Genomic DNA, 51,114 nt, shown 5'->3' on the forward strand with positions numbered 1-51,114 from the left:
TATTTCATTTTTATTTTATTTCATGATTATTATTTTTAATATTTTTGTATTTCAATCTCTCTATTCAATAGCACAGCACAGTATTTCAAATTTGTATTACAGAAATGTTTAAATATGCCTTGATCACAATTCCATCAGCAAAATGTGAGAAAATGGGCAAAAATGTTGATCATTGTTTTATAAATTAAATGAAAATCATATTTTATTATAACATATAATAGATAATCAGCCTGCTTTTATGGAGGACCGTAAAAATTGAATAATTAATGTTGATTTGCATTTGGACCGTACTTATTCAAAATTACTGCTCCCTGGTGGCCATGACTTGCACACCACAAGAGCATCATATACTGTATATGGCTGCAAGCATGCAACAAATAAAACGGCATGTACCTGTAGATCAGGGGTCGGGAACCTTTTTGGCTGAGAGCCATATTTTTAATCACATATTTTTAAATATAATTCCGTGAGAGCCATACAATGTGTTTAAAACAAAAAATACAAGTAATGTGCGCATATTGTGTAATTTCAACATTTTTAAAGTACAATGACTCTCTGAATTATTTTTAATAACGTAGTTATGCTGTTGCTAATCAATAATAAGTATTTCTTACCATTAATGCGACTTCTGGTTCTGCATGGTTTTGCTAATGGCTTTGTAGTCTGGTTCATGCAGGCATTGAGAAACTTATGCACGGAGCACCATCACTGCACACCGAAACAAGTTTGTCCATCGGTAGATTTTTTTTCTTTACCGCACTCAGTGAAGGACTTGAATAAATCCTCCACTCTTGTTGTCCCTTTCATAGTCAAAACCTTGCAATCACGCTGAACTGCGATGAATAACTTACGTCTGTCAAAGCGAGAGAAAAAAACTGTCGCATTTACAGTGGGGCAAATAAGTATTTAGTCAACCACTAATTGTGCAAGTTCTCCCACTTGAAAATATTAGAGAGGTCTGTAATTGTCAACATTGGTAAACCTCAACCATGAGAGACAGAATGTGAAAAAAAAAAAAACAGAAAATCACATTGTTTGATTTTTAAAGAATTTATTTGCAAATCATGGTGGAAAATAGGTATTTGGTCATTTCCAAAAGTTCATCTCAATACTTTGTTATGTACCCTTTGTTGGCAATAACAGAGGCCAAACGTTTTCTGTAACTCTTCACAAGCTTTTCACACACTGTTGCTGGTATTTTGGCCCATTCCTCCATGCAGATCTCCTCAAGAGCAGTGATGTTTTGGGGCTGTCGTTGGGCAACACGGACTTTCAACTCCCTCCTCACCCTGTGGCATCAAAATAATAACAAGAACGGGGAGCAAAAATCCCAGAACCACACGGTGGGACCTAGTGAATGACCTACAGAGAGATGGGACCACAGTTACAAAGGCTACTATGAGTAACACAATGCGCCTGGGACTCAAATCCTGCACTGCCAGACGTGTCCCCCTGCTGAAGAAAGTACACGTCCAGGCCCGTCTCCGGTTCGCTAGAGAGCATTTGGATGATCCAGAAGAGATCTGGGAGAATGTGTTATGGTCAGATGAAACCAAAATATAACTTTTTGGTAGAAACACAGGTTCTCTGTTTGGAGGAAAAAGAATACTGAATTACACCATACCTGCTGTGAAGCATGGGGGTGGAAATATCATGCTTCGGGGCTGTTTTTCTGCAAAGGGACCAGGACAACTGATCTGTGTAAAGGAAAGAATGAATAGGGCCGTGTATCGAGAGATTTTGAGTGAAAATCTCCTTCGATCAGCAAGGGCATTGAAGATGAGACGTGGCCGGGTCTTTCAACATGACAATGATCCCAAACACACAGCCAGGGCAACAAAGGAGTGGCTTCGTAAGAAGCATTTCAAGGTCCTGGAGTGGCTTAGCCAGTGTCCAGGTCTCAACCCCATAGAAAATCTGCGGAGGGAGTTGAAAGTCCGTGTTGCCCAACGGTAGCACCAAAACATCACTGCTCTAGAGGAGATCTGCATGGAGGAATGGGCCAAAATACCAGCAACAGTGTGTGAAAAGCTTGTGAAGAGTTACAGAAAACGTTTGGCCTCCGTTATTGCCAACAAAGGGTCCATAACAAAGTATTGAGATGAACTTTTGGTATTGACCAAATACTTATTTTCCTCCAGAATTTGCAAATAAGTTATTGAAAAATCAAACCATGTAATTTTCAGTTTTTTTTTTTTTCCACATTCTGTCTCTCATGGTTGAGGTTTAACCCTGTTGACAATTACAGGCCTCTCTAATATTTTCAAGTGGGAGAACTTGCACAATTAGTGGTTGACTAAATACTTATTTGCCCCACTGTATGCTTATGACTTATGTCCTGCTGAAAAGTACGATACTCCTCGTCTTTTTTTCTTTTTGCCATTTTCTCAAAAGTGTTTCTAAAACTAGATGACAACGCGGAAAACGAAACTGAAAACAATTCCTGATCTCACGCACACATAGGCTGCTATTTTCGAAAGCAAATATACGGCAAACCCACTTAAACAGTGTCTCTGCCTCATCTGCGTTGCCTATGCAATTGTTAGATAGATAAACAGATAGATAGACACAACGACATGTATGTTTGCCACTTTCCCAATAAAATTATTGCGAAACCTGCTTTCTCGTCGCTAGTTGTAGTATATGGACTACGTGTCCAATTATCACCCTGGGCTCACGCAGCCAATGGCATGGGACTTGGGGGGGATCTAATGTAGCACATCTAGGTAGCCATTTGATGATATCTAGTGCGAAGTGCGGGAGTGTTGTCGGAGCATTAAAAAAATTTAACATACACCGTAAATGTCACGTCTGCTCTGGTCATTACAACACCAGTGTATGACCTGTGATCGCCGCCGTTTCGCGCAATGCTCAAAGGAATAGAATGGAACTTTTTTTTTTTTTTTTTAATAATTAGAGATTTGTCTGCGAGCCAGATGCAGCTGTCAAAAGAGACACATCTGACTCGCGAGCCATACGTTCCCGACCCCTGCTGTAGATAAAGGCGAATGGGTGGATGGATTGTCTTTCACTAGGGATACTAAAGCAGAAGCTTGTTTCTGAACATTACACCATCATTTTTTGCTTTTCTTTATTAACATCATTATCTGACAAAACTCCACACAATTTTTCCATAAATGAAATATGGTTTTAGCTGTCCCATTGATAACAATGGCCAACATTTTTTCCCCTTGTTTTCAGTTGCTTATGTTTTATATTAGTCTATACAATTTTTTGTTTTTTCCCCCTGTATGCTTTAGCTCTGATTTTATATATTCATATATTTTCACCCAATATCAGTTTAACTTTTCATTTCTTTGCACATTTATACATTTTTCTGAATTGTCAACATTAGCTTGTCATAATGATTGATTTTCACACTTCGGAGCACTTTGCCAGCAGTGCAGTACAGCATATTGCTCCTATTGTTAGCCTCCTGTGTCTGCAGTTGTCTAAAACATGTTGTAACAGGTATTATTTTTGCAGGTTTTATTACTTTTAGGCAGATTTTTACGTGCCAGGTATATATGCATTTTGTTGAAAATATCTTACTTTGCAATAATTTCGCATTGCACAAAAAATTTAATCATGTTTCGCCTTGAAATTGTGAATTAGAAAAAAGAGAGCTTTATGGTGGCAGTAATTTCAACTCACCTAGCAATAAGCAGCATTGGCATGAATTGAACTTTTCATAAAAAATGGTGGAGCAATACGATCAGATCATACTGTCAGGCATAACCTTTTTAATCTTCTTTACCTTCTTTGAAAATGTCTAATTTTACAGATTCTTTCTGACTCACAGTAATGCTTTAGTTGAAGAAGAAGGCAGCCAAGATGGGCACATCAGAAGGAGCAATACAATTAAATTTGTTTGAAAAATTGAATCAGGAATCGCCAAATTTCCTACTAAAATTACCGCGGCTTTCTAGTCGCCAGTTGTAGTATATGGACTTCGTGTCCAATGATCACCCTTTTTTTTTTTTACTGCTGCCCAACGTTAAAACCAATATCAGTTTAAATTTACATACATTTTAGAATTTATTTCAAACGTTTACAGTTTGTTTTTAATTCTATTAATGGCCAGGCTCCTTCCTATTTATCGGAAATTTTAACCCTCCGTAACTCTGGCAGGCCAGCTTCTTTTGTAAATTCCGAGGTCAAGACTTAAACAGTGGGGAGCCGATCTTTTGCGGTTGCTGCCCCAAGGTTATGGAATAGCCTACCCCCTGAAATCCGTACCATTACCAATTTAGGCCTTTTTAAATCTCGTTTAAAGACGCACTTTTTTAGACTCCCTTTTCCCCCTACTAGGGTAGCCTCGTTTTATTTCTTAAGGGTTTTAATGTTTTCGGATTCTGTATTATTTTTTAATTTGCTGTTTTGACTTTTATCGTGATGCGTTGTTTTGTTTTTCTTAATGTCATAGTAGTACCTTCCTTCCTTTTATCTTTCATGAACCATATTTTTACTTTGTTGTAAAGCACTTTGAGCGCCTGTCAGGTTTTTGTAAAGGGTTATAGAAATAAATTTGATTGATTGATTGATAAAAGTAGTCAAACATGACCCAAACATATTACAAGAATTAAACATATCCATCCTGCAGCCTGTTCCAGCTGAAAATGGGGGAAAGGTGGTCTTCTAGTCGGGAGTCAGTCACAGGTCACATACAGAGAAGGACAACTGTTAGGCGAATGTACCTCTAAATCATCAATGACTAGGGTTATACACACAGATGCAAAAAACAAAACAAAAAAAACATTTTCATTCATTAACAGCCCCAAAATAAATAGCAATAGGAATCCAAACTGCATTACTCGTCATTTGACTTGAGTAAGAGTTTGCAGAGCTGTGCAAAACGTTGACTAAACATTCCAACGATTTGAAAATAACATTCATTCATTTTCTGTACTGCTTACTCTCATGAGGGTTGCGGGGGTGCTAGAGCATATCCCAAACAATTATGAGCAATAGGCGGTGTACACCATGAATGCATTGCCAGCCAATTACAGGGCACATATAGACAAACAACCTTTCAGACTCACAATCACACCTATGGAGAATTTGGAGTGGCCAATCAGCCTACCATGCATGTTTTTGGGACATGGTAGGAAACTGGACGACCCAGAGGAAAGCCACACAGGCACGGGGCTGGAACCCGGGATTGAACCCTTGATCTCAGAACTGTGAGGCAGACGGACTAAAAACTCATCCACCATGCCGCCAAAACAATAATAAGCTTTGAATGAAATAAAAATTCTACTTGAGGCCAGTCAACTTTTATTAATTTTTCCCCAGTAGAAATTATGTCTCAAAACACTGCAGTGAAATTATGTCTTATCTTGTTACTATAGTTACTAATGTTAGCCCCTAGAGGGTGAGGGGCGGAAAATGATTTTCCAGATGTATGAACAAAAGTATTCTGCACTCTGTGTAGTTACAGCATGCCCACAAGCATGAATTGAAAATGCATTTAAATTTGACTAATATTTTAATATCTTTTTTTCTGTTGCACCTATCGCCTGAAGGCTTTAATCTATGGTCATATTGACATTCTACATTCACATGCTACTTGTTTATGGCTAGCATCCTTTATTGGGTTGAGATCAAGTAATTGGTGGAATGTAAAGAGTATGAACGTAACAAATGAAAAAACAATAATAAACTCTATATTTGTATGCCTAAACCTGGTAATCTCTAAAGTTCTTGAGATTGCAGAAAATTTGACAGTAACCACCATCCGGTATTATCTGTATTACTCAATACCAACTGGTGGATGTGATGGAAATCCAGTCAACGACTTGATGTCACATCCATTCCTAAAATAGTAGCGTGGATGAAAATCAACCAAGGAAAAAAAATTGGCAAATGCAAGACGAGACAAATATATGTAATAAATATAATAATAAACACCAGATACAGTATTTGTCAAACTCAATATTGCTCTAGGAACCCTTTTTTTTCAGCTGAGGTACGCTTTAAGTATTGCCCGAAACATTTCAGAATTAATCTGTTCCTTAAGAAGTTGCTGAAGTTGAAGATGAGCTTTTCTTTTTACATAATGTGCACAACATTTATTCATCATTATTTTTTATACACAAGTTACCTTTAGTTAAAGGATTAAAGGGTGTAACAAACTGATTTATAGGGGAGAAGATCACGGTGACCCCTGAATTGACCATGTTTGATATACCCAAGAAACAAACAAAAATAGAGGACATTTAATATATAATTTGTGAGTGTGTTCCTTCAGAAGCCATGCATCCTTAAAATATGCAATGCTTTCAACATTATTTGGATGTGATTCAACTTTTTTTTTTTTTTTTTTACACATTTTCTGGTTTTCCTTTTCTCAAATGTAATTAAACTAATTTTTAGTTAAAAGCATTTAAAGGTAAAACAATTAAAAAACAACAGCTAAAAGGGGAGAAAGTCACAGTGACCATTGAGTTTGGTAGACCAAAGAAACAAACATTAAATGAGGTTGCAAAAGTATCTGTAGTAAGGCAAGTTTTAAATTTTTGTTACAGATCGGTGTATACAGGGCACGTTTAAGATCATGAGGGGGACACTGGACCCGAAAGGTTTGAGAATCCCTGAATAAATGATTGTCAAAATACTTATGGATCAAACTGCATACTGTGATAAAAAGTATTTTTCTTTCCTTTGGAAGGTGGACATGTCTGTGCTATGAACATTATGCCCCCCCAAAAAATCGTGCGAGAGAGTGATGCCACTCTTTGGTGGTGTCACTCCTTTGTGTTGTTACGGCGCACTTGGCTTGCATGGGGATCCATCATGCTCAAAAAGTTGCCTCCTGACCCTTGGATATCAGGTCCTGCAGTTGAATACACACTGTCAAGGATACAGTTTGCTGATAACATCACCTAAACGTTCATCACCTGTGTTGCAGGCCCTGCTACCTCTGAAGGTGTCCACTCTCAAGAGGTGATTGGACTCGGCTTCCGCTGAAATCCCGTCGTAGGGAAAAAGCACCTCCATCCCCTCTAAGAGATCTGCAAGCACCCAAGTAACATTTTTTTCTCTCAGAGCACACTCAATAAGAGTGTATTTTCAATTTAATTTGAAACCTTGAAATCACTTTTATCATTATCTTTTTAATGGATGAATCACAAAAGCACTCAACAATTGTCCTAGTGCAAAAAAAAAAAGAAAACTAGCTTCGGATTCACCGATAAGACAGGAAAAATTCTCAAGGACCTATCCCCAAAATTTAACAAGAAGTCAGTCACCTTGGCTTGAAACAGCTTTTTCGAACTCGGCCAAATTTTCTCAAATGATACCACATTAGAAGCAAGTATCCTAGGCAGATGAGTGATGTTAAATAGTTGATGTTTTTAATCTGCACCATCTCATGTGGGCGGAGCTTTGAGAAACACCTACTACAGATTGGCCTAATTGAACCGTAAGTAGAAAGAGATTTTCCAGAATGATGGATGACGCTAAAATTGTTAAGCTTTTTCAGTGCTGTCTTGTAATGTGGGCACCCAAATTTGGTAATGCAGGATTCACCACAGAGAAAAATGATATGAGGGCTTGTTAATCCCTGCTTGCAGATTTCATAACCCATTGTGATACAAACCCTATAACCCTGTTCTTCTTGCGGTGCTTCAGAGGGAATTTTGTTTACTATTTAAAAATATTTTTAGATCTGTCAAACCCTAGGCTGTTGTCTATTTAGAGGTGCATGAGTTGAGATGCTCCACATTCAGATACTCGCCTGCATCATGCCATCATCATCATGATTTGCGTATGTGACAATGTTCAAAACAGATTGTCAAACCGCCACCCACACATTCGCTAATAAGCGTAACACATGCGAAACATGAACTATAACCCTTTCTTTGGCAGCTCGCCATCGTATTATTTTCATAGCCTGATGACTATGCTCGAGATGAGCTCCCACGTTACTTGGGCTGTGGTCTGCTGCGGGCCCAGAAGTGCAACTGTGCGCATCACATGTGCCGCTGGCAGGATGCGGGAGGCGTGTGAGTGGCGAGCATGGGTCGTTGCAGTATAGCTGGCAGGGGGGAGCATCAACAAACCTGAAATATCACACAAGAAAGTAAACGCTCAATCCATTTTCTGCTCCACTTTTCCTCATTAGGCTCACAGGTGAGCTAGAGTTGAGAGGCGGGGTAGACCCTGAACTAGTCGCCCAAGCCTGAATCACCAAAAACTTTGGTGATTCAGGCTAAGTCTGCCAATGAATTACTTGTATTATTCAATGAAAACAAATTTGAATGAACTAAGACCACCCTCCAGAATGCATTCAACCATCTCAAAGGCCACTCACTTTGTTGTTGTTCTTGTTGTTTAGGACCGCAACTAAAATTGCTATTCCTCTGTTCGTGGACAGATTGAAATGAAATTTGGAAGGTATATTCTAGAGATGCATTCGTACATACCAATCTTCTGAGCCCGATTTATGATTTTCTGTCTCAGGCTTGATACATTAATTATGGACTTGTTTGGGAGGATTTTTGTAGATTAAATAGTTGGCTCCCAACTGAATGCATTTGAGCTAACATTTTGTCATCTGCGCAATTTTACCTCTAGCAAGTCCACGATTGATTAATCTACCCTGAGACAACAACAAAAAAATACTATCCTACACAAAACATGGCAAGAAATTGAGTGAAATTGATGTGCTTTGTGCAAAGAATGGTGCCCACAAAGAGGTCTCTTAAATTAAGTTTAAAAAAAAATAATAATAAAAAAATAAAAACACTCCTTAAAATAAAAATAAATAAAAAACTGTTTTGTAATAAATTGTTTTCATTGTAACGAAACTTTATGGACATCATGTATATTATCATTGCTGACATTTTTCATTACTCAGACATAATTTGAGTTCTTCAGCTCTAGTGCTGTGAATGCATTGCCAATTGCTTTTTCCTCACTGCTGTTTTTGAATGTGCACATCTCTAATTTGCATTCTCCTGCTGTGGTTGACCTGCTAGTTTTATTCAACAGAGTATTAAATTTTGCAAATGCAAATATAGACAGCCTCTTGTTTTCTTCACAAGTTGGTTCCAAGTAGAGTTCTTTTGGGCTGAAATGCCAAATAATCAAGCAGACACAGATGAGAGCACAATTCCTTTCCATAGGCCATTAATCCCTTTTATAAACTGATTTGGGGCACTATGTTTGCAGTTGCAATGAGATAAAACCGACAGTAAATATAAGTTTCCGTCATGTTTCCCATAAGTGAGCCACTTTAAAGGGAACTTCGGACTTAAAGACTTATAGAGTCTAAGAAAACACAATTGTTCTCTTTTACAATGTTATTAGAAACACTGTTATTAGAAACACATAAAATATTGCTGTTGATTTAAAAATCTATAATATTTAGTGCGTGTTTTGACCTATCGAGGGCGCCGTGTTTTACGCGTGCAATGGAGGCTTGGGGTGATAACGTAGATTTTCACTGTCACTAGACGAACACTACCGGGTTATTTCAATTCCTTTTACGTGGTGAGACGTCCAACACATGCGCACATCGGTTAAAACCGGCGAGAAATGACTATTTTTGTTTTTATTGAGTCTTTTATTACCTTTTCATTGCCTCAAAATACTTTTTGCATGTGTTTCCTTCTCATACTTTTAAGCATTGTGTTTTCTTGTGGTAGCTTTAAAGCAGATTGTTGATCTGTTGACCGCATTAGTCACATAGCGTATTTAAACAACCCTCATTTGATATTACTACATTTAAGTATTTTCTTAAAGTGCGTATGACACCAAAAAGCATGTTTTTTGTGCTCCTGAATGAAATGGACCGCTTGGATGTCTGTGGAAGCGATCGTTTTATATATTCAATTTTTGAATCCCGCCCATGAAAATGAGTGACTTCCGGCTTCAGTCTCGGTATTCGGACGATTGCGAATGTGATGTCACCCAGGTCAGCATCTCACAATACAGCACTGCTTTATAGCGTGCAGATTCAGCTGATTTTGCGGATTAATCGTTTATTTTTCACATCACGCCAGCCAAACGGCAGCAGAAAATTGTTGCTGCACCAGTGAGAGGCGTGTGAGCCTTTTTGGGTATCAAAAGGTTCCCGTTGACTGCGGATATTGGTCAAAACAAGCCCTACTGCTGTGGGACCATTGGAATTATGATAAAGTGAATAAACATCGTATTTTGTATTATGTCAAATACTGGGATAATGGCACACGGTTTAATATGGAGGTGGCTTTCATTTTGTGGCTATCTTTCACCGAAAATGCCTCTCGGCCGACGACCGAGTTTGTGCTTGTCGCAGAGCGCTATACTTGGCTTATTGCCCTCTTCGTGTGCCCAGTATTCTGTCAAGTTTTCCACCCGATCAGAAATTGCAACTTTGTGTTAAAAATGGCAGTGAATACAGTGATTACAAAGTAAGCACTACAAACTTTCTTTATATAAAGGACTATTTACTTATTTTTGATCATGGATGGAAATGTAGAAAAGTTCAGAAAAGACACATCCTGCCATGTTAGCTTTTAGCTGTTGTTAGCTGCACAACAACTGCACGCCGCTCTCTAGTTATGTCTTCGCCGTGCAGTAAAGCATTATTTTACACCATATTAGTGTTGACCATGTGGCAGCTATGCGCTTCTCCGACATCGGCCGGTTTGTCCGGCGGTACTCTCCAGCTGCTTCCCCGGAGAGCTCTCCTGTCAGTAGCAGGGGAACGAGCTGTAACTTGCTCACCACTGGCGAAGACAATCGACAACCGCGCGGCCGTGTGAATTGATCCAGGCTAGTTTTGTGTGATTTTTTGCTTCGAAAAGTGAAAATAAGACTTTGAGACGTCACTTGGTTCAGGTTAGCATGTCGGCTTGCTATCACGCAAATGACAAAAGCCTGACTAACTACGGCGGCATAAAATATTGTTCGGGGGGTATGACAGTAAAGGTGAAGTCGACTGTTTTGACCATTATGGAGTAATTTTGCCATGTCGTACTGGATAAATGCATTTTTATTATTTCATATTCCATTTAGCACAAGACTGTTATCTGTCATGAGCATACCATTTATTTAGCAATTGGGGAAAAATACTTCGATAAAAAGAATATCCTATAAAAATATTGGAGTAGAGAGACTGAAACAATGACATTTTGTGGCTCTCTTCGTTGCATTTTACTCGTTCTGAATAATTCCCTCTCAATGGTTGAATTGTAAATCAGCTGAAACCATGACCCTGCCGACGTCATCCTCCTGTTGGGGACGCTAGAGCCCTATAATGGTAGGCGTGGCTAATCGTCAGATTAAAAGACTAATTTTTCGTCATCTGCGCTTTACCAAATTGTTGTATCTAGTCAAATCGTCTCAAAATATGATTCTACAAGTAATTCACATAATAATGCTATTTAAGACTTTTTTTATCCTGTCGTACGCACTTTAAGGCATGTTTAATATGTTCAGTCTGTATGCATCTGAACAAAACAAGATGAAAGCGCACAGTAATACTTTTTGTGTCAAATTCGCCTCTTGTAGAACGTTTTGCTGGTGTAGCAAATTTTGGCAGAACACCGTTCTTTTTCCTACTCTTGTCTCATCTCATCCCGTCTTTCCTGTTCATTTTGCTTTTGCTGCTCGTTTTGTGAAATATCGACAGTGCTGTCATGATCGTTAAAGTTCCTCTCAGGATCAACTTGAAAGAGGTGAACAGATGACATTTTTATGTCGCTAGAGTCATACTCAGGAAGCCCGGCAGCGTAACCATGTGATGTCACCGCCCTGTGACGTCAACCACAATGACGACCTACTTGTTAAACTAATTTTACAAGTTGTATAAAAACGAAAACATCAAGAGAGGTTTCAATATCAAATTATTTTAAGTCATAATAACTTTTATCTTTTTAAGAACTACAAGCCTTTCTGTCCGTGGATCCCTTTAAAAACTTGGGCCTTGGAGACTTGCGGTCATGTGACTGCCTGGCTCTGTTTAGGTGGTCAAATGTGTTTACATGGCGAAAATCTTTCAGGAAAATGTATCAAATCTGGATTAGAATGCCAAGTGATCCCACAAAAAGAGTGACGAAAACAGCAACAAGGATTTTAGAAATTATTTAACCTGAAGTCATTACAGCACAGGACTTACGCTGTCACTAAAGTTTAAATGACATTCCTTTTCATCTTTTGCATTTGATGTTTTACTTAAGAATTCCTTGGCTGCTCCCGTCGGTGGCTATAGCATCCATAATGGCTCGTATTCTAGATCAATGAAGCGAGGCAAGTTTTTCTTCCACGTGCTGATTGTCTACGCAGAATCCTGCAGTGCATGTTCGGGGCCTACTGCTGCTTGGAGAACAATTGCAGCCAGCAAAGAGTCGTGAAGCATCTGCCTGCTCTGACACAGAAATCCTTTACTATAGCCTTGGAAGAAGACAAATTGGGTTTCCACATACTTTGTATCTGAAAAACTTTTTTTTTTTTTTTTAAAGGTGAAAAAAAAAAAGTGTTTAGAATGGAGACACTTATAGCTGGATGCACTTTTTTTTTTTTTAAGTTGTACTCTTTAAAATAATTTACTAACTAACTAAAAGGATAAAATAAAATGATGTGGAAAATGTGTAGACTTTTAGTGTTATTTTGTTAATGAGAAGTGTTCTTTTAGTCATGAATCATCACCAAAATATACATAAATCCTTCATTAGGCAACCTGGTGATAAGCATCATTCTTTCTTACACTGGAACTGTGGCCTTAGACAAGATGAAAGGGATTATGAACAGTTTCAATTACCATTTAGTCATAGCACAAAGCCATCAGGCTTCTGTTATGCAATGAAAATGCCAGAAAGAGCCTGCTGGTTAAGCATTCTTTATTTTAGTTTTCGAAAATATAGGTGCACCACCATTATACTATAATTCAATGAAATCTTTCTGTCTCTCTGTCTGTTAGTCTGTCTGTGATTGGTCAAAAACATTTTTTGAAGAGTTTTTTTGAAAAGTCAGCATCACCACAGGAACCAACCAGTCGGTGTACAGATTTACCCTCTCACTCTGGTTTTAACTAGTGTTGCACCGATACCATTTTTTGGCCCCGATACCGATACCTGGCTGTGCAGTATCGGCCGATACCGATACCATACCGATACCACCCCGATTATATATATATATATATATATATATATATATATATATTTTTTTTTTTTTTTTCTTAACTTTTTTTTTGTTGTTGTTCCAAAGAGCTACATAATTGGATGTGAAATGATTGCTATCAAGGCTTTGTCAGGCTGTTGCTTACCTTTGCAAAATAGGAAAAAGTACACTAAACCCTAGTAGACAATAGTTGAATAAACCTTCCGCTCTCAAAGGCCAAAATAGTGCTAAATTTGTGAAATTAATAAAACATGTATAATACTAGCCCAACAGTAAGAAAGTAAAAATAAATTCATAATAATAAACTCTGAATGAACTGAATAAACTTTTTTAAACCTCTCAAAGTCCAAACAGTGCAACTTTCATGAAATTATTGTCACATTCTGCTGCTGGTTAGATTGTGTTTTGTTGCTGGGCGTGGGGGCGTGGCACTTGAATCCAATGCAGGCTCATCAATGCAGCATTTAAGCACGGGTGATCTCAGAGAAGGCTGCTGAGATATTTGCCTTGCTGATCGCTATTTGACATCTGGCACAATAATCTCGCTACATTTGCTTGTTATGCCCCTGCATTGGGTTTTTCTGTTAGTGTGCTGCTCTCGTTTGTAACCGCTGCCTATCGTCTTAGTTTGTCCGTCGACCTGCTGTCACGGACTCCTTTTGTTATTTCTACTGTCCCGCGATCGGGTGTTATTTTTTGTTTGCAATCATTAAACCCTTTTATGTATCCCCCGCTTGTTGTCTGCTTCGAGGTTCAACCTTATTTCCGCATTTGCGGACGCTAACAATTATAAGTAATAATAATTGACCACAGCATCCCGTCTCTCCTTTTTTTCGGGAGGTGGGAGTCCCTTATTTCTATTTCTGAAAGGTGGCAACAATACTTTGGAAACACTTCCCAAATTACTGCGGCATTTCTTTCAGTAAAAGACAATAAAAGTAAAGTAGACGAAGTGAACTGACCAGAGATTGTTGCTCCGGTCCAGCGGCCTTCTTCCTCTGGATAGCAGTCCTGCTCTTGCAGGCTCAAACTCGTTGTGTTCATTCACGTTTCGTCTTCAAATGTTTTATCAAGTTAGTCGAGGTATTGAAACTGGCCGATTTAACTCCACATCTCCAAACTTTCAGGCCGCAAATCTTGCATGCAGCCATTGATTTTAATCGACGGGATTTCTATTTGGAAATATTTCCCGACCGCCGCGGCGCCGCCATATTTCCTGGTTTGTTTTTCGTCCATATGAAAAAGCCCCCTTTTGATTGGTCAGGAGTGGCTATTGGCCCGCTCTCATTGGTCTGGAGCAGGCCAATAGCGATAGCTGCTTGGTGTTCACGTGTCATCACACAACACAGAGACAGAGTGTAGTGAGCGCCAGGAGGAGAAAAAGGCTGTGGTCAAATGTTATAATAATGGACCGGTAAATGGTATCGGCGCCGTCTTTGTTGGTACTCGCCGATACTGATACCACCATTTCGGGCCGGATCGGCGCCCCCTGCCGATACTAGTATCGGTATCGGTGCATCTTTAGTTTTAACAAGTTCAAAATGACCTACGACCACCCAGCTCGCTCCCTAAATGTCTCATCAGTGCAGAGACATGAAAAGCATAAACCGTAATTAATAATCCATTAGTCCGAAGAATTCAAGGATTGATGTGTATACATCCCGAGCAAATACCTACCAAGTTTCATTGTGATCTGACTACGAATAACGGAGGTGTAGCAATTTTAAGTCCACAGTTATTTAATAAAATTTTAATTAGCCCCGAGATGGAACATTTAAAATCGGGCTACGAGTATGGATGCGTGTGCATCCTAGACTAGAATTTACTTTTCAAATTTCATCATGATCAATCCACAAATAACCGAGAAGCGGCAATTATAATTCTGCAATTAACCTAACCTAACCTAACCTAACCTAACCTAACCTAACCTAACCTAACCTAACCTAACCTAACCTAACCTAACCTAACCTAACCTAACCTAACCTAACCTAACCTAACCTAACCTAACCTAACCTAACCTAATAAGATTGATGTAGAAACTTCCCTTCAATATACTTACCAAATTTCATACTGATACGCCCATGAAATTCAAAGGAGTTGCAATTTTAGTTAGTGTCCACATCAAAAGAAGAAGAAGAAAAACAACAACAACAGTGTGCGAGAACTTCAGACCTCCTTCTGGGTGGTCGAAAAACATGTGGTATAAAATAGTGCTGCAACGATTAATCGGTTAACTCGAGTAATCGATTTAAAAAAAATGAATGCTTCGAGTATTCATTTAGTTAAAGTGGTGTTCTAATGGTTTGTTTTGAAAGTGTTTGCATTTAGTTTTATTGATTTGGGTAGATACACTGCCCTCTAGTCTGCTTCATTTCACGTGGCTGAATCCAGCTGCTCCCTGTTAAGACCTACATAAGCTAAGTTTTTTTGTTGTTGTGGTAATACGTATCTGGACCATTTGTTAAGATCATTGTTAAAAAAAAAAAAAAAAAAAAGCGGTGGAATATAATAGCATTTAAGCTAGCGGACTTTAGCCAATTGTGCTTTTGTTGTACATAGATCCTCATTTATTTATTTATTTTTTTACTGTTCGAGTCTCAGCTCAGGTATTTTAATTTTTTATGTTCCGATTATTAGATTATTCGAACTTCCTCCTTCATCGATTAATCGACTACTAAAATAATCGATAGCTGCAACCCTAGCATAAAAACCTTACCTCTGATTTTCTTGCAGGGTACACATGAGAGCCGCGTGGGGATTTTGGGGGGGCATTCCTCCATGTGGAACAGCTGAGGAAGGCAACAAAGACAAGAGACTCATAGAGGTAAGCTTACCACGTTGTATTGTAAATCTCATAGATATTTTATGATGTATAAACACTGCATCTGCTAGGGATGTTTAATTTTAAAAGAAACATTGCATCTGCTAGGGATGTTTAATTGTAAAAAATGCATATTTAAAAAAAAAAAAATGTTATTATTTTTATTGTTTATACTTTTGCATGGCTCGCGAGAGGCTGTGGAGGATGCTATTAAGTTGTTTCTCATGGCTGGTGGAGAGAGGCTGGGGTGCAGATGGTGAATGGATAAACAGTCTGTCAGAGGCTCCTGGCTTACATCAGCTTTGGATTTTATCTGAAGAAATGGCACATTAAACATAATGGATATTATTCATGTGACATGACTTTAACTGCAATATTGTTGCCATTCAATGAAAACCGTTTCATTGGATATAAAAAGTCAACACATCCCTGTTCAAATGCCAGGTTTTGTGAGGTAATAAACTCATTTAATAATCATTTCCCACCATGGATGTAACCTATAACCTGTGCAGCTCACTCATTCATTTATCTTCCTTAATTGACTGCCAGACAATCGCGGGGCACAAAGAAATACACAACTTCTCATGCAAACGCTTGTAGAATGTGGTTAATTTTCCCTTTGCATTTTAAAATACAGTGGTACCTCGTCATACGATTGCTTCAACACTAGATCTTCTCGACATCCGACGTAAAATTTGACTCGCCATTTGTTTCTACATCCGACGACATGTTTGAAATACCACAACATGACAGCACCGCAAATGAATGCACGGTGGATTTTCTTCTGTGAGAAATCAACACAGGTTTCAAAAAAGTTGGGACAGTTGGTGAAACAAGGAAAGAAAATGATACTTAGCTTTGAAATGAAGATGCAAACTATAGAAAAATATGAGTGTGGGGTGCACATCCGTGAACTGGCTCAACAATACAGCTCCACCGGCCTCTTTCGACCACCGTTCGCCAGTCTTTATAAGCTAAGGTGACAATTACTATTGTGTTAAAATGGTCAAGGAAATCGCCAGCTTCGTCAAGTTTATATCATTTATATAAGAACTTATCCAGCACAAAATGCCCATTGTCCTCGGTAGTTGACTGTGCTCTTAAAAAAACTAAAGTATTATCTCTACTGCACCGCGGTGCGTACACGCCACATTAGAATCCGATTCGTTACATTATTTACAGGAATCCTTATTAATTATTATTATTATTATATTATTCCGATTTTTATTCATAACTTATTTGTTTTGCTATGTTTAATTGCCATTTGTAATAGTACCAGCAGTATTTATTAAGGATTTAGTGTAGGTTTTTGGGCTGTGGAACGAATTCATGAAATTATAATGTGTTCCTATGGGAAAATCGTGCTCGATATACGACCATTTCGACTTACAAAAAAGGTCCTGGAACGAATTAACTTCGTATGTAGACGTACCACTGTACTCCAATTCTGTTAGCACTGAGCTGGGAGGAATCAGCCTCGCCACTGACTGACCAGAGACTAACAAGCTCTCTCGCTAAACAGCTCCTTCTTCCGCCTTCCCCTCTCTTTTCTGCCCGGGTATCCTCCTTGGGCTCCGGCGTGGTTCGCTGGGCGAGTGCCGGTGGGTCAGCAGGGTGTCGCCCACTCCAGGTGAAGACTCCCTGTCCTGCCCTGGGTCTAGTGGGCCGTGGTGGTCCCGCAGTGTGCCTTGTTGGTTGGGGGATTGTGGCGGTGGCTGGTGGGCCTGGTGGGCAGGCATTTGTGGGGGCGGTTGTGGGGGGCGGTGGCGCATCCACTATTCCCTTCCCTGAAGGCCGGTTAATGGGGGCGTGGATGTTCCGGGGGACCACCCTGGGTCTTGGGGGGATGGCGGCAAACCCCTTGCTGGAGCTGCGGGAGGATGGAAGGGCTCCTCTGGCTCATCCCCCTTGATTGACTGGGGAGTGCCGTGTCCCTGGGTCGCCCCCGCATAGCATTTCCACTTGTCTGCAGGACAATCACACGTCTTATAGGATTCATGCATGACTGGGAGCAATTAGACACACTCAAATAGAGAAACTATTGGTGCCAGGATGAGCGATCGAGCAGCGTAGAATAGGATGTCAACATATCCACAGTTACTATAGTGATTCACACAATACTGGGTTCTACATCTGCCGATTTGTGTACGCGTCACCCCACCTAATCACATCTCTTTCTGACCATCCCCCTCTTTCTCCTTGGTCATCAGGCCAAGACATGACATGGTGTCAACTGGTAATACAATTAGCTAACGGTAGCACCAACATATTCATAGTTAGTGTAGGCATTCAATGTATTTCTTGTTGTTTTTTTATGTTTCGTCTGTCTCTCTCCTATGCTCTTTTTTTCTGATCCTGCCATAGCCCCTTCCTGTTCGCTGCTTTCCCCGAATAAACAAGGAACGATGAATGATCACAGTGGGCGCGAGGCATACATTCTCTACCCGTGCTTTAAAATGTCTGCTCTCTCCTACCTTCTTCCATAGCTGTCTCTCTGCAGTAGAGTGGGACTTGATGTGCTTCCTCAAAGAACTGGGGTCAGTGTAGCGCTTTGCACAACCTGGAACTTGGCAGGCATATGGCTTCTAAAAGCACGTACCAAAGTAGCTATTTTAATAACTTTTTAATGTCACACAACCTGTTGCAAATGTGTCACTCACTGTGTCCAGGTGGGTGCGCTGGTGCTTGGCTCTGTCACTGGAGTTGCTGAAGGCCTTAAGGCACCCCGGGTGCTGGCACAGGTAAGGCTTCTCCCCCGTATGACTGCGCAGGTGGATCTTCAGGTTTTCTAGGCGAGAGAAGGCCTTCTTGCAGCCCTTGAACTGCAAAGAAAAAAGAAAGAAGAAAAGATGAGAGGAGCGATGCTTTAATTATGCTGCGGAATTTGTCTTGCATGCATTTCTTTTTGAAAGACAGTCTGACATAGAAGGACCCCGGCATCTTTTGTCCTTCTTTGAGAAGCACAGCAAGCTGTGTGTGTGTTTGTTGGAACTCACAACAACACAGTCTGCATGGCCTTGGTGTGTGGGTGGAATGCAAATTGTATATTACAAAAATGTTTTTAAAACCAAAATTCATGCAGTTTTCTATGAAGGCTGAAGCATGAAAACAAACCCTTTTTGCTCACTCATAAATTAGCACTTTTTGGGCTGATATTTGGACATTATTTGTTTTATATGCAGTTGACTGATTCTTCATTGAATTTCCAGGATAGCGATATGAAACCGTCATAATACTGCAATACAATACAGAAACATCATACATACAGTGCATCACATTGTGAAGTGGTCAGGTATTACCAATACTTTTTGTGGGTATTTTAATTTAAAATACCAAATGAATACAACATTGCAATGAGCTAATTTAATCAGGACAATGACCCAAAGCACACTTCCAAATTATGCAAGAACTATTTGGTGGCCAACACTATCATCAGATCTTAAACCCAATAAAAAATAAATAAATAAACAATAAAGTAAAATAAAATAAAGCAATCTTTGATAAGAGCAAAATCTGAAGGAAAATTAAAAATAAATACTGTATACAGTGGTATGAAAAAGGATCTGAACCTTTTGGAATTTCTCACATTTCTGCATAAAATCACCATCAAATGTGATCTGATCTTTGTCAAAATCACACAAATGTAAAAACAGTGCCTGCTTTAACTAAAACCACCCAAACATTGATAGGTTTTTATATTTTAATGAGGATAGCATGCAAACAATGACAGATGGGGGAAAATAACTAAGTGAACCCTCTGCCTAAGAAGACAATGAACAATTGAAAACAATTTTTACCAAACAATTTAAGTCAGATGTGTGTCCAATCACTGATGAGTGGTTTAAAGCTGCCCTGTCCATTATAAAACACACACTTGGTAAGAATTTTTTCGATAAGAAGCATTGTCTGATGTGCATCATGGCTCGGTTAAAAGAGTGGTCTGAAGACTTGCTATCAAGGATTGTTTATTTGTATAAAGCTGGGAAAGGATACAAAACCATCTCTAAAACACAGAGGAAGCCACTACTGTCTAAAAATAACATTCTTGCTCGTTTAATGTTCACAAAAAGGCACTAGGATGCTCCACAGACGTTTTGGCAAAATACTTTGTGGACTGATGAAATCAAAGCTTAATTGTTTGGGAGTAACACACAACATCATGTGTGGAGGAAAATGGAATAGCTCACCAACATCAACACCTCATCCCCACTGTGAAGCATGGTGGAGGGAGCATCAGGATTTGGGGCTGTTTTGCTAACTCAGGGTCAAATTAAAATCATTAATCGAAGAATGAATTCAAAAGTTTATCAGGATGTTTTGCAGGAAAACCTGAGGCCGTCTGTCAGACACTTGAAGCTAAAAGGAGGATGGATGCTGCAACAAGACAATGATCCAAAACACATAAGTAAATCAACTTCAGAATGGTTCAGAAGAACAAAATACACATTCTGGATTGGCCGAGTCAGGGTCCAGACTTGAACCCATTGAGATGCTGTGGCATGACCTAAAGACAGCGATTCATGCCAGACATCGCAGGAATCTGACTGAAAACCTATAAATGTTTGGGTGGTTTTAGTTAAAGCAGTTTTTTTCATCTGTGTGATTTTGACAAAGATCAGATCACATTTGATGGTGATTTTATGCAGAAATGTGAGAAATTCCAAAAGGTTCAGAGACTTGTTCATACCACTGTATATAAATGTAAAATTATACAAATACATACAGTATATGTTAATAAAAATAATTATTTCTCACCTTGTAAATGTCAACTATATTTTCTATTCATGTTGCTACTCGTTTGGTTTACATTTGAACAGTCTAATGAGACTGTGAGAGATCCCATTTATATTGCCCTTTGTACGAGTACGGGTTATCTAAAAATATGTGTATTGCATCGTAACTAATGGCTATATTCACATTAATTTGGTCACCTTTGTTAAACTGGATACACACAAAAATATATTTTATCATTCAAATATAAGTGAAATATGCTTAAAACATTTTTAAACAAGTTTAAATGTGTTTAAACAGTCATGTTACAGTCTTTGAAAATGGTATTTTAATGCTTTAACTCAGAAAAATTATGAAAACCAAAAAAGAAGTAAGTTATTGATGCTCTTATTAATCGATAAAACATAGAGACATTCAGAAATACTTGAGCCAATCCAGCGTTAGATTCGCAAACAGGATCAAACATGTGATGCTGTGTCAGATACAAGTTTGGGCTTGTTCCTTATGTTCACAGTGTATGTAACAAGAGTAGCCTCCATTGTTTCCCCTCAACTTCTACTTTCCTTACCACGCAGACCATTCAACATCGACACGCGTTCCATAACAGAAACCACTGAGCTTTCAACATAGCCTTACGTGAAATGTATCCAACACAATCTTCCGCTAGCTTCGCCCAAAATTTTCAGACACAACCTGCACCCCTTATGAAATATAGAAGTGCAAAACTACGCAAACAAATAGGGACAGGGACAAGTTTGACACTTTGCACACGACTCGTGGCAAAAGTAGCGGCTTAATATTTTCAGAATATTGTCTCACAAAAGGTTCCCAGCCGCTATAGATGTTGTTAATAATTGACTTGTTGATGGCGAACACATGAAGCGTGTCTCACAGTCTCCAAGAGTAATGCATTACTTGTCTGCGCCCTATGTAATTTCACAGTGGGAGTGAGCAAAAATAGCAGGTGGAAAAGAATTTTAAGTGGTAGTCTCAACAGTGGGAAATATTTCATGGCACATTTAAGAAAATATCAAGAGGAAAAGTTTTCAGCAAATCTAAATGACCTCAATCAGCCAAAATGGGATTCAGTCAAGTGCAATCAAGGTTGAAACGTGAAAAGTACAAAGAAATATGAAATAAGTGAAGACACCTTTGTGTGTGTTAAAGGTTCATGGACGACAGCTTTGAAAGAATTAACTGTGACATTAGATTTGGAGATTGACTGCTCCATGGTCTATTCCATACTTTATTTGAAACTTCTTACAACATGAGTCTCAAAAGACTGTCATAATAATGGCATGAAACGCGTCATGGACCTAAATGAACGCTTATGACAGATAGCATTAAGTGTCCTAACTTAAGCCTAAACCTAGCCCTAACCTAAAGAACATTGAGGCAGTGTCAACTACATCAAAAGTGACAACATATACTGAGTGACACTTAGGCTAGGTTCAGACCGCAGGTCTTAATGTACAAATCCGATTTGATCATGTTTTTCTGTCTCAAGTGAGGCATTAACTTGACGGTCTGAACGAGACAAGTTGCATAGAAGTGGACTATTTAAAATCTGATCTAGCTCACTTTTGTATGTGGTTAAAATCTGATCCGCGCCAGGTTTTCCTCTCAAGTCTCCCAAACTAGAATTCATGCAACAATTACTGTACGTCAGCAAAGTGCGAGAGAGGCAGGGAGCTACTGCAGCGATGGAGCTGTGCATTAGTGTTAGCGCCTAGCGTGAAGACAGTTTTTAAGGCAGGAGGTGGGCTTGACCACAGTCATAAGAGAAAAAAGAATAAGCTTGAGAATGCTCAGTTTTCTTTCTGTGCGCCAAATGAGCATTATTTAAATATTGCTTACATGGCCGAGGCATTGACTTCACCACCAGCTGACGTGAAACAGAGCGCGGAGCTGGTCCATAGGGGGCATATTTTCAAAAACTTATAATTCAAATACGTACGACCTTTGTTATTTGAAATGGTAGTATGTCAAGCAGGATTTTCACATAAGAATACATTATAATTCCATTAATTCGTTCCACAGTCCGAAAACCTACAGTAAATCATTAATAAATACTGCTGGTACTATTACAAATGGCAATTACACATAGCAAAACAAATAAATTATGAATAAAAATTGAAATAATGATATAATAATAATAATGATTCCTGTAATAATGTAACGAATCGGGTTCTAATGTGGCAGATGTATATTTGCGTGGTGTACCTGAACACACCGTGTGGCTAACGTGTCAGCGTGAGTGAGGACTTTTGACGTTCACTTAATTCGTTCAGCTGCGATGGACAGTAATCATGTTGTTTCCCAAGTTTCTGAAATAAATGATTAAAAACCTGACAAAGCTAGCGATTTCTTTGGCGATGTTACAATGTTAATATTTGTCACCTTAACTTATAAAGACTGGCAAACGGAGGAGGACCGCCGAGATCATAGACCGTCTACGGCCGTATTGTTGAGCCAGTTCGTGGATGCGCACCCCACGCTTATATTTTTCTTAATATCATTTCCATCTTCATTTCAATGGAAAGCCTCATCTTTTTTCCTTTTTTCACCACCTGCACTAACATTCTTGGAACCCATGTTGAGTGCTCTCACAAGAAAATCCGCCGTGCGTCCGTCTTGCGGGAAAACAAAGAAACTGCGGAGCTGTCATAAATCGTCGTATTTCGAGCATGTCGTCGGCTGTAGAAACAAATGGCAAGTCAAATTATACTTTGGATGTGGAAAAGTTCGTGTTTGGAAGCAATCGTACTCTATGTCGAGGTACCACTGTATTTTAGAAACCAAAGCCACTACCGGCCTAAAACCAAAACAGGCACCTCCCTTAGGCATATATGAATCTCCATGAGCAGCGGCATCAAAAAATTCAAAGTCATACATTGTTTTATCAATCCATTATAACTGAATGTAAGACTAAACGGGGATTATTTATGTCTGTTATTTGTGTCCTCTGTTTGGAAATCAAAATATGAACAGGGGTCGGGAACCTTTTTGACCAAGAGAGCCAAAAAACCCAACATATTTTAAAATATGATTCCACGAGAGCCATACAGTGTGTGTGTGTCTATATACTGTATATATAAATATATGGATATACTGTATATATACTGTATATGGCGGAAAACACTCAGGTGACTTGAAGTTCCGCTCTGAGACCCCCAATTTGGCCAACTTTTAAAATGGTCCGATATGCATTTGTGATACATCATTGTAAAGCTTAAAATCTCAGGCACGCTCGGCTTTTACGAGCAGTCGCCGAGTTGAGATTGAAATAAATCTTTAGAAAAAAAAAACGAAAGCCTGACATCGTTACTTGGTATGTGACAATCGTTGCGCACTCACCACTTGGTAAATAACAAATAGAATCATGGCACTGCATATATCTCCTGGAAGTGTAAAACCGTAACCGGGGAACGCAACAATTTTGACAGGTGAAAAGGTCATGGAAGTCAAACTGATTGCGCAACTCTATGACTTGAGGTACTACGCAGTTCACTTTCGTGGTTTCATTTTCCCCTGCACATTTTTATACACTCCAGATCAATTGGCATTGAATTGGTAGGGGCCAGCCCTGCTTCTGGCTGAGCAGAGATTTAAGGCGCAAGATGAGCCAGCTCTATGCAATCCACGACGGGAGTACTATGAATTAAAGCATATTATTGCGACGTATGTTTGAAGGTCCAAGAAAAATGTGTGAATTGACCATCAGCTCATCACAGCTCGTTCATGACAAATGATCCGGCCGGTTCCACATTTAAAATTACAGGGTGGCGGAGAGCTAGATGCACTCATCAAAAGAGCCAGATATGGCTCGCGAGACATACTGTGGGGAAAATAAGTTCTCCCACTTGAAAATATTAGAGAGGCCTGTAATTGTCAACATGTATCAACCATGAGGGACAGAATGTGGAAAAAAACCCCAGATAATCACATTGTTTGATTTTTAAAGAATTTATTTGCAAATCATGGTGGAAAATAAGTATTTGGTCTATATCAAAAGTTCATCTCAATACTTTGTTATGTACACTTTGTTGGCAATAATGGAGGCCAAACGTTTTCTGTAATTCTTCACAAGCTTTTCACACACTGTTGCTGGTATTTTGGCCCATTCCTCCATGCAGATCTCCTCTAGAGAAGTGATGTTTTGGGGCTGTCGTTGGTCAACACGGGCTTTCAACTCCCTCCTCGCCCCGTGGCGTCAAAATCATAACAAGAACGGGGAGCAAAAATCCCAGAACCACACGGGGGGACCTAGTGAATGACCTACAGAGAGATGGGACCACAGTAACAAAGGCTACTATCAGTAACACAATGTGCCGCCAAGGACTCAAATCCTGCACTGCCAGACGTGTCCCCCTGCTGAAGAAAGTACACGTCCAGGCCCGTCTACGGTTCACTAGAGAGCATTTGGATGATCCAGAAGAGGACTGTGAGAATGTGTTATGGTCAGATGAAACCAAAATAAAACTTTTTGGTAGAAACACAGGTTCTCTTCTTTGGAGGAAAAAGAATACTGAATTGCACCATACCCACTGTGAAGCATGGGGGTGGAAACATCATGCTTTGGGGCTGTTTTTCTGCAAAGGGACCAGGACGACTGATCTATGTAAAGGAAAGAATGAATGGGGCCATGTATCCAGAGATTTTGAGTGAAAACCTCCTTCCATCAGCAAGGGCATTGAAGATGAGACATGGCTGGGTCTTTCAGCATGACAATGATCCGAAACACACGGCCAGGGCAACAAAGGAGTGGCTTCATAAGAAGCATTTCAAGGTCCTGGAGTGGCCTAGCCAGTCTCCAGATCTCAACCCCATAGAAAATCTGCGGAGGGAGTTGAAAGTCCGTGTTGCCCAACGACAGCCCCAAAACATCACTGCTGTAGAGGAGATCTGCATGGAGGAATGGGCCAAAATACCAGCAACAGTGTGTGAAAAGCTTGTGAAGAGTTACAGAATACATTTGGCCTCCGTTATTGCCAACAAAGGGTACATAACAAAGTATTGAGATGAACTTTTGGAAATGACCAAATACTTATTTTCCACCATGATTTGCAAATAAATTCTTTAAAAATCAAACAATGTGATTTTCTTTTTTTCCCCCCACATTCTGTCTCTCATGGTTGAGGTTTAACCATGTTGACAATTACAGGCCTCTCTAATATTTTCAAGTGGGAGAACTTGCACAATTAGTGGTTGACTAACTACTTAATTGCCCCACTGTAGGTTCCCGACCTCTGCCCTTGAATGACGTAGAGCCAGCATGTGTAGTCATTTGTTTTGATGCTTCTCCGCATGCGGGTCAGTTTGCTCAGCGCATCTCGGACTGCGAGAGTGTGCAAACGTAATACTTGACCAGCTCAATGGACAAGGGTAGTGTGAATGGGCATGCTAATAAATAAATAAAAAAACAGATATTAAAAAAAAAATCGGAATTGTGCATTAAGACCTGCGGTATGAACCTAGTCCTAATGACATGTCATAAGCATCCTTATAGAGCCTCAATTAAGACTCTAATTAGTCCAGAGGTGTGAATATGTGTTCATAGTTATTTTCCTACATGTACCCTGTGATTGACTAGTGACTTCACCCCGAAGTTGACTGAGATGAATTTACCCTGTAAAAAATTACATCAAGCGGTGTAGAAAACGAATGGATGGATCATTTACCATGCACTTATTGGGCTTCTCTCCTGAATGGACCCTCATGTGGATCAGAAGCTTGTAACGGGCATTGAAAGGTTTGAGTTTGCGTGGACAGCCCGCCCAGTAGCATATGAAGTCCTCTGCCTTCCTCTGGTCTACGTGAAGCTTTTCTATGTGCCTCACAAGTTCGTCCCTTTGGTGGCAGACTGTGCTGCAGTTCATCCACAAGCAGCTATGCGCACCAAAGTCTTCCAACTCGCCCTCTACTTGCTCCAGCATTGGAATCAGTGGTAAAAAGCTAAGTCCATGTCGAGGTGGAATGACGAGACTCTGGTCTTCTTGAATCTTTATATTTTGGTGACTTCTTTGAAGCTGGATGTCCCGGTGGGAGTGGTAGGGTGGTGGAGGTACCTCAGGAACAGTAGCTTCCTCACTTGGCAGTGGAGGCAATTGCAGCTGCTGAGGTAGCATCTTGTTGTCAGTCTCTTCTCTACACGTTTCAAAAATACTTCTTTGTGAACATGTTTCATTTGAGTTTTGAAGGCACTGCTGTTCGACTACCATGTTAGACATTTGATTCTCCAGAGCCTCTTCTTGAACTTTTCTTTGACTGATTTCGGCCTTTGCAGGCAGTGCAAGCGAAGTGTCTGGGTGAGGGTAGGGGTAAACCTGGGGAATATTAGAGCCTCGCACACCCAGGAAGTGGCCATAGCCCTCAGACTGTACAGGCGAGATTGTGGGGTGCGAGGCAGGTGAGCTATTTATATAAGCCACTAGCGAAGTAGGTGAAGTGCGTATGATGGAATTGAAATCAATGCCCATCACATCTGACAAAGGCGACATAGAAAGAGCTCTCTTCTTTGCATTATTCTGTTTAGGGCTGCTAGCATCACCCCCGAAAAGGTACGACGGAAGGGAGGATGAAGCGCTTGTGCTTCCAGTAACCTCAGCACCAGACATGGCTGTGCCAGGTGGGAGGCTGGGCAGCTCGCTGGCCAGGGTGGAACATGGTGCCTGTCCCAGTGGGGGGAGCACGCGATAGCCAAATGGCCAGTCATTTCGTCCGCTAAACACTGACTGGGTTTCAAACAGACTAAGGGTGGTGGATGCCAGGGATCCTCTGGAGAGCACTGACCTGTAAGAAAAAAAATTGCCTCACATTTTTTCTACATGCACAGGCTTAATGAGACTCCCAGGTAATTCCTACCTGGCATCCAGAGGTTGGGGATTAGATGCGACATCGTACTGAAGACTAGGGATAAGTGACATCGGAACACTGGTTACTTTGAGGTTTGAACCCGCAGAATGCCCGAGAACTTCAATGAGAGGTCTAAAACCAGCATAACCTGCTGGACAAAAAGTTTTAAAATGAATAGACACACACATTTGTGAAGCATATTATATATGTGCCATATGCACAGCAGAACTACAGAAGAACTAGAAGTGGGTTATACCCATGGACAAAACAGAATCAAACACCAGACTCTGCTCGGAGAAACTTAACCGCCAGACCTCCAAACAAATATAAATCGTAAGTGTTTGTTTTTAGCTACGGAATTTCCCTTGACAACCTGAGTAGGCGCAGACACCTTCAGCTCTGTTAATCACTAATGAGCGACTCAGCTCATTCAGCCTTCCCATCAGCACAAACTTACTTGAAGGACCAGCTTCATGCGTGGTTAATTATTAATAAAATAAGAGACCAACCAGTCATAGATGACTACATGAGAGAGCAAAGTGAGAAGTATGTGGTGGTTGATGGCATATTTCAACCTGGAGTATCATGTGAGATTTAGAGACTTAACCCTTAGATGTATAAGTGGGTCAAAAATGAAATATCTTGGGAATGAAAAATTGTTATCAGTTCATATTCCAGGTATTCTTCAAAAAACATGTTTTTGATATAATGCTATTCAAATTTTTGATGAACTTTTTATACATTTGAAGAAATTGTCATTTTTTTTATTACTACCCTAAGCTTCCACAAGTGGGTCAAAAACGACCCAAATGCATTTTCTATGGAATCCAATGGGAATCTATGATTCTTATCAACTTTGGCTGTCAGGAATATATTAACCGTGGACCACACAGACTAGGTATGTAAAAAGTGACATCCCTTAAGAAGATTATTTTACACAGCAAGAGCTGATACATGTACTGTAAGTATTATGTCCATATAGTATTTTGTGTGTGTGTCTTCATGACTCTTTAATTATTATTTATCAACAAATTAACCTACTTCATAACTAGCTAGCTAACTAAAGCTAGGTTCATAACGCAGGTCCTAATGCACAATTCTTTTTTCTTTAGGTTTGGCGCAGAGCACAGAGGTAGGGACTTTAGCGATACACCTGCAGGTATACATCGTGTCTCCCACCTCACGTAGGTAACCCTCTATATTAGTCCATTAGATAGAGCAGCAACACCACCCGTGTATTTTGGGGCACAATAGGTGCCTGCCACGGTAATTTAGTTTGGGGGTTGTTTTGGGTTGTAGGTTTAGTTGGGGTTTTTGGAACTTTTTATTTGGTGTTTGCTGCAAACTGCAGAGGGTTGGGTAAATGTTTGTGTGCTCTGTGTCCATTGTTTCTTTTCTGTTAAATAAACTCTTTTAATTTGCAATTTTGATTTGTCACTGCCTCCTCCTTTCACACCTCCCGTCCTGTGTTACGTTCGCGGCCCCAGACCACCAAGGATACTCGTAACAGTCTAGTTTTTGTTGACAAAAACTTAAGACTTATTTCGTTTAGTTTTAGTCGACGTTTACAAAAATCTTTTTGTCTGTAAAATTTAAAAAAATTACTCCATAAATAAATAAATAGAGTTCCAACTATTTTGAATGAACATTGACAAATCTGCACATATTGTAGTGTCTACAAGGACAACGCCAACTTGGTAATTAGCATCAAAACAGTCCATTATTTTCAACTGTGGCCACCTGGACGCCACAAACTGTATGTAAAAAAAAAAAAAAAGAAAAGAAAAAAAACCTAAAGTTATGAATGCTATGCTAATGCTACGAGTTACATTTACTGTATGATGATCACTCAACACAGACCTTTAAATGCTAAAGCAATATTGAATATTCTCTCTGGCCAAGAAAACAATCGTCCCGTGTGTGTAAGCCTTCATGGAGACTGGAGTCGACACACCGGTGAGTTGGGAAGGGGCCGGAGGGGGGGGGGGTGCAGCACCTCACGAGTGACACGATCAGAAACTGCTACGATGCAGGCTAATTACACATAAAATGTCACATGACGGAAACTATTGCGCATTTTGGCTCGTCAGACAAAAACTGGCATTCGCCTTGTTATGTTTTAGTTTCCAAAAACACATTTTAGTTTGTTATTGTTTCGTCATCGTCATGAATAAAGTATTTTGTTGACGAAATATTTTCGTTATCGTCATCGTTGACGAAAACAACACTGGTGCAAACATTTGAGACACTGTACTCACCTCCAGACACATACTGTAACAACATCTTTAACAAAAGTCATTTGTTTTCTGCTTGATTCACAGAGGTGGAGAGTAATGAATTATATTTGCACTGTTTATAACTATATACAGTGCCCTCCATAATTATTGGCACCTCTGAAAAAGATGTGTTTTTTAGCTCATGGCCATGGGAGGAGCTTGATTTTGTGTCTGGTGAACCATTACGTAGCTTTTTGTGTTTTTTGTGTTTTTTTGGTGTTTTTTTTTGTGTGTAACTTGTAATTTTTGGAGTATTTTTTGAAATGAGCAATTTTACTTTTACTTTAGAAAAAATTAATAAACCGGAAAAAAAAAAAAAATGAAAAGAACGGGGGGTGAGTCAGAAAAAATAGATTTAAATAGATTTTTGAGTCTGCATGCCAGTACAGAAAATCAATCTGATTGGCTCTGATAAGTGCAGCGCCAAACGGCAACAAATATCGGATGTGCTGGCTCACCATCACAGATATCGTAAACGTAAAAGTCAAGGTACGTTTACAATTTTAATTTACACTGTCTTCAAATAGCGATTGCAACCAGCTAGGAAGTAATGTGTCTATCCTTGGTGAAATAAATGCTGTGGCTCCTACTGAGGGACACAATGTTGCTAATTAGCATGCCCAACATCATTTTATATCACAATGAGTTCAGCACTCATTTTTTTGAAAAAAAAAAAGAAAAAAAAAAAGGGTACAATTACTATTAGGCTCACCAACAGAACTCCAAAACTCTCCTTCGCCAAATGAATTGTTAATCCTGTATAGGGCACTTAGGGTATATATAGGGCATAATTACTAGTACAAAAAAATGTAACTAATATGATAATCATTTCTATTAAAGCCCGAGTGTTGGTGTGAGTTTGTGTTTTTTAGGTTTAGGACTTGTGTTTGGATGAGGTCTGCACTTTAGTTACCTTTCTTAGAAGGGCCGCCTGGAATGGTCACATTTTGCTGGAGGAGCAATGTTGTCGGCTTGACGTCCTGCTTCCCATTTGTCAGCACCTTCCTGCGGAGGCTCAGGCTCGGCAGGGCTTGGTGGCTAGCGTTCTGCTTCCCACCATCTGCACCTGAGAAGTGAAGCCCACCCCACTGAGGGGAAGACCCAGGCACCTTGATGGCCTGGGACTGGTGCCCTCTCGTCCTCTGCAGTGGTGGGGACATAGTGCATGGCGACACTAGGATTTGGCAGCCCTTTCCGCTCATGACCGAGGGCGATTGCTTAGAGGAAGTTCATGTTGATTGGGCGTCTTGATCGTCTTTTAGGTGAGGCATACTGTTTCTCTCCTAATGCTTGTCAGATGAAGAAGAAAGAACCAGTAAAAGTAATATTAAACCAGCCCGATTGACTTTTGGACTTCGAACATGAAGAAAGCATTTGGTTGCATTAGTGTAAGATCCATGTTCTTATTCATTTTCAACAGTTGAAAGGGCTAGTGCTTATTCTGGTTGTGTCGGGCCTGACGTACACCCTGTATTGTTCCCCAGTCAATCACAGGACATGTTTGGGTAACCGTTTAGACTTGTCTTCAAACTTAGAAACAATTTAATTAAACTTTTTGTAATTGGAACCCAGAACCTCAAAACGGTGAAGCAGAAATACTAAACACAAGTCAACCATGCTGCTAATGTTGTATAATCTATTTGTGATATTATCAAGCAGTAAAACTGAGGAAATTGACAAATAATGGCGTGATAACCAAGCAGCCAAGCTTCACTAAATTCTAACCACATAGGAATGTGCAGTCTTCCTAGATCAAATCTATTGTACTATATGAATAATAGTGCTGAGAAAGGTTAACTCACTTGATATTGTTTTGTTGCTGCTGTTCTCCACGGTGACATGTCACGATAGGCATCTCTTCCTCCGCTCTGAATGCAAAGTGAGCAACAGCAACATGTAACAGGCACCGTGTTGGGATGGGTGGAGGCGCAAATCTCAGCGTCACCCTTCTGTCTCCAGGAACTTTTTTTTTTTTTTTCCAAATCCATGTAAGCTCAATTAACATTAAAGATTTGTTTTCCCTTAGAAAATTACTGATGCACCAGATATACAAACCAAATTCACCTTTAGAAATTACATGTCCAAACTAAAAATGTCTAGGACAGACATGTCCAAAGTCCGGCCCAGGGGCCAAATGCGGCCCGTGGTCAAATTTCATCTGGCCCCCAGCCTCTGTCATAAAATGAGTAACGTCTGGCCCGCACACAGACTTAATAAATTGGTCAGCTGTACTGCTACCAGCATATGAAGTAGCTTACACACTAAATGCTGCTCCTCATTTACCAACTAAAAGGCAGCAGCACTCTAAGAAACATTACCCCATGTGACCCCTTACTTCCAATTTTCTAAAATGGCGACTATCAACAAAAAAAAGAAAGTTGACTGCGACGACTGATGCTTGGTAGATGTTGAGATAGTGTAAAGCGTCATTCAAGGATAGGTGGAAATTGGACTATTTCTTCACTAAAATAGGCAACAACTGTGTCTGTCTCATTTGCAAAGAGACAGTCGCTGTTTTTAAAGAGTTCAATGTGAAGCGATATTACCAAACAGGACATTCTGACATGTACGACAAGATTATAGGAATGATACGCAGCGAGAAATTGAAGCAACTTGAAGGTAGTTTAATTTCACTGCAGCAGTATTTCGCATGAGCCCGAGAATAAAAGAGAACGCCACAAAGGCTAGTTGCGAGATTGTTGAAATTACTAATTTAAAAAAATACAGCAAATGTGACACCAAAAATGGATTGCTAAAATTTGCTTAAATATATTGTTCTACGTAAAAGACGTCAGCCAAGGTCGCCCCCCCACATTTTATCCACACCAAATCTGGCCCCCTTTGCAAAAAGTTTGGACACCCCTGGTCTAGGACAAAACCCCCCACAAAAACAACCCTTTTATAAAAACTTTTTTGTAACAAATCTAAATTCTATTAGTATTTGTAATTTCATTTCAATGTGTTTTCTAAAAATAAACTATGAAAAGGCATAATATTTTTTCCCCTCGAATGTAATTACATTTTGACAGTCAACATAATATAGTATATTGCAACTCAAATATCACCTTATATATACTGTAAGTCGAATGCGACAATATTATAACAAGGTTCATGCAAGTCATCAAAAAGCATGAAAAGTCATTAGATGGATTTTGTCAAAATTCAGTCGTAAATGCATTAAACAATATTTGAGGCATTAAAAATTATGTAAAAATAAAAAAAAAATTGGTATTATTAAAATATCATCTGCTGGTCGAGAACATTGGCCGATAAAAGCATTTCAAAATGATTTCGGATAATATCGACATTAGTTTTTCATTATCGGTTTTGGGCCAATATGCATATTGGCTTCAAAGTGGCTTCAAAGTGAATGTAGAAGCCTTCTGCCTTTGAGCAAGGGCTGGTCACAGCTTAGTACAGTAGTTATTCTGATTGACCATTAGATGTCTCCAAACTAATATGCTTGGAATTTGTTATGTGAGCAGACCATTTGCATTCATGGTGCAAAAAATAAATCAACAATAAATGATTGAAAAATAATTATAAAATTATTACATACGTCATTCACTGTACTGAAGCTGTGTGCCTTTATTGTTATTTTGAGCCGGAAGCGCTGCGTGAGCCATATGTAATATGGCAGTGCATATTATTGGCATTTTGCACTTGATCCACAAAACTGACATTTGCATTATTTAGATTTCAACAATAAGTATCGAGGTGCAATATTGGAACTTTTTCCATATCTTAAGTTGAAGTTGTTCTCTTGTTTTTGACAGATTGTTTATTGGAAAACCTTGGAAGTTGTTACATTTATTATTATTAAAGTATCCAGTGGGGCATCACAATGCAATTAGCCATAAAATGTTAGGTCCACGACCGCATATATCGGTGTCGGGATTTTTGGAGTTGGACAATATTAGGATATTGGTTAAAAAGTAATTATCAGACAACTCTACTTACAATTTGTGCATGTGAAACCTTCTGCAGTCAGGCGTGGGCATTAAATTAGTTTAAAGTGGAATTTTTAAGCGGCATTAAAAATTTAAATGACTTTTGCTGATATGTAGAGAAACACTTTAAAATATTGCTGCATTTATGTAATGAAAATACAACTTTTCATGTAACACTGCTACTCAACTTTTTTTTTTTTTTTGACTTAATTCCACAAGTACCATTAATTTTGATATTTCCCCCCTATACGAAAACATGTATGGATATGAATTCATGTATTTATAGTGGAAAGATATGGCAGGGTAAATGAATGGTTAGCATGTCCGTTTAATAGTTCAGAGACCAAGGATTCAAACCCAGGCTCTTGCCTTCCTGTGTGGAGTTTTCATGTTCTCTCACATTCGCGCATTTTTCATGAATGCAAACATTTGACCCCACCCATTTACATTTTTCTTTTCAAACTGTTTAAGTATAAGTCTTGTTTTTTCCACTTGCAATGGAATTCATTCCAAAGCATTCAGACAATATTGATGAAACTACCGGTACTCTGTACTGTGTAAATCGTATTGTCTATCACGCTCCTGTGGCCCTCACAATTATATCAGATGCTTTAAGTTTCTCACTAGACAAAAATCGAAGATTGTTTTATTCTTTTCTCTTTCACTTAATTTCATCAAACTATTTCTCTTGGAAACTCCAGCCACTTGCACAGTCTTTTTATTGAGACTTGTTTTATTTATTTGACTTCATTAGGAGACTTGTCTCCTCTTACACCTGCAGGGGGTGCTATTAGCGCACCGGTGGGTTGTTTGTTAGGGGCGTTTAATGGAGAAACTGCAACAGCATCAAGTATTCTTGCACATTTTGACACATTTTCAGATCCAACGCAACGCTGTCAAAGAGGTATTAATTAACAATATGTATTATATTGTACTTCTGGCTCATAACTGCTCTGCATCAAATAGCACCATTACACATGCAAACAAGAACTACAGCAACAATCAACCCCAACTTACCAATAACAACAAACATTTGTGCTTATCTGAGTTATAAAACAGATTGATGGCCCAGGTTATTGTGTGTGCGTGCGTGTGTGTATGTATATAAAGTATAGTATATAAACCGTACATCAAAGGTTTGGACACACCTCATTCAATGCAGAACAAATGATGGTCCCACTCCATTGATAAAGCAGGAAAATTCACTAATTTATCATTTGACTATATATATGCAGTGGGCCATTGAAATACAGGAAACAGGCTTTTATCAAATTAAAACTGTGTTATAATCTTTAGCTTTAAATCAGTATTATCATTGATGACAACAATATTCTACTGTAACTTCATCTGTAGTTTTTAGTGTGCGAGATGATACACTAGCGTCCATTGTTGTCACTGATTCAAAAAATTTTTACTTCAAGATTCATGTCTATCCAAGAAAAGACATGAAAGTGTAATGACAAAAAATATTGAAAGCTCTCTTTATTACCCCAGTTATACTGTAGGTTTTGGTTTGCTGTATGAGATACTAGGTTCTACTGTAGCAATGGATACTCATCGTTTACGCCTATAGAAAAAGTTGCTTTTGAATAGCTGTTCACACCAGTTAAATGTATTCAATACTAATTTTACATGTCAATATTTGTGAGAACTGAGCACATAGCTAAACAACTTTAAAAACATGAGTTCATACTTTACAGGGTAATAAAACCAATAGTTCATGAAAGCAATGTTTGTGCACCTTACATTGTGGCTAAAGTGTTCATTTCAGATACAAAAACCATGAATGCAGACGAATGAAGTCAACATATTTGTATGACAGCCCAGTCGTCTTTGTCTTCCAACAGGAAAGCATTTCTTGGCTCGCCTTTGCCTTCCTAACCAATTGTTGTGTTTTCAAATGTCAGAGTGTAACAGGAGGGAATAGCTTCAGAAGCTGCGGGAAGAATTATATCACATGTGTTTGCGCTTCTAGTCAACATCCAAACGCCCGCAGCAGTGCCTTGGTGCATGTACTTCTGCTACTACTAGGCAAGCCAAGCGTCATTTCCCCCCTCCTTTTCTTCACCTTTCCTTGCCTCCTCACATAAAAGTACAATATGTCATGGGTAAAATTTGAGGGAGATGATTCATAAACGCTCAGTTGAAAGCTCAGCGGTGGATAGAATGCACTAATAGACTCTCCACCACTCACAGGATCCATTTAGGGAACAGTATCTACACTCCCGGAGGTGCTGTAGCATCCATTGCAGGTGTCAGGAAGGGATGATTTCTCTTGAAGTTATACTGCAACAGTCACTTAGGGTAATGCACACGCACACACATGCACACGCATTCTGAGCGCACACCCGTGATTAATTAATCTACTTTTGATCTGCTAATAACGCAAGGTCAGTGAGAGCTGAGTCAATCCTTTCAGGAGGGCCTCACTAAGTGTGGGAGATGTCAGCGAGTTGGCGTCATACGTCTTCATAACGATTCCACAGTAGAGGTGAGTACAGTTCTGTTTTACAGGCTACTTGCATTCCAATATTCATACTAAATTTGAGTACCCCACTGTTACAAGCAGTTAAAAAAAAAACATTTTTTAGATACAGTGATCCCTCGCTACTTCACACTTCAAACTTTGCGCCCTCAGTCCATCGCAGATTTTTTTTTTTTAATCAATTAAAAAATAAATAAATACAGTATTTTATAGAGCTGTCCCGATCCGATCAGGTAGTCTCACTCCCCTGCTTTTCTTGGTCAGGCAGTGCACTGGAGTGGCTTGTTAAAGTTAACGATGCTTGACAGGCGTTAAAGGGGCAGTTTACATGGCGACTCTGCGACACGAAGACGCAATGACTGTGTTGCGGAGTGGCCTCGCGTTCGTATGGTATTGGCGAAGACGGAAGGCAAACCTTGGAATCCTGCCTCCAAAGTGGAAGAATTCGATTGCAGGGGCTTACTCCGCATGCATATCAAAAGCTCCTACCGCACGGGAGCACGCCGATAACGTCAGCACTCGTACACGTCACATTGGGCGTGCACAGCGGTGCTACTAAACATTAAAAATAGCAAATATGGCGGAACGTCGACTTTAATTTACTGTTTTTATAACATTTTTAATTTAAATAGGTTGAATGTTTCTATTTTTGTGCCTTTTTAAACAAAAGAAAATGTCATTGCTTGGAGTGGGCGGGCATGTTGTCTTCCGGGCTGAGGAGGTCAAAGTGCATCATCATTCGCTGTCGCCTTGTAAATCTGCACTGCCCCCTAGGGCCTGGCATGAATACTACATCGTTTTCATGTGGAATTGCTGCATTGTTCGAATGGAGACTGAACCATATAAATGCAGACATGAAAGTTTTCGTCTTCTCGGACAGTCACCATGTAAACGGCCCCAAAGTTTGATCTTGCCTGAGAAGCTAGAAAGCCGAAACTTCAAGGCACCGCATGTGTCAATCATCGTTTAGCTTGTTAAGCACTTCCTGTGGCAACTCATTTTGTGTAAGTGAACAGTGTGAGTGGACTCACTCAATGAAGCATTTAATAAAGACAAACATTTTTCTACGTTATTGTTCAAAAATAATTCCATGGGACAGTAATGTGTTTAAAAGTCATCATACTAAAAAATCATAATTATTACATTTCAAGTGCTTAAAAACCACTTCTTATAATGTGTGTATATATGTATTATATATATATACTGTATATACAGTATATACTGTGTATATATAATGTATATATATATTCTGTATATATATATATATTAGGGCTGTCAAACGATTAAAATTTTTAATCGAGTTAATTACAGCTTAAAAATTAATTAATCGTAATTAATCACAATTAATCGCAATTCAAACCATCTATAAAATATGCCATATTTTTGTGTAAATTATAATATATTCTGTAAAATAAATTGTTGGAATGGAAAGATAAGACACAAGATGGATATATACATTCAACATACGGTACATAAGGACTGTTGTGGGCATTTCACTCTACTGTCATTTAAATCTGTCTTTGCTGTCCTCACTCCGAAGCGTCTACTTTTTCCAAAGCTAGACAGCTAGTGAACGACGCCTTAATAATCGGACTTCTTCCTTTTTCATCTGATTTATTAATAAAATGGCCTCAAACCATTGTCCTCTTTAGACCGTCGTAAAACTACAAAAAAAAAAAGCACACAAGCATTGCATTAGCAACAACGTTAGCTTAGCACGCTATACAGGTTCACTAAACATAAACAAAAAGCGTCTCATACAAAAAATATAAAATTTCGCTTACTAACATAATATGTACATTCTTTACAACAACCATACTTACGGACAAATCTTGTCCAAGGATCATATAAGCACAACATTACAACGTAGGCGTCAGCCCGAGACGTCGTGCAGCCATATTGAACTGGCAAGAAAACAATAAACCATGTCGCAAAGCGACCACAAGAGTTCGCTGTTAGACAGCACAAAAAGCCTTGCTGTAAAACTTACCAAAAGGCAGAATACTGTCTGAGCGGTACATGTGCGTTAATTGCGTCAAATATTTTAACGTGATTAATTAAAAAAATTAATTACCTTTTGACAGCCCTAATAAATAAATATATATATATATATATATATATATATATATATATATATATATATATGAATATACTGTATATATATATACAAACGTTTTTTTTAAATTATACTTTGGGGAAAAAAAGGAAAAAACATGTCTTATATGTATCTCCAATGCCAAATCTGAATAAATGCATTGAACACACACAAAACAAAACAAAAAAAGCAACATTTTTTTTTTCTGGAGGGGGGACGCTACTTTGCGTTATTTTCACTTATCGCGGCAGCAGGTTCTGGTCCCCATTAACCATAAAAAATGAGGGAACACTGTATATTGATCCTGTGGTATGTATTGTGCTGAAGACTAACATTTCCTCCCAAACAAAACTGGTCAGGCAGAGATTAGTAACTGAAGCAAGTAACATGCAACGGACAATTGGTCTAAATTTGACCATTTATCCTCCTTGACATTTAAAAGAAGAAAAGGCACGATTTCACAGTGGGACAATCCTGCAGTGTGGGGTCTTTAAGCGTAAATATTCCTCACTGATTTATTTGGAAAATGGTAGGGATTGCTAATGGTAAATGTAAAGCAAGCTACACAGAGTCCTACAATCAGGCTGAATTTGAGTATTTTTCTTCTTTGTGGTAAAAGACAGATAATCCATATCTGAAAAAATGATTCCTGACCATTATTCTGAGGTATTTCGGTGTGTTAATATTGAATGCTCAGAAAATTGTCGGGCAGGGAATAGTACAAGTATATGTACATCGTATTCACCAGCAATCGGACTGAAATTGTCATTTCTTCCTCTTTGTTTAAAAACAGATTATTACAAAGATTAAAAGATTATTCTAAGTCACTATTCTGTAGAGTGGGGACTGAAATTTTCAACCTAAAAATAAGGAGTGACAAATATTAACTAAACTTAATGTGGGTAGAGATGTTACCAAAAAGTCGGCTGAAAATAGCTAAAAGTGTATTATCATTATTATTTTTATTAAAGTGTGAAGAACCTTAGTCCTTTTGCAATGACGTCATCAAAAGACGCTGGCTGAAGCCACCACTAACACTAATGGCTCACAGCCAACATTTTCACGGTTCAGAAAAGTTTTCCAAATGGCGGACATGTTTTACAGTGTATCACAAAAGTGAGTACACCCATCGCATTTCTGCAGATATTTAAGTATATCTTTTCATGAGACAACACTGACAAAATGACACTTTGACACAATGAAAAGTAGTCTGTGTGCAGCTTAAATAATAGAGTTAATTCATTCTCCCCTCAAAATAACTCAAAATATAGCCATTGATATCTAAACCCCTGGCAACAAAAGTAAGTACACCCCTCTTTCTTGTGTACCATCTTCAGAAGAGGCTTCCTTCTGGGGTGACAGCCATGCACACCAATTTGATGTAGAGTGCGGCGTATGGCCTTAGCACTAACAGGCTGATCCCCCCACCTCTTCAATCTCTGCAGCAATGCAGACTGTAACAAGTCACATGACATTTTGGAGGGAAAATGACTAGCGGTACTCAATTTGGACATTTAGGGATGTACGTAGTTTCTATGGGGTGTACTCACTTTTGTTGCCAGGGGTTTGGATATTAATTGCTATATTTTTAGTTATTTTGAGGGAAAAATAAATTAACTGTATTATATAAGCTGCACACAGACGACTTTTCATTGTGTCAAAGTGTTATTTTGTCAGTGTTGTCCCATGAAAAGATACACTGAAATATCTGCAGAAATGCGAGGGGTGTATTCACTTTCGTGATACACTGTAAGTATTTTCCAAACCGCGGACATGTTGGCTGTCTACAAATTCCAAATAGTGTCGGCCAGCGTGTTGCTTCTCTTGTTTTCATGACGTTTCACAAAAGGAGTAAGGGTCTTCACACTATTCGGTGGTAAACATTCGCTCTTCAAAACTGAAAACCAATCATGCAGTTTTAGCTATTTTCAGCCAATAGTTGTTGGTGCCAAATATTTGGTCACATCTCTACTGACAATGCATTTTCAGCTATTTTTAATCGATAGTTGTTGGGGCTGAATTTTCAGTCACATATAAATGTGGGTTACACACTGACAATGACAGTTGGGCCAAATTTTAATATTTTCCTCCCTTGTAATCAAAGTCAGCAATTATGGTTTAAAACACCTTCCCGTACCCCTAGAGTGTGTTCACCATTAGATTCAGGGCAGAGGTGTCCAGATTGTGGATGGTGATGTTGCCATATGTGTTGTGTGTTCAGTTGGTCTTCTCAAGAACAGTTAAGTACATACATACCAACAATCTGACGAAATTTGTTCGTTTTTTTGTCTCAACCCTGATTAAAGTCAGCAAAAATTTGATCATCAGATGAGCAGTTTTCCTGTGGTTAATGATCTGTTATGAGTGGCTTTCTTCCACAATATGCTTGAAAAAATCACTTATTATGAGGCACTCAACATATAAATAACCTCTCAAAACATCTCTCAAATCTGTCGAAATGGACTACTACAGTATATACATATTTGCTTGTGCCAGGTCTTTGGTGCAAACTTGTTCATGTTTTTGCCAGGCGTAAAAGCAAATGTACAGTATATAAAACACACTGATAATCAAACAGACCAAAAAAAAAAAAAAATCCAGCTTCCTTCCATGTATCTACCGTCTCCCCTTCCACCTGTCATAAGATGAAGACAAGTGTGAGGGAGATGTTCTTCTGAGCGTCTTCCATCTCCATCTATCACTCCGACGCAGATGTCCCTGACAACCACTGCGTTAAAGGGGATGTCCTCTGCAGGCTTTGCTGCTTTATTCAAGTCTCCCCCGGTGTGTGTTTCTGAACAGGATGACTCTCAGTAATAAGAAGCACCGCTGCCTGTTTGGAGCTTATCGCCATGGCCACAGGGCTCCTTTTTAATTTTAGCGCACAATCAAAGCCTTGTGTTGCAAGTGCTTCTCACTCACACTACTGCTTCTTGAGTGCCATTAACGCTAGAGTATTAAGACGATAGTGAGCGCTGAGGCACAGCTTTTCATGAGAAGGGAAGGTAGTCTGTGAAATTGGCTTTAACAACATTGTACTGAATATTCTAGTTATAGCCTTGCAGGTCAACATCTCATAACATCTGGAGCTTATCTGAAGGAATTTACCGTACTTGAAAATTTCACTCAAAAATTATTTGATTAAATTTGGAAAACAAACCAACAATTTTTGCCTAGTAGCAACAAGTACAAAAGTTAATAGAAATGAGACATTCCCACATGAATGTTTTGTACAATATTGTACCAGTTTCATATGTCAAAGAGCAATTAATAGTTATTATCAATTGACTCATAATGCAAAAAATTGCTGACTTTTTCATGAAACACACTATAAAATCAACAAGTCAATGAGAGTGTTTCAAGTTACTTCTAAAAATGGCATTATAGTACAATTACTTTGCACAAAACCCTACTCAATTGCCCAGGAAAACATTGAACTTTAGCTAAGTTTTCTAGAAGTAGTACCTAGCAAAGGTTTAAGACGACATGTAGTTGATGGCTCTTGGGTGTGTCATTAGCCCCCTGGTCAGTTACCCCTCGACATCCATCTTCATTAAAAATAGTGCACTCTGAGCAGATGGTCATTAACAGCAGCACCCCCAACCCAACACTTTTTTATTTTTAGCAAAACTCGATGTGCGAGGACACTACCTAGAGGACACCCATCATATGTCTAAACCCGAGAACATTGTAGCTGGCATACCACCTGCTAATTGGGGCCTCAAAGCAGGTGCCAGACATTCCCCAACATAGATTCTTACCTATCTATTGCCAGTATGATATAGTTGTACTCACCACTGAACTACCGTGCTTCCAGTTTGGTCGATTTCCAGACATTTTCTGTAATTTTCCTCCAGTATATCTGGCTGAGAAATCTATGTAACATACAAACGAATACTTTCAAAATATTCTAACGGTGAAGCAGTTTGTAGTTTTTTTTTTTTTTTTTTTTTTTGCCACTAATCAATCAAGCTCCCAGATTGAAAGTATCTGGTTAATAACCAGACACTCTCCAGAGAGTGATTTTGCAGAGGAACTTTAGAACATTACATGTTCTTAAAGTCAAAACACAAAACATCCAAGACGTTAATTATCAGCCAGTAGAAGTTTGTGAGTCTGCCTCCTCGACATGCAAGATAAATATGCATTTGGACAGTATACATGGAGCTCTTGTTGCATGCCAGACAGACATCATCAGGAAGACAGGGGGTGTGAAAAAGGGTCAGAGGTGACAGCAGGTCATCGGTGAGCGCATCATTTGTCTTCTGCTGATTGTTATCCTCTACTGTCGTCCTAACAAGGAGATGACGGGCATACATCACGCTCACACGCGCACACACGCACGGGTAAAGAGAGCAATGGGCTTCCTGTTATGTGGCCAGAAGCTTGTCTTCTGTGCTGTTCCCTTAAACAAATGGCCTCATTAGTGCATCATCTAATAGCAAATTCCTGCATGCAGGCTACCCACATTTCTTTTTTTGCGCAGCCTGGGATTGATCCGTGTTTTAATTCAGTGAGAGTGTTGTTTTCGTCAACGATGGTGATAACGAAAATATTTCGTCAACGATCACTTTTTTTAATGACGATAACGAGCTAAAAACGTGTTTTGGGAGACTAATGCATAACGAAATGAATGCCAGTTTTCGTCTGACGAAACGAGAACAAGATGTAAATGCGCAATAGTTTCCGTCACGTGTTCACAATGTGTGACATTTTCATGTGGAGTAAGCCCAGCATCTGGTTGTGTCACTCATGTGACGTGCTGTGCACCTCCTCCAGAGTGAATATGCAACGTTGCTCTACCGTTAAGGTCCGTGCTGAGTGACCAACACACACTAAATGTAACTTGTAGGGTTAGTATAGCATTCGCGTTCACGTTAGCATTAGTCTAATGCTAACGGCGAGGGTCCTCTTAAAACTTTTGGACAACTTTTTTTTCATGCAGTTTGTGGTGTCCAGGTGTGTATAATTAATTAAAAATAATGTATTGTTTTCCTGCTAAGTGTGTATTTTTAGAAAGTTGGCGTTGTCCATGTAGACGCTACAATATGTGCTCGTCTGTCAATGCTCATTTGAAATAGTTGGAAACCTTTATTTGTTTTTGGAGTATATTTTTTTCATTTTCCAGACGAAAATACTACTAGACAAAAATTAGTCTTGAGTTTTCGTCACAAAAAGCCGGACGAACACAAACACATTTTGAGATGACTAAAATATGACTAAAGCCTGAGTTATACTCCCGCGTTACGGTGACGGCGTAGCGACTACGGCGTCATTCGACATTCGATAGTTCTGCGGTGAGGGAACGCGTTGCTCTGTAATTCACCGCCAAGCCACTAGAGGGATGTGGCGTTATGTTTGTACGGTTTTGGGGCATGATTGTTGACTACTTCCGCTAGTCGGAGAAAAAATAAACAATGCAAGATGGAACTCTTGAAAGTAAATATTCTGCTCATCAACACTGAATAAATATTGAACATACAAATGTTGACGGGCAGGCGACGCAGAAGACGGTTTCGAGGCGGTCTGGCCGACTTTTGATGCCGCACAGAGAGTTTTAGACTCGGGTGGAGAGAGCTAGCTGTGGCGGCTAGCTTCAAACTGGCGTCGAGCACTGCGTTCAAGGTCTGCAAAGCCCTCCAGCCTGATTTGTTTGCCGTGTCCTACAACCAGCCAGTGGGAAGCCATAGCAGATTTCTGGCGTCTAGGGAACTTCCCAAACTGCGTTGGGAGGCTTGATTTTAAGGTTATCATAAAAAGCACCGAGGCACTCTCAATCAGTGATGATGTATTGTGTGTGTGAACTGTCTGTTATTGAAAATTAAAGATCAAAACAACTCTTTTGACACCAAATCTGTGCTTTATTCTTCATATACTTGAAACATATGTACACAGTAAATGATGAAGTGCACCAACGAAAAATACGACATGAAGTGATAAAAAGTTGGCAGTTTTTGGCCGACTGTGTCACCGCTTCGTGTGGCCACTCGATTCCGACCACCCACGTCTCGGTGGTTCTTCCATTTATTTATTTTTTCGATCGCCGACCTTGCCATTTGGCAGTCACAATAATAATTTCTTGACGAGACTTGCTCTTCGATGATATGCCCGTCGGCTTGGTGCATTTTTGCGTGTAGAAAATAATGTTTGATTCTATTCTACAATGGCGGTGTTTTCGCCCAGAAACAACAGTCTGAGCGGACCAATCACAGTCCGTTTTCGCTACGTCAACGCGTCTACGCGACGCGAAGGTTAGAAAAATCGAGAGGTGCGCGTCAGGCTACGGCGTAGGGTCGTAACTCGATTCTTCCTTGACGGCGTAGGTCTGACGCAGAAGTATAACTCGGCCTTAAGACTAAAAAGTATGCTGTCCAAAAGACTAAGATAAAAATTAAATAGGCCGCCAAAAACAACACTTTTCAGTGAACTGCGATAGACATGTTTCCACGGTACTTCCAATTTACTTCGGCATGTCTGCTCGCAACTTCCGTATTACACTTTCTCTAACCAAAACAACAGTGGAGCAAGAGTGGCATTACTCATCAAAGTTCCTACAAAAAATGACAATTTGGAAATGCCGCATCCATCTGCCATCATCACGACATGGGAGGATAACATGAAGAAATGAAAATAAAAATAAAAGGGTCGCCACAATCAAAATAGTTATGTATTTTATTGCTTTAATCACAGTGAATGGAAACGCAATCAGGGGCCTGAAAAGCTCCGAAGCATCCAGTTGAATGTGTAACTGTGTCCAATACATGAAAATGGGAATTTTGTGTTTATGAAGGCAGATGTGGAACCAAGACAGTGCCACCACAAAGCAATAACAGGTACAATTATGTTCAATTTGACTACAATTATGTGTTGCGTCACAGCTTGCATCAGCTTCAGCCACAAAGAATGGAAAACAAACACTCACCTACGACAAGTCATAAACTTGCTTTTTACCCAAAATAAATTCAAGTGTTACACATTTTTTGTTTGTTTGCAGGTGGAAAACACTGTTAGGCAAGGAAAGACAACTTGATGTGCCAGTGTTGATAATCTTACTTTAAAAAAGTAATTAATTACAGTTATAAATTACTTCTCCCAAAAAGTAATTGCGTTAGAAACTCAATTACCTGAATGTAAAAGTAATTAGTTACTTGACAAAGTAACTGGTGATAATTTTTTTTTAAACAAAAAAAAAAAACTGGTCACACAATCTGAAGTTTAAAGGGTTTTTGGGACAATTGGCCCTAGCCCAATTCTTTACCCTAAACTTAACTAGACACAGGGGTATTGTGGATATTGCGATAACTAGATAATAACGTTTGCTATGTGTGGAAGTCATCTAATGTTGTGAATCAATCGTTAAAGTTGTTAAAATTGCTCCCTTTATTGCATTAGTTCCCTTCCATCTATTTTCGACATGTTTCGACAAGTTTTAAAACTGTTTCATCATTAAAAGATAGATTTAAGTTAAGTATTGCTGATTTAGGAGCATTTTAGATAATAAGTGAGGTTCGCCAGGAAGGTTCTCTACAACAGAGCCTTCATGAGAAGTCTACTGCTTTAAGATGGCGGCTGTTTTACTAACGCATCTAGTTCTTTATTATATATGTTGCTAATGCCGCCGTGTCTGTCATTTGCATCTAGTTCTGTATATATGTGATATCTACCGAAGCATCATGTGGGCTTAGTTTGTAGGCTATTGGCTACAGTCAGGTATTATTGGAGCCACCTAGCATAGTAGCATCATGTTTGCAACGGCGTCACACTCCCTTGCCTCCTCCCAACTCCTGCTCTGCTCTCTCGTCTCCGTGAGTCCGTCTTTTTCCAGACTTTTCTCGCAGCAGTCAACCAACATTGTAACGCATAGTAACGCACGCCTTTCCCGCCTCAGTAACGGTAATGGCATTGCTAAGATGAGGAAAGTAATTAATTAAATTACTCAATACTGAAGAAAATAACGCCGTTAGTAACGCTGTTATATTCTAACGCCGTTATTAACAACACTGCTCACAACAACACTTACGTTGATGGACAAATATAGAGAATACATACGTGCATTCTATGTTGATGATGCAAGGCTCGATTTATGCTCCACCGTCGTCAAAGGGATCCTTGACCTTAAATACATGTAGGCTCTAATAAACCACAATTGTTCTCTTGTACTAAAATATGTTGTTAGAAACACATAAAATGTTAAATCAATGGCAATATTTTATAATATTTAGTAGATATTTTGACTATTTTTGATTCATAGTTTTACTAACTTCAGTGTGAGTTTATAGTCATGAAAATAAAAATGCACAAATGACAAGGTGTGTTCAAACTTTTGGCCTGTACTGTAGGTAAAGCACACGACAGCTCTGGATGCTAACAATCTACGTAATTATACTGGGATAAGTTTGATCACGCAATAGCTTACCTTGAAGATCTGCTAACAAAAATCAGGGTTCTCAACAGCATACACTCTCTTGCTCCGTTGTCTTTGAGACGCACTTGCTGCGAGTACATCACCAGTTTTGCCAACTCTTGTCTTATCAGGTATTTCCTGCTCTGCATTTTGCCTTTGCTGCCTGTCTTGTGAACGACCGACAGTGCTGTCCTGCTCTTCACTTTTCTGATCTGGTTCAAATTGGAAGGGCAGAACCGACGACATGTTGGGGTAGCTAACGAGTGACACGCTGGAAGTTCGGCAACGGGCCCGGTGACGTCTCCGCAATGCGACGTCAACAAGGATGGCGACCTATCACTTAAAATACTTTTAGAAATTTTGTTAAAACGAAAACATTAAGAGGGGTTTTAATATCAAATTATTATAACTCATACTAACATTTATCTTTTAAGAATTACTTGTGTTAAAGATTGAGGATCCCTTTAATATTCTTTTGACAATTTTCTAAATTGTGATTTATTGACCTGCTTTGCACAAGCACCAATTGTTTTAAATAAATCAAGAAATGGAAACTTGTCCAAATTTTTTATTGTGATCAATATCTGCAATAAAAAAGAATGACAGACTATTTGTGTTTATATGTACATGTGCGATGAGCTCATAATATCATAACTATAACCAAACTAGATGAAAATTACTTTATAGCATTTTCCTTGTAAATCCATGTCAGCCCTTCTGCATTCAGCAACTGTAACATTATTTGTAGTTCCGCCTCATTTTGGTCACTCAAGTGGCCGGCAAATCGATTTACAGCCCATGTTAATACACACCGAATAGATTGTTCGAATTTTGTCCATGAACGATCAATGAAGTGATAAGAACAAATATGCAATCTTTTAGGTGGATCCTTTGGGTGTAAAGCACATCCTTAAAGTGCCTGTGACACGAAAAAGCATGTTTATTTCATAATACACGCGGTATTTTATGCTGCTGAATGATATGGACCGGGTGGATGTGTGTAGAAGCGATCGCTATATTTATTTAGTTTTTTTAATCCCGCGCCAGGAAAATGAGTGACTTCCGGCTTCGGTCTTGCATTGAGGAGGAGGGCGCTGTGACGTGTACGGTAGAAGACGTCCTCTTCACTATACAGCGTACTGTTGTGTATGGGGACGAAGGATTCAGCTGATTTTGCGGATTAATACGTTTATTTTTCGCATCACGCCAGCCAAACGGCTGCAGAAAAATCATTCTGTATGAGGGAGAGGCGTATGCGCCTTTTTGGAGTTTCAAAAGGTTCCCATTCACCGTGGATATTTACTGTGGGACCATTGGACTTACGAGGAAGTGAGTAAACATCTTGTTTTGTATTATGTCAAATACGAATCCAGCGATTACAAAGTAAACACTACAAACTTCCTTTAAATGAAGGACTACTTACGTTTGATCATTGATAGGCATGTAAAAAGCTGTCCTAATGCTCATTAGCAGCAGCAGCACATTAGCTGCACAACAACTCCAGCCACCCTCCTCCGGGGAACGAACTGTAAATTGCTCTCCGCCGGGCGGTTTGCCGATCCGCGACGACAATAGACAACCGGGTCGTCATGTCAAATAATCCAGGATAGTTATGTGTGATTTTCCGCTTTGAAACATCACTCGGTTCGGGTTAGCATGTCGGCTAGCTGTCACGCCTTCTGGTTTGTTTACATTCTCCGAAGCCGGGGAAGGGAAATGACATATGTCCGATTTAGGTGTCATAAAATATAGTTCGGGAGGTGCGACAGTAAAGGTGAAGTCGACAGTTTTGACCATTATGGAGTAATTTTGCCATGTCGTCCTGAATAAATGCATTTTTATTATTTCATATTCCGTTCAGCACAAGACTGTTATTTGTCATGACCATGCCATTTATTTAGCAATTGGGGAAAATACTTTGATAAAAAGAATATCCTGTAAAAATATTGAAGAGACAGAAACAATGACATTTTGCCCCTCTCTTCGTCGCGTTTTCCTCTTTGTGAATAGTTCCCCCTCGACGGGCTGACTGGTTCTTCTCAAGCCATTGGGGAAAAATACTTGGATAAAAAGAATATCCTGTAAAAATATTGGAGTAGAGAGACTGAAACAATGACATTTTGCGGCTTCCTTCGTCGCGTTTTCCTCGTTCTGAATAATTCCCCCTCAATGGGCTGAATAGTAAAATCGATGAGCCCAGTCTACCGCTGACGCCATCCACCTGTTGGGGACGCTAAAGCCCTATAATGGTAGGCGTGGCTAACCGGCAGATTAAAAGGCTAATTTCTCGTCATCTGTGTTTTGCTAAATTGTTGTATATAGTCGAATCGTCTCAAAATATGATTCTAATTCACATAATAATGCCATTTAAGACTTTTTTTCTCGTGTCATATGCTCTTTAACGTATTGTCTGCTGCTGGTTTTGATTTAAGGCGTATGTTGATGTAGATCCACATTGGCGTTTTGAAGCTGGACGATGTTCAAAACATTCCACTTCCAAGCATATATGTAGGCGCTTCCAGTTAACACAACCAAGCAAAGGTTTGATTTGGCAGTTTAAAACTTTGTCTACTTCAACCGCAATTCATGACGTTCTGTCTAAACCGGAAGTTCGTTGCAGAAAATGTCAGAGTTGGCGCTGCCCAATTTTTGCTCAGGAAACTTGTCTACATGTTCCAGAATACTACAGGTAAACATGCACAATGTAGGGAAACTTATAAATGCCATTTTTGGGTGCATGTTAGATCTCTTGATTTGTGTGTTTTTAGCTGAAGATTTTTTTGGTTTTTATTTGCGGTACGCGTGCGTGGTTGGGTGTTTGTGTTTGGGAGAGGGTGTTTTTGAGTTTTGTGGTGTTGCGAGATATTTTTGTAGGCATATTTTGAGTGTATCTGTTTGGAAGTTTTGGTAAATGGAAAAAGGGTTTTGTTATGTGTGAGCATCGATTGTAAAAACGAACTAGACAATCCCTTGATGACATCACCCAGAGCGTTAGTCGGCACCCATTCACTTCAGACATCCTACTTTACAGGGTGTCTGTGTATTTTTTTTCGTCTGTGTTGACTAAACCATATGTGTGGTATTTGGGGGGGCATACATTGCATTTGTCACTTCCTGTCAAAGCTAAGCTGTGCTCAAGATTCAACTGTATGTTCAAGTTTAAAAAAAAAAAAAAAAAAAAAAAAAAAATTGTGAACATTGGTAGCTGCTAACGTTAGCCAGTATGTTAGTGGTTGCTTACTTCCATTACAACATTCCTTCCAGCAAAAGCACTTTACTTCGAAGAAAAATTGTTTGTTTAAAATAAGAAAATGTGTTCACCTACCTGACTGAATTGTCAAAATTTTGGGGGAAGTCAGCACTAATGTATAATTTGGGTAATTTGTATTCACTTTTAATTAATTCATCATCTGCACCAGTTTTCTGTGGGTTGCCCAGCTATCTATGGGCAGGAGGCAGAATACATGATGAACGAATGAATGAATATTTTTTAACATTCATTTTTGCCAGTTGACACCCATTTGCATCGTTTTTTTTTTTTTTTTTTTTGTTGACCTTCACATTTCACGCTACAGCTCTGACGCTACCTATTATGTTCGGAGTGACTGACTCCCAAGGGGGAAATGGAAAAAAAATATGTAGGAAATATGAAAAGCAATCATATTTTCTGTATCAGTAAGCAGGTCTGATGTAGCCGGGGGTCGTTCTGGCTCTCAGCCGTTGCTTGGGGAGCATTTTCTGTAGCCCCCCAAGGCTCACCTAGTTAATTAAGTTGAAAAAATGTATTTCTGCTTCTCAAGCTCTGCAACTTTCATGACTAACTCTCCACACGGTGAATTAGACACTGTTTATTCTCCCTCATTATACCTTTTATTTGTGTGGAACATGGCATCACCTCAAATTTGCTCTCTGCCGGAATTAAGTGGAAATATGCAGTAACACTTTAAACACATTCAAGACTTCTAGCGCAGTTGAAGGGTTTGAAGAAATGTGGGAATAGCTAAAAAAATGAGATGCATTTTGGTTAAGGAATTAATATTTGATTAAAGTAAAACATTTAGATATAGTCACAGAGGTGTGGGTGTGTGTGACAAATAAACAAATGAAACTGCCACTGGCAAAGAAAAAAATGGGAGCTGAAAATTGCTCTGATTCAATCATGCATTAAGAATATTATTATTCTTTACAGTGTTGACAGAACAAAAATTCGCACTCATATTCAGGTCTGTTGACAATTTAGAGTCTTAGGTGATCCCAAGTCATCTTGTGATATACAAAATAACCTGCAAGTCTTCAAATAGTACGGGCTCATGTCGTGCTCATGATGACACAAATTAAGGTATTCTTCAGACTGTATGGCACATTTAAAATCCTGTAGTGTGCTCTGATT

The 51,114-nt window shown here is 39.3% G+C and overlaps 1 protein-coding gene across 1 annotated transcript; it reads right to left on the bottom strand.

Moving 5' to 3' along the window:
- Positions 1-6,437: 6,437 nt before the first annotated feature.
- Positions 6,438-30,992, bottom strand: glis3 (GLIS family zinc finger 3). The gene is made up of 10 exons (XM_057818337.1): positions 30,704-30,992; positions 27,524-27,662; positions 26,341-27,451; positions 18,589-18,750; positions 18,403-18,513; positions 16,103-16,241; positions 15,824-15,896; positions 7,930-8,063; positions 6,900-7,013; positions 6,438-6,835 (listed from the first exon to the last, which is right to left on the bottom strand). The coding sequence occupies exons 1-10, from the start codon at positions 30,990-30,992 to the stop codon at positions 6,747-6,749; spliced, it is 2,361 nt and encodes a 786-aa protein (XP_057674320.1). The 3' UTR covers positions 6,438-6,746.
- Between the last annotated feature and the right edge of the window lie 20,122 nt (positions 30,993-51,114).

Source organism: Corythoichthys intestinalis, chromosome 17 (assembly GCF_030265065.1).
Source record: "Corythoichthys intestinalis isolate RoL2023-P3 chromosome 17, ASM3026506v1, whole genome shotgun sequence".
Lineage (NCBI taxonomy): Eukaryota > Metazoa > Chordata > Actinopteri > Syngnathiformes > Syngnathidae > Corythoichthys > Corythoichthys intestinalis.

Bases quoted from the DNA above. Each gene is read 5' to 3' on its own strand.
- glis3 (XM_057818337.1), bottom strand. From the start codon at position 30,992: ATGAGCGGAAAGGGCTGCCAAATCCTAGTGTCGCCATGCACTATGTCC. The intron at 15,897-16,102 runs GTATAAACAATA...TGCCTTCCTCAG, and splicing joins CTCTCGCGAGCCATGCAAAA to CTGTTCCACATGGAGGAATG. The intron at 7,014-7,929 runs GTAACGTGGGAG...GGGTGCTTGCAG, and splicing joins CGCAGCAGACCACAGCCCAA to ATCTCTTAGAGGGGATGGAG.